The 72,089-nt window shown below is 46.5% G+C and overlaps 2 protein-coding genes, 1 long non-coding RNA gene and 1 other non-coding gene across 7 annotated transcripts; 2 read left to right on the top strand and 2 right to left on the bottom strand.

Annotated features, from left to right (window-relative positions):
- The first annotated feature begins 28,577 nt into the window (after positions 1-28,577).
- On the top strand, positions 28,578-46,469 carry LOC120099129 (uncharacterized). Of its 2 annotated transcripts, XR_015646781.1 has the most exons (4): positions 28,578-28,735; positions 28,999-29,167; positions 37,114-37,257; positions 45,327-46,469. It is a non-coding gene; the product is annotated as an uncharacterized LOC120099129 (long non-coding RNA). The 2 variants fall into 2 exon arrangements; XR_015646780.1 differs by lacking the exons at positions 28,578-28,735; positions 28,999-29,167 and adding an exon at positions 36,603-36,824.
- On the top strand, positions 29,845-29,950 carry LOC120099410 (U6 spliceosomal RNA). The gene has a single exon (XR_015647263.1). It is a non-coding gene; the product is annotated as a U6 spliceosomal RNA (small nuclear RNA).
- Positions 33,206-36,528, bottom strand: Smim10l2a (small integral membrane protein 10 like 2A). Its single transcript, NM_001419687.1, has 2 exons — positions 35,837-36,528; positions 33,206-34,954 (listed from the first exon to the last, which is right to left on the bottom strand). The coding sequence occupies exon 1, from the start codon at positions 36,404-36,406 to the stop codon at positions 36,170-36,172; it is 237 nt and encodes a 78-aa protein (NP_001406616.1). The 5' UTR covers positions 36,407-36,528; the 3' UTR covers positions 33,206-34,954; positions 35,837-36,169.
- A 450-nt stretch (positions 46,470-46,919) lies between the features above and the next one.
- Zfp449 (zinc finger protein 449) lies at positions 46,920-66,929 on the bottom strand. 3 transcript variants are annotated; one of them, NM_001433127.1, is made up of 5 exons: positions 66,890-66,929; positions 64,757-65,203; positions 60,185-60,389; positions 50,077-50,190; positions 46,920-49,920 (listed from the first exon to the last, which is right to left on the bottom strand). In NM_001433127.1, the coding sequence occupies exons 2-5, from the start codon at positions 65,108-65,110 to the stop codon at positions 49,037-49,039; spliced, it is 1,557 nt and encodes a 518-aa protein (NP_001420056.1). In that variant the 5' UTR covers positions 65,111-65,203; positions 66,890-66,929; the 3' UTR covers positions 46,920-49,036. The 3 variants fall into 3 exon arrangements, with proteins under 3 accessions (NP_001420056.1, NP_001420057.1, NP_001420058.1); NM_001433128.1 differs by lacking the exon at positions 66,890-66,929 and adding an exon at positions 66,555-66,887; NM_001433129.1 differs by lacking the exon at positions 64,757-65,203.
- Between the last annotated feature and the right edge of the window lie 5,160 nt (positions 66,930-72,089).

Below are 72,089 nucleotides of genomic sequence, written 5' to 3'. Positions count from 1 at the left end.
ACACACACACACACACACCCAAACACACACACCACACACACCACACACACACCACACACACACCACACAAACAAACATACCACCGATACGCACCACACACAGCACACACACAACAGACACAACACACCCCACACGAACCAACCACACACACACCCACCCACACACCGCAAACACACACACCACACACATAGAAACAAACACACACCACACACCACACACACATACCCCACACACACAACATACACAACACACACAACACACACCCACTACACACACACCACCCACTACACACACTCACCACACACACCACACACACACAAACAACACACACAGAACACACACACACCACACACACACCACACACACACACCATACACATACCACCCACACCCTCACCACACATACACACAACACACACCCCACACACACCCAACACACACACTCACCACACACACACCAAACACACACCACACACCCACCACACACACACTCTCACCACACACACAACACACACACACCACACACACACCACACACACACCACACACACCACACACACACTCACCACACGTACACACACCACACACACCCCACACACACTCTCACCACACACCAGACACACACAACACACACCCACCACACACACCACACACCACACACACCCCCCCACACACACCCCACAAACACACCCACCATACAAACCACACACCACACACACACCCCACACACACACAAACCACAAACACACACACCACACACAACACACACAACACACACAACACACACAACACACACTCACCACACATACACACACCACACACACAACACACACCCAGCAAACACACACACACTCACCACACAACCACCACACAGATACCACATACACCCACCAGGAACACACTCTCACCACACACACACGACACACACACAACACACACCTACCACACACACGCACCACACACCACACACACACCACACAAACAAACATACCACAGACACACACCACACACACCACACACACACCAACACACACACATACCCCACACACACCACAAACACACAAGACATACACAACACACACACAACACACACAACACATACACACCACACACACAAAACACACACAACACACACACACAACACACACACACCTCCCACACACCACACACACACACACCACACACCCCACACACGAAAACACACCCACCACAAACACACCACACACACACCACAAACACACACACCACACACATACACACAAACACACACCACACGCCACACACACACATACCACACACACAAAACACAAACGCACACACAACATACACAACACACACACAACACACACACCACACACACTCACCACACACACACCCCACACACAACACATACCCACCGCACACACACCACACACACACCACAAACACACACACACCACACACATACACACAAACACACACCACACGCCACACACACACATACCACACACACACTAAACACAAACGCACACACAACATACACAACACACACAACACACACACCACACACACTCACAACACACACACCCCACACACAACAAATACCCACCACACACACACACACCACACACACACCACAAATACACACACCACACACACACCACATACACACACACCACACAGAGACACCACACGCACACCAAACAAACATACCACAGACACACACCACACACACCACACACACACCACACACCTCCACCCACATACAAACATAACACACACAGACAACACACACCCCACACACACCCACAACACACACTCACCACACAGACACACCACACACACCACACACACACACCACACACACCCACCACACACACACTCACCACACAGACACCACACCCACACACACACCCCACACACACCCACACACACCCAACACACACCCACCAAACACACACCACACACACACCACACACACACACCACAAACACACCCCAACACAACACACACCCACCACACACACACAACACAGACACCAAACACATACACACACAAAACACACCCACACACACCACACACACACAACACAAACACCCACCACACACATGCACACAAACACACACCACACACCACACACACACCACACACAGAAACCACAAACACACACAACATACACAACACACACAACACACACACAACACACACCACACATAAACACCCCACACACACCACACACACCGCACTACAACCAGCACACACACACACACTCACCCCACAACCACCACACACCCACCATATACCCACCACACACACCCACCACACACACACCACACACCACACACACACCCCCCCACACACCCCACAAACAAACACACCACACACACTCACCACACACACACACTCACCACACACACACCACACCCACACAGACCACACTCAACACACACAAACACACAACACACACCCAAAACACACACAACACACACCACACACACACTCAACACACATACACACACCACACACACCCCACACACACCCAACACACACACTCACCACACACCCAAAACACACACACAACACCCACCACACATAAACAGCCCACACACACCACACACACCGCACTACAACCAGCACACACACACACACTCACCCCACAACCACCACACACCCACCATATACCCACCACACACACCCACCACACACACCCCACACACACCCAACACACACTCACCACACACCCAAAACACACCACACACCCACAAAGCACACATACTCTCATCACTCATACAGCACACACACAACACACACCCACCACACACACACACCACACACCACTCACACACACCCCACACACCCCACAAACACACACACCACACACACACTCACCGCACACACACACTCACCACACACACTACACCCACACAGACCACACTCAACACCCACAAACACACAACACACACCCACCACACACCCACCACACACACCACACACACTCTCAACACACATACACACACCACACACACACACACCACACACACACTCTCACCACACACACAAAACACACACCACACACACCCACCACACACACACTCTCACCACACACAACACACACACAACACACACACCCACCACACACACACACTCACCACACACACACACCCACAAAACACACACACCCCCCACACACACGTCACACACACACACTCACCACACACACACCAAACACACACCACACACCCACCACACACAAACACTCACCACACACGCACCACACACGCACCACACACTCCCACCGCACACACACCACACACACCACACAAACACTCACCACACATACACACAACACACACCACACACACACTCTCACCACACACACACCAGACACACACACCACACACCCACCACACACACCACACACCACACACCACACACACGCCACACAAACACACACACCACACACACCACACATACACACACTCACCACACACCCACCACACACACACCACACACACCCACCACACCCACATACTTTCAGCACACACACAACACACACCCACCACACACACACCACACACCACACACACACCCCACACACACACCCCACAAACACACACACCACACACACCGCACACACACCCCACAAACACACTCACCACACACACACACCACACACACACTCACCACAATTACACACAACACACACCACACACACACTCTCACCACACACACACCAGACACACACAACACACACCCACCACACACACCACACACCACACACCACACACACACACCACACACACACACCACACACACACACCCAACAAACACACACACCACACACACCACACATACACACACTCACCACATACCCACCAAACACACACCACACACACCCACCACACCCACATACTTTCAGCACACACACAACACACACACACAACACACACCAACCACACATACACCACACACCACACACACCCCCCCCACACACCCCGCAAACACACACACCACACACACCGCACACACACCCCACAAACACACTCACCACACACACACACCACAGACACACACTCTCCACACACACACACACACTCACCACACACACACCACACACACACAACACACAACACACACAACACACACACACCACACACACACACCACACACCGCACACACACCCCCCACACACCCCAAAAACAAACACACCACACACACTCACCACACACACACACTCACCACACACACCACACCCACACACACCACACTCAACACACACAAACACACAACACACACCCAACACACACACCACACACACCACACACATACTCAACACACATACACAAACCACACACACCCCACACACACCCAACACACACACTCACCACACACCCACAACACACACACAACACACACGGCACACACCCCCCACACACACCCCACAAACAAACACACCACACACACACTCACCACACACACACTCACCACACACACACCACACCCACACAAACCACACTCAACACACACAAACACACAACACACACCAAGCACACACACCACACACACCACACACACACTCAACACACATACACAAACCACACACACCCCACACACACCCAACACACACACTCACCACACACCCACAACACACCACACACCCACAACAGACACATACTCTCAGCACACATACAACACACAACACACACACAACACACACACCACACAACACACACACACACCCCACACACCCCACAAACACACACACCACACACACACTCACCACACACACACACTCACCACACAAATCACACCCATACAGACCACACTCAACACCCACAAACACACAACACACACACACCACACACACACCACACACACACTCAACACACATACACACACCACACACACACCCACCACACACACACTCTCACCACACACACCAAACACGCAACACACACACCCACCACACTCACACTCTCACCACACACAACACACACACAACACACACACACAACACACACACACATTCACCACACACACACACAACACACACACACCCCACACACACACATCACACACACTCACCACACACACACCAAACACACACCACACACACACCACACACACACACCCACCACACACACACCACACACACCACACACACACTCACCACACATACACACACCACACACACCCCACACACACCCAGCACATACACACAACACACACCACACACACACACTCTCACCACACACACACCAGACACACACAACACACACACACACCACACACACCACACACCACACACCACACACACACACCCCACACACACACCCCACAAAAACACACACCACACACACCACACACAACACACCCCACACACACCAACCACACACACACACCCACACACCGCAAACACACACCACACACATACACACAAACACACACCACACACCACACACACATACCACACACACAACATACACAGCACACACACTTTCAACATACCCACCACCTACACCACACACACTCTCACCACACACACCAAACACACACGACACACACCCACCACACACACTCTCACCACACCCAGCACACACACAACACACCCACCACACACACAACAGAAACCACACACACATAACCCACACACAACCCACAAACACACACACCACACACACACCACACACACACTCACCACACACACACCCACCACACACACACTCACCACACACACACCACACACCCACCACACACACACCCACCACACACACTCTCACCACACACACAACACACACACACAACACACACACCACACACACACCACACACCACACACCTACACACCGCACACACACCCCCCCAAACACACACACCACACACACCACACACACACCACACACACACACCACACACACCACACAAACAAATATACCACAGATACCCACCACACACAGCACACACACACCACACACAACACACCCCACACAAACCAACCACACCACACACATACAAACAAACACACACCACACACCACACACACATAACCCACACACAACATACACAACACACACACAACACACACCCACTACACACACACACACCACCCACCCCACACACAATCACCACACACACACCACACACACACAAACAACACACACACAACACACACACAACACACACAACACACAGACACAAAACACACCCACCACAAACACACACCACACACACAACACAAACACACACAACACACACCACACACACACACCACACATAAACCACACAGACACCACACATACACACCACACAAACACACCACACACAAAACACACCCACCACACACACCACACACACACACCACACACACACAAAACACACCCACCACACACACACACCACACACACACCACAAACACACACACCACACACATACACACAAACACACACCACACGCCACACACACATACCACACACACACAAACCACAAACACACACAACATACACAACACACAAAACACACACCCACCATACACACCATACACCACAAACACACACCCCACACACCACACAAAACACACACAACACACACAACACACACAACACACACTCACCACACATACACACACCACACACACAACACACACCCACCAAACACACACACACTCACCACACAACCACCACACAGACACCACATACACCCACCACGAACACACTCTCACCACACACACACGACACACACAACACACACCTACCACACACACACCACACACCACACACACACCACACAAACAAACATACCACAGACACACACCACAGACACCACACACACACCAACACACACACATACCCCACACACACCACAAACTCACAAGACATACACAACACACACAACACACACAACACATACCCACCACACACACAAAACACACACAACACACACACAACACACACCACACACACACCACACACACCACACACACACAAAACACCCACCAAAAACACAACACACACACAACACACACACACACCACACACATACACAGAAACACACACAACACGCCACACACACATACCACACACACTAAACACAAACACACACACCACACACACACCACACACACACCACACACACAACAAATACCCACGACACACACACACACCACACACACACCACAAATACACACACCACAAATACACACACCACACACACACACCACACAGAGACACCACACACACAACACACACCCACCACACACACACCACACACACACCCCACACACCCATCACACAACCAACACACACACACAACACACACAACACACACACCTAACACACACTCACCACACACACACCACACTCACACCCACACCCCAAACACACCCACACACACCCACCACACACACACAACACACACACTACACACACACCACACACACACACCACACACACACCACACACAACACACACCCACCACACACACACAACACATACAACACACACAACACACACAAAAAACACACACCACACAGACACAAAACACACCCACCACAAACACACACCACACACACACCACAAACACACACACCACACACACCACACACACACAACACACACACCACACACACCACACACACACCACACACACACCACACACACACCACACACACCACACACTCACAAAACACACCCACCACACACACACACCACACACACCCCACAAACACACACACCACACACATACACACAAACACACACCACACGCCACACACACATACCACACACACACAAACCACAAACACACACAACATACACAACACACACAACACACACCCACCATACACACCACACACCACAAACACACACCACACACAACACACACAACACACACAACACACACAACACACACTCACCACACATACACACACCACACACACAACACACACCCAGCAAACACACACACACTCACCACACAACCACCACACATACACCACATACACCCACCACGCACACTCTCACCACACACACACGACACACACACAACACACACCTACCACACACACACCACACACCACACACACACCACACAAACAAACATACCACAGACACACACCACACACACCACACACACACCAACACACACACATACCCCACACACACCACAAACACACAAGACATACACAACACACACACAACACACACAACACATACCCACCACACACACAAAACACACACAACACACACCACACACACACAAAACACACCACACACACACAAAGCACTCCCACCACAAACACACCACACACACACCACAAACACACACACCACACACATACACACAAACACACACAACACGCCACACACACATACCACACACACACTAAACACAAACACACACACAACATACACAACACACACACAACACACACAACACACACACTACACACACACCACACACACAACAAATACCCACGACACACACACACCACACACACACCACAAATACACACAGCACACACACACACACCACACACACACACACCACACAGAGACACCACACACACAACACACACCCACCACACACACACCACACACACCCACCACACACACACCCCACACACACCACACACACAAAAAACACACCCACCACACCCACACACACACCACAAACACACACCACTCACATACAAGCACACACCACACAGCACACAAACATACCACACACACACAAGCCACAAACACACACATAACATACACAACACACGCAACACACACCCCACACACACCACACACACAACACACACACAACACACACACAACACACACACAACACACACATCACACACACCACACACCTACCACACACACACCACACACACACAAAACACACCCACCACACACACCACACACATACCACACCCACACCCACACCACACACACACACCACACACACCCACCACACACACACCACACACATCCACTCACACACACACACCACACACACCCCACACACACCCACCACACACACAGTCAACACACACACCACACCCACCACACACACACTCACCACACACACACCACACACACACAACACACACCTACCACACACATACCACACACCACACACACATCCCACACACACACCCCACAAACACACCACAGACACACACCACACACACCACACACACACACCACACACACACCACACACACACCACAAACACACACGACATACACAACACACAGAGACAACACACACCCACCACAAACACACCACCCACCGCACACACACCCCACCCACACACCCCACAAACACACACACCACACACAAAGCACACACAGACCACACACACACCACTGACACCCCACAAACGCAGACACCTCACACACACACAACACACACACCACACACACACCACACACACACCACACCCACCACAACACACACACACACCACACACACACAAAACACACCCAGGACACCCAAACACACCACAAACACACACACAACATACACAACACATACACACACAACACACACCCACCACACACACACCACACATACACCCCACAAACACCACACACACAACACACACCCACCACACACACACACCACACACACCACACACACACTCACCACACATACACACACCACACATACCCCACACACACCCAGCACACACACACTCACCACACCATGACCACACACACACCACAGACACACCACACACACTCTCAACACACACACCACACACACACACCACACACATACACACAAACACACACCACATGCCACACACACATACCACACACACACAAACCACAAACACACACAACATACACAACACACACAACACACACCCACCATACACACCACACACCACAAACACTCACCCCACACACGACACACAACACACACACAACACACACAACACACACAACACACACTCACCACACATACACACACCACACACACAACACACACCCAGCAAACACACACACACTCACCACACAACCACCACACAGACACCACATACACCCACCACGAACACACACTCACCACACACACACGACACACACACAACACACACCTACCACACACACACCACACACCACACGCACACCACACAAACAAACATACCACAGACACACACCACACACACCACACACACACCAACACACACACATACCCCACACACACCACAAACACACAAGACATAAACAACACACACAACACACACAACACACACAACACATACCCACCACACACACAAAACACACACAACACACACCACACACACACCACACACACACAAAACACACCCACCACAAACACACCACACACACACCACAAACACACACCACACACATACACACAAACACACACCACACGCCACACACACACATACCACACACACACTAAACACAAACACACACAACATACACAACACACACACAACACACACAAAACACACACACACCACACACACACCACACACACAACAAATACCCACGACACACACACACCACACACACACCACACACACACACCACACAGAGACACCACACACACAACACACTCCCACCACACACACACCACACACACACCACACACACACCACACACACAACACACACAACACACACACCACACACACACCACACATACCACACACACACCACTCAACCACCCCACACACCCAACACACACCCAACACACACACAACACACACACAACACACACAACACACAACACACACAACACACACACACAACACACACCCACCACACACACACACCTCCCACACACCACACACACAAAACACACCCACCACACACACACACCAAACACACACCACAAACACACACACCACACACATACACACAAATACACACCTCACGCCACACACACATACCACACACACAAACCACAAACACACACAACATACACAACACACACACAACACACACCCACCACACACACACACCACACACAAACCCCACACACCACACACAACTCACACACAACACAAAAAACACACACTCACCACACATACACACACCACAAACACCACACACACACCCAGAACACACACACACACTCACCACACAACCACCACACACACACACCACACACACAACACACACCTACCACACACACACACCACACACCACACACACAGCACACAAACAAACCACAGACACACACCACACACACCACACACACACCAACACACACACATACCCCACACACACCACAAACACACAAGACATACACAACACACACACAACACACACACAACACACACAACACACCCCACACACACACACAACACACACACCACACACACACAAAACACACCCACCACAAACACACCACACACACACAACAAACACACACACCACACACATACACACAAACACACACCACACGCCACACACACACCACACACACACTAAACGCAAACACACACACAACATACAAAACACACACACACATCACACACACCACACACACACACCACACACACCCCACACACACCCACCACACACACACCACACACACACTACACACACAAAAAACACACCCACCGCACCCACACACACACCACAAACACACACCACACACATACAAGCACACACCACACACCACACAAACATACCACACACACACAAGCCACAAACACACACACAACATACACAACACACACACAACACACACCCCACACACACCACACACACAACACACACACAACACACACACAACACACACACACAACACACACATCACACACACCACACACCTACCACACACACACCACACACACACAAAACACACCCACCACACACACACCACACACATACCACACCCACACCCACACCACACACACACCACACACACCCACCACACACACACCACACACATCCACTCACACACACACCACACACATACCACACCCACACCCACCACACACACAGTCAACACACACACACCACACCCACAACACCCACCCACCACACACACACTCACCACACACACAACACACACACACAACACACACCTACCACACACATACCACACACCACACACACACATCCCACACACACACCCCACAAACACACCACAGACACACACCACACACACCACACACACACACCACACACACACCACAAACACACACGACATACACAACACACAGAGACAACACACACCCACCACAAACACACCACCCACCGCACACACACCCCACCCACACACCCCACAAACACACACACCACACACAAAGCACACACAGACCACACACACACCACTGACACCCCACAAACGCAGACACCTCACACACACACAACACACACACCACACACACACCACACACACACCACACCCACCACAACACACCACACACACCACACACACACAAAACACACCCAGGACACCCAAACACACCACAAACACACACACAACATACACAACACATACACACACAACACACACCCACCACACACACACCACACACACACCCCACAAACACCACACACACAACACACACCCACCACACACACACACCACACACACCACACACACACTCACCACACATACACACACCACACATACCCCACACACACCCAGCACACACACACTCACCACACCATGACCACACACACACCACAGACACACCACACACACTCTCAACACACACACAACACACACACAACACACACACAACACACACACACCACACACACCCACCACACACACATACTCTCATCACACACACAACACACACACAACACACACCCACCACACACACACCACACACCACACACACAACACACCTACACCCCACAAACTCACACACCACACCCACACCTCACAAAAACACTCACCACACACACACACCACACGCACACACTCACCACACACACACACTCACCACACACACACCACACAAAACACACACAAACACACCACACACACACCACACACACCACACACACACTCACCACACATACACACACCACACACACCAAACACAAACCCACCACACACACACTCACCACACAGACACCACACACACCCACCACACACACTCTCACCACACACACAACACACACCACACACACATCCCACAAACAAATATAACACAGACACACACCACACAACCACACACACCACACACACATACGCCACACACACCACAAACACACACGACATACACAACAGACAAACCACACACAACCACCACACACACACACTCACCACACACACACCACACCCACACACACACCCCACACACACCCACACACACCCACCACCCACACACCACACACACATACTACACACACCACACACAGAACCACACACACCCCACACACCCATCACACAACCACAACACACACACAACACACACCACACACACACCTCACACACACTCACCACACACACCACACACACACCCACACCACACACGCACCCACACACACCAAACACACACACACCACACACACACACTACATACACCACACACACCGTACACACACCACACACAACACACACCCACAACACACACACAACACAGACACCACACACACACAAAACACACCCACACACACCACACACACACAACACAAACACACATGACACACAGGCACACAAACACACACCACACACCACACACACACATACCACACACACAAACCACAAAAACACCCACAATATACACAACACACACACAACACACACACACCACACACACACCACACACCACACATAAACACCCCACACACACCACACATACCAGACACACCACACTACACCCAGCACACACACACCACACACACACACCACACACACCACACAAACAAATATACCACAGATACCCACCACACACAGCACACACACACCACACACAACACACCCCACACAAACCAACCACACACACACACACCCACACACCGCAAACACACACACCACACACATACAAACAAACACACACCACACACCATACACACATACCCCACACACAACATACAAAACACACACACAACACACACCCACTACACACACACACACCACCCACCCCACACACAATCACCACACACACCACACACACAAACAACACACACACAACACACACAACACACACACAACACACACACACAACACACATACCACCCACACCCTCACCACACATACACACAATACACACCCCACACACACCCAACACACACACACTCACCACACACACACCAAACACACACCACACACCCACCACACACACACTCTCACCACACACACACCACACACACACAACACACACCCACCACACACACACCACACACACCACACACACACTCACCACACATACACACACCACACACACCCCACACACACACTCTTACCACACACACACCAGACACACACAACACACACCCACCACACACACCACACACCACACACCACACACACCCACCACACACACACACTCACCACACACACACCACACCCACTCCCACACCCCACACACACCCACACACACCCACCACCCACACACCACACACACACCACACACACCACACACAGACCACACACACCCCACACACATACCCCACAAACACACACACCACACACACCACACAGACAGCACACACACACCATACACACACAAACCACACACCCAACAAATACACACACACATACCCCACAAACACACACACCACAATCACACCACACAGACAGCACACACACCACACACACACCACACACCCCACAAACACACACACCACACACACACCACACACACCCACCACACACACTCTCACCACACACACCACACACACCACACACCCACACCCACACCCCACACACACCCACACACACCTACCACACACACACCCACCACACACACCACACACACCACACACACACCACACACACACACCACACACACACCACACACCACACACACCCATCACACAACCATAACACACACAACATACAACACACACACCTCACACACACCACACACACGACACCCCCACCCACACCACACACACAGCCGCACACACTCACCACACACGCACCACACACACACACTACACACACACCACACACACACCACACACACACCACACACAACACACACCCACAACACACACACAACACACACAACACACACAACACACACAACACACAGAAACAAAACACACCCACCACAAACACACACCACACACACCACAAACACACACACCACACACCACACACCACACAGACACCACACACACACCACACACAACACACACCCAGAACACACACACAACACACACAACACACACACAACACACACACAACACACAGACACAAAACACACCCACCACAAACACACACCACATACACACCACAAACACACACAACACACACCACACACACACACCACACACACACCACACACACACCACACACACACTACACACGAACACCACACACACCACACACACACAAAACACACCCACCACACACACACCACACACCACACACACACCACACACACACCACACACATAACACACACATCCACCACACACACCACACACTCACCACACACACACAATACACGCACACACCACACACACCCACCACACACACACTCACTACACACACACCATGCCCACACGCACAACACACACCCACACACACCTCACACACACACCAAACACACACACCACACTCTGCACACACCCACCACACACCCACACTCACCACACACAGCACACCCACACACAACCACACACACCCCACACACACCCACAACACACACACCACACACACACCACACACACACCACACACACACCACACACACACCACACACACACACCACACACCCCACAAACACACACACTCACCACACACAGCACACCCACACACATACCCCACATACACCCACACACACCCCACACACAACTACCACACGCACACCACACACACACCACACACACACCACACACACACCACATACACCATACACACACACCACACACCCACCACACACACACACCACACACACCAAACACACAAAACACACACACCAAACCCACACACACACCACAAACACACACACCACACACATACACACAAACACACACCACACACCACACACACATACCACACACACAAACCACAAACACACACAACATACACAACACACACACCACACACAACACACACACCACACACCACACACACACCCCACACACACAGCACACACCCACTACACACACACCACACACACCACACACACTCACCACACATACACACACTACACAAACCCAACACACACCAACCACACACACACCACACACAACCACCACACACACACCACATACACCCACCACACACACACTCTCACCACACACACCCCACAAACACACACACCACACACAGCACACACACCAAACACACACACCACACACACACCACACAAACAAACATACCACAGATACCCACCACACACAGCACACACACACCACACACAACACACCCACCACACACACCCACCACACACATACTCTCATCACACACACAACACACACACAACACAGACCCACCCCACACACACCACACACCACACACAGAACCACACACACCAGACACACACACCACACACACACCACACACACCACACACATAACACACACATCCACCACACTCACCACACACACTCACCACACATACACACACCACACACACCACACACACACCCACCACACACACACTCACCACACAACCACCACACACACACCACAAACACACACCACACACACTCTCACCACACACACCACACACACACACCCACCACACAAACACCACACACACCCCCCACACACATACTCTCATCACACACACCACACACACACACTCACCACACATACACCACACCCACACCCACACCCCACACACACCCACACACACCCACCACCCACACACCACACACACACACCACACACACCACACACACACCACACACACACCACACACACCACACACCCATCACACAACCACAACACACACACAACACACAACACACACACCTCACACACACCACACACACCACACCCCCACACACACCACACACACACACCCACACACACCCACCACACACGCACCACACCAACACCACACACACACACTACACACACACCACACACACACCACACACACCACACACCCACAACACACCCACAACACACACAACACACACAACACACACAACACACACAACACACAGACACAAAACACACCCACCACAAACACACACCACACACACCACAAACACACACACACCACACACCACACACACACCACACAGACACCACACACACACCACACACAACACACACCCACAACACACACACAATACACACAACACACACACAACAACACACAACACAAGACACAAAACACACCCACCACAAACACACACCACACACACCACAAACACACACAACACACACACCACACACACACCACACACACACCACACACACACCACACACGCACACCACGCACACCACACACACAAAACACACCCACCACACACACACCACACACCACACATACACCACACACACACCACACACATAAAACACACATCCACCACACACACCACACTCTCACCACACACACACCATACACGCACACACCACACACACCCACCACACACACACTCACTACACACACACCACACACACAAACAACACACACACAACACACACACAACACACACAACACACACACACTACAAACATACCACCCACACCCTCACCACACATACACACAACACACACCCCACACTCACCCAACACACACACACTCATCACACACCCACCACACACACACCACACACACCCACCACACCCACATACTCTCATCACACACACAACACACACACACAACACACACCCACCACACACACACCACACACCACACACACCACACACACACACCCCACAAACACACACCCCACAAACACACACACCACACACACCACACACACACACCACACACACACACTCACCACACACACACCACACACACACATCACACACACACTCACCACACACACACCACACACACACATCACACACAACACACACAAACACACACACACCACACACACACACTCACCACACACACACCACACACACACATCACACACAACACACACAAACACACACCCACCACACACACACACCACACACCACACACACACACCCCACACACCCCACAAACACACACACCACACACACCACACACACACCCCACAAACACACTCACCACACACACACACCACACACACACACTCACCACACACACACTCACCACACACACACACCACACACCACACACACACCACACATACACACACCACACACACCATACACACACCCACCACACACACACTCATCACATACCCACCACACACAACACACACCCACCACACACACTCTCATCACACACACAACAAACACACAACACACACCCACCACACACACACAAAACACACACAACACACACACCTCACACACACCACACACCCACACACCACACACACACTAACCACACACACCACACCCACCCACCCCACACACACACTCACCACACAGCCACCACACTCAGAGACCACACACACCCACGACGTACACAAACTCACCACACACACCAGACACACACCACACACCCACACACCACACACACAAAAAACCCACACAAACACCACACACACACCCACACACCCAACACACAAATACCACACACAAAACACACACCCCACAAACACACACACCCCCAACACACACAAAACACACCACACACACAACCCACATACACACCCCATAGACACCCAACACACACACCTAACGCACACACACACCACACACCCCACACATAACCCCCACACACCACACACACGCATCCATCACACAGACCACACACACACCCATCACACACACACCACACACACACCACACACACACCCCACAAACAAACACACCCCCACACACACAACACAACACACACAACACACACACCCAACAGACACCCACCACACACACATACCACACACACACACCACACACACCACACACACACATACCCCACACACACACACCACACACACACCACACACATCCACCCCCACACACACAACACACACAACACACACAACACACACACCCACCACACACACTCACCAGACACATCACACACCCACCACACACACCCAAACAGACCCCACACACACCCACCACACACACACCACACACATCCACCCCCACACACACAACACACACAACACACACACACCACACACACCCACCACACACACGCACACCAAACACACACACCCAACACACACCCACACACACACCCACACACACCCCACACACACCTACCACACACACACCCACCACACACACCACACACACAACACACACAACACACACACAACACACACACACTCACCACACACACCACACACCCACCACACACACCCAAACAGACCCCACACACACCCACCACACACACACCACACACATCCACCCCCACACACACACAACACACACAGCACACACACCCCACACACACCCTCCACACACACGCACACCAAACACACACTCCCAACACACACACACACACCCACACACACCCTACACACACCTACCACACACACACCCACCACAAACACCACACACCACACACACACCACACACACACCACACACACACACCACACACACCACACACACAAAACACACCCACCACACACACACACCACAAACACACACCACAAACATACACACAAACACACACCACTCACCACACACACATACCACACACACAAACCACAAACACACACACAACATACACAACACACACAACACACCACCACCACACACCACACACACCCCACACACACCCCACACACACCCCACACACACACCACACACACTCACCACACATAAACACACCACACAAACCCCACAAACACCCAGCACATACACACAACACACAACCACCACACACACACCACACACACACACCACACACACACCACACACACACAACACACACACAACACACACACACCACACACCACACACCACACACACACACCGCACACACACACCCCACAAACACACACACCACACACACCACACACACCACACACACACCAAACACAAACACCGCACACACACCCCACAAACACACACACCACACACACCACACACACACCACACAGACACACCACACACACAACACACAAACAAACATACCACAGATACACAACACACACAGCACACACACCACACACCACCTACCCCACACACACCAACCACACACAAACCCACCCACACACCGCAAACACACACACCACACACATACACACAAACACACACCACACACCACACACACATACCCCCCACACACAACATACACAACACACACAAAACACACGCACAACACACACACACCACCCCCACACACACACCCCACACACACTCACCACAGACACACCACAAACACCACACACACACCACACACACACCACACACACACTCACCACACACACACCACACACACAACACACACACAACACACACACCACACACACCACACACATACCACCCACACCCTCACCACACATACACACAACACATACCCCACACACACCCAACACACACACTCACCACACACCCACCACACACACACCACACACACCCACCACACCCACATACTCTCATCACACACACAACACACACAACACACACACAACACACACAACACACACCCACCACACACACACCACACACCACACACACACCCCACACACACCCCTCAAACACACACACCACACACACCATACACACACCCCACAAACACACTCACCACACACACACACCACACACACACACTCACCACACACACACCACAATCACCACACATACCACACACACACTCACCACACACACACCACACACACACCACACACACAACACACACCCACCACACACACACCACACACACACCACACACACAACACACACCCACCACACACACACCACACACACACTCACCACACACACACACCACACACACTCACCACACACACCACACACACACAACACACACAAACACACAACACACACCCAGCACACACACCACACACACCACACACACACTCACCACACATACACACACCACCCACACCACACACACACCCACCACACACACACTCACCACACACCCACCACACACACACCACACACACACACCACACACACTCTCACCATACACACAACACACACCCACCACACACACAACACACACAACACACACACCACACACACCCCACAAAAACACACACCACACACACACCTCACACACACCACACACCCACACACCACACACACACCACACAAACAAACATACCACAGATACACAACACACACAACACACACACAACACACACAACACACACCACACACACCACTACACACACACCCACCCACACACCGCAAACACACACACCACACACATACACACAAACACACACCACACACCACACACACATACCACACACACAACATACACAACACACACCCACCACACACGCAACACACACACACCACCCACCACACACACACCCCACACACACTCACCACAGACACACCACAAACACCACACACACACCACACACACCCACCACACACACAACACACACACACCACACACACAACACACACACAACACACACCCACTACACACATACCACACACATACCACCCACACCCTCACCACACATACACACAACACACACCCCACACTCACCCAACATACACACACTCACCACACACCCACCACACACCCACCACACACACCCACCACACCCACATACTCTCATCACACACACAACACACACACAACACACACCCAACACACACACAACACACACCACACACACCACACACACACACCCCACAAACACACACACCACACACACCACACACACACCACAAACACACTCACCACACACACACACCACACACACACTCACCACACACACACCACACACACATCACACACAACACACACAAACACACACCCACCACACACACACACCACACACCACACTCACACCCCCCACACACCCTGCAAACACACACACCACACACACCACACACACCCCACAAACACACTCACCACACACACACACCACACACACACTCACCACACACACACACCCACCACACACACACCACACACACCACACACACACTAACCACACATACACACACCACACACACCGCACACACACCCACCACACACACACTCATCACATACCCCACAAACACACATACCACACACACCACACACACACACCACACACACACCACAAACATACCACAGATACACACCACACACCACACACACAACACACACAACACACCCCACACACACCAACCACACACACACCCACCCACACAACGCAAACACACACACCACACACATACACACAAACACACACATACCACACACACAACATACACAACACACACACAACACACACAACACCCACCACACACACACACCCCACACACACTCACCACAGACACACCACAAACACCACACACACACCACACACACACACTAAACACACACACCATACACACACACAACACACACAACGCACACAACACACACAACACACACACCACACACACACACCACACACACCACACACACACCACACATACACTCAGCACACACACCCCCACCCACACAACACACACAACACACACAACACACACACAACACACACACAACACACACACTCCACAAACACACACCACACACACCACACACACACTCACCACACACACACCACACACACCCCATACACACCCACCACACACACACACACTCACCACACACCCACCCCACATACAGACCACACACTCACCACATACACACACTCACCACACACACCACACACACACCACACACACCCACCACACACACACTCACCACACATGCACCACACACACCCCATACACACCCAACACACAATCACCCCCCACAAACACACCGCACACCACACACACACACCCACACACCCCACAAACACACACACCCTACACACACACCACACCACACACACAACCCACATACAAACCCCATACACACCCAACACACACCTAACGCACACACACACCACACACCCCACACACACCCACACACACACCCCACACACACCCATCACACACCACAAACACACACTCACCACACACACACCACACTCACACACCCCACACACACCCCACACACACACCCCACACACACCCACCACACACAAACACCACACACACCCACCAACACACACACGCAACACACACAACACACACAACACACACGCACCACACACTCACCCCCCACACACACACGCACACCACACACCCCCACACACACTCCATAAACATACAGACACCCACCACACACACACACTCACCACATGCACACACCACACACACCACACATACCACACACACCCATCACACCCACCACACACTCACCACACACACACTCACCACACACACACACCACACACACCACACACACCCACCACACACACACTCACCACACACACACTCACACCCCACACACACCCACCACACACACACACTCACCACACACCCACCAAACACACACCACACACCCACCACACACACACACTCTCACCACACACACACCACACACCACACACACACACACCCCACAAAAACACACACCACACACACACCACACACACACCACACACACACCACACACACCCCACAAATACACACACCATGCTCACACCACACACACACTCACCACACACACACCACACACACCACACACACATTCACCACACACACACCACACACACACCACACACACAAACACCACGTACACCCCACACACACCCAACACACAACCACCACACACACACCGCACACCACACATATAACACACACACCACATACACATACACACACCCAACACACACACAACACACCACACACACAACCCACATTCACACCCCATACACACCCAACAAACACACCTAACGCACACACACACCACACACCACACACACACCCACACACCCCACAAACACACACACCCTACACACACACCACACCACACACACAACCCACATACAAACCCCATACACACCCAACACACACCTAATACACACACACCACACACCCCACACATACCCCAACACACACCCCACTACACCCATCACACACCACAAACACACACTCACCACACACACACCACACCCACACACACCCCACACACACACCCCACAAACCACACACACAACACACCACACACACACCCCACACACACCCAACACACACCCAACACACACACATACCACACACACACCACACACACACCCACCACACACACACTCACCACACACACACACCACACTCACACACCCCCCAAACACCACACACACACCCCACACACACGCTCCACACACAAACACCACACACACACCAACACACACACGCAACCCACACAACACACACAACACACACGCACCACACACTCCCCCACACACACACACACACCACACACACCCACACACACTCCATACACATACAGATACCCACCACACACACACACTCACCACACGCACACACCACACACACACCACACATACCACACACACCCACCACACCCACCACACACTCACCACACACAGACATCACACACACACACCACACACACCACACACACCCACCACACACACACACTCACCACACACACACACTCACCACACACCCACCAAACACACACCACACACCCACCACACACACACACTCTCACCACACACATACCACACACACACCACACACACACACCACACACCACACACACACCCCACAAAAACACACCACACACACACCACACACACACCACAGACACCCCACAAACACACACACGCTCACCACACACACACCACACACACACCACACACACACCACACACACACCACACACACACTCACCACACACACACCACACACACAAACACCACACACACACCCCACACACCCAACACACAACCACCACACACACAACACACACCACACACACAACACACACACCACAAACACATACACACACCCAACACACACCCAACACACCACACACACAACCCACATACACACCCCATACACACCCAACACACACACCTAATGCACACACACACCCCACACACACCCCACACACACCCATCACACACCCCACACACACACACTCACCACACACACCACACACACACCCCACACACACACCCACCACACACACACTTGCCACACACTTGCCACACATATCCACATACACCCACCACACAGACACCCCACACACACCCACCACACACACACACCACATACACCCACCCCACACACACACCCCACACACACACACCACACACACATACACAACACACCACATACACCCACCACACACACACCACACACACACATCCCACACACACCCCCACACACACACCACACACCACACACCACACACACACCCGACACACACCCCACACACACCCACCACACACACACACACTCACCATAGACACCACACCCACACACATCCCACACACACCACACACACACCACACACACATCCCACACACACCCCCACACACACACCACACACCACACACACACCCGACACACACCCCACACACACCCACCACACACACACACACTCACCAGACATACACACCACACACACACACCACACAAACCCACCACCCACCCACACACACTCTCACCACACACACACACACACCACACACAGACCACACACCCACCACACACACTCACCACACACACCACACACACACACACACCTCACACACATACACCACACACACATACCACACACACACACCACACACCACACACACACACACCACACACACTCACCACACACACCACACACACACACACACCACACATTCAGCTTCTTGAGGTTTGCTTTGCTGGAAGTAATTTCAGTCACTCCTACTTGCTTCAAGAGTCCATTTGCTTGGAGTGTATCAGCTTCCATATTTTGACTTTGTATGACTTCTTACACTAATGTATGTCTGGAAGGAAGCAAATAGTTAAATATACTTCTTAATCTAGTAGGCCAGTTTTTGCTTTTTAATTAGAGAATTTGCTTTCAGGGGTATTCAATGTTCCAATTCCTTGTTTCGTATTGATTTTCATTCCCAGTTCTCACTTGCCAATTTCCTCTTTCTGTGAGGTTTATTACCCTGTTCTGCTTGTCTCCTTCCTTGTGCACAGAATGCCTTTAAGTGTCTTCTGCAGTGCAGACTGTGATCATGAGTTCCTTAAGTTGCAGTTTACCTTGGATAAAAAGCCCGAGTTTTTCTTGATTCTGAACACTAACTTTGCCTGATACAGTGAACTAATGAGTAGTTATTTTACGTGACAATTTGAACTATATTACACACACACCCTTGGCGTTTGGACTGCCTATTGAGACACATGTGGTTATTTTAATGGCTTTTCGTAGTAAGTTGGTACTTTTACTTCTGAGGTTTTACTATTCCCTTTATTCTTTTTTTTCTTTCTTTTTTTTTCGGAGCTGGGGACCGAAGCCAGGGCCTTGCACTTGCTAGGCAAGCGCTCTACCACTGAGCTAAATCCCCAACCCCTTATTCTCTTTATTCTTGTACTATGAACGTAGACATCACCTCACATCTATAACCCTTGCACTTGGGAAGCTGAGGCAGGAGGATATATATATGAGTCAGACCAGCCTTGGCAACAGAGTGCATTCTTGTTTGAGAAACACACAAAAATAAACTATAGACTGACACAGAGAAAGTCTTTCTCGTTTGTGGATTTTTAAAAGCAGCATTCTACACTCAGATATCTGTGTCCACGAGTTTCCCAATAGTTCTCTGTTCTTAACTATATAGGTTCTCTGGGACTTTAACCTATACTTCTAATATCTCCTACACATGAACACTTAATTTTGGTCTATTTTTCCCTAAGAATAACAACTAATATGTATTGATCGTTTAATATCAAACAGCATTCTTACAAGCACTTTCCATTAGTTTTAGTATAGTAATTTATTAATTCTTTGAGAATTTCATATAATGTATGGTAGTCACATTCATCTTTCATTCCTTCTTATAGTGTCTCTCACATCCACACCAATTTCCTTACCCACTCCCAAGTTTGCAGATGATGATGTTGATGATGGTGGTGGGGAGGGTGGTGGTGGTGGTGGTGGTGGTGGTGGTGGTGGTGGTGGTGGTGGTGGTTTTTCAAGGTGGGATTTCCTCTGTATAGTCCTGGCTGTCCTGGAACTCGCTCTGTAGACCAGGATGGCCTCAAACTCCTGTCTGCCTATGTCTACAAGTGCCTGGCTCAACTTTGCATCTTAGAAAAAACCCAGTGTGAGCAGTGCTTACTAGATACTCCCAGGCTTGAGACCCATCCACTAGAACACCGGTGACCTACCAGGGGCCATACCTTTAAACTCTCTCCTCGCCCTCTCCTAGAAGCCATCAATTGTATATTGCTTCTCCAGCCCCATAAGGTTGGTCTTTTTAAACATGGCCCAGAACTCTTGAACAGTTTGTTAGTGAGAAAGAAAATCCTAACAAAGAGAGAGCAGTTGCCAGGAGGAGTGTTGGGAGAAGAAAGCTCATTCAAATGGTTGCAGCTTTCTTGCTTGAGCACACAAAGCAGCTACCTGGAGGTCATTCCAACCAGATTAGCTAGAGGTCATCTGATAGCCTTGCTGCACAGAGGGATCTCAGGTATCCAGACCGAAGACCACAATGAGGGTGAGGCACGGAAATTAGGTATAGGCACAGGAGATCCTGCATTCCCACCACCTACCACTAGGACTTTGCACCGGGTCACTGTGCGGGGAGGGTGGGGATTGCACAGCTATTTATTACCAGAGGGGAGTGAATGCTGTTCCTGTTTGTGTTTCTGACTCAAATCTCACAGCACATAATTTTCAGTGAACTTGCTTCAGTGGAGTACTGTTAGGTCCATATTGAGCCACAAGCCAAGGCTGGAGATATGGTTCAGCAGTTAAGAGTACTGGTTGCTCTTCCAGAGGACTGAGTTCAATTCCCAGCAGCCACACATTTGTAATGGGATGTTGTTATTCCCCCTTCTGATGTGTATGAAGACAAAGAGCTCATACACATGAATAAATAAAAAATAGATCCACAAGCCAGATGCAGTACAGTGTGGTAAAGCTTATTATGAGTCCCACCAAGGAAAAGTGGAGGGAACTCATGCTTGCCAAAGCAGAGTTTGAGTGCAAACTTTTCAGGACGGCTCCCCTTATGGCTTCATGGATCTACGAACTTCTCAGGCACCCGGCTCCTCTGTAGGGCCTGTGCAGCTGAGCCCACTCTGCCTTTCTGTTCTGCATTCGTTTCTGTTTTAGTTTTGCCTACTACGTCACCCTCTCTTTCCTCTTTCTTAGCCCTCTCATTTGCCAGGCTTCTACAGCAAAGCAGGTTCCTTGCTGTTTCTGGATCTCTGGGTCCCTCCAAATCCATCCACCTAACACTGATGTTCAGCGCAGTCTCTCAGTCAACCTACCCCCATGGAGCTTTTCTTTGTTTTGATTCTGAACCAAGAAACTGGTAAGTTCTGCTTGCTTCTAAGCTGCTATTTTGGCTCCATCTAAAGCCATTTTGTGTGAGTATTTTTTAAAAATATTTGTTTATTTTATGTATTCGAGTACACTGTCACTGTCTTCAGACATACCAGAAGAGGGCATCAGATCTCATTGCAGATGGTTGTGAGCCACCATGTGGTTGCTGGGAATTGAACTTGGGACCTCAGGAAGAGCAGTCGGTGCTCAATTTGATTTTGTTTTTGTTTTTGTTTTTGGTTTGTTTTTTAGATTTATTTATTATATATAAGCACACTGCCGCTGTCCTCAGACACACCAGAAGAGGGCATCAGATCTTATTACAGACAGTTGTGAAGCCACCATGGGATTTGAACTCAGGACCTCTGGAAGAGCAGTCAATGCTCTTAACCACTGAGCCATCTCTCCAGCCCTTGTGTGAGTGAGTATTTACTTGCTATTTTTGTAACTCTTCTTTGTCTTCCTCTTGGGTTTCTTGTTCTTACTGCTCAAGTGCTTGAGAAAGACTTGAGTAAGACTTTCATTAAGATGTAATGAATAGTAAATGCCTAAGCCTTTGTGTTTGTCAGGTGTCCATCTCAAAGCCAAGCATAAAGCCTAGGTTAACAGAAGTTTCTCTTTGGGACTGAGTCTGGATGGTGAGTCCATTTCGAACCGTGGTTTGGACATGAGAATTAACTTTTGTGAGTCACAGGAAGGCAAGTCAAGATATCCTGGTTCTCATTCCTGGCAGACAATAGATTGGTGCATCAGAAGTCCATATAAACGACAGCTCTAGACCCCCCAGCCAATACCCTCCACAGGCTGTCCCTTCATTTCTGGTTGGCTTTCCTGGCCTCCCAGGCCTGCTTTGACTCGTAACTGCCGAAGGCTGGGAAGCCTTCAGTTTCATTTATCATCCTCCTTGTCTGCTGTTTCTGGTCCCAAAGTGTTATTTTGTTTCTCTTGTGGGATCAGCTAGTGTTCCTAAGTGATGATATGCATTCTCACCATGGGTCAGACAGGGTGAAGGATGGGATAAGCTTGACTTGTCTATGGAGCAAGTTCAAGCTGACACCCTGGCCTGATATTAGTTCCCATTGATTAATGATGGAAAAGGTGCTCACTTAGGCAGCACATATACTAAAAAAAATGGAACAATACAGAGAAGATTAGGCCCCTGTGCAAGGATGACACGCAAATTCGTGAAGTGTTCCTTCTAAAAAAATTAATGATGGAAAAGAAGAAAAGAACACCTGATTTTCCTCTTTTTAAAAACATGCTGCTTAAAAATATTAAAAAACAAATTAGTGCTTGTGCTGGGCTGTAGTGGCACAGGCCTTCAATCCCAGCATTGGGAGGCAGGTGGACCTCTGAGTTCGAAGCCTGCCTGGGGAGTGGGGGAGAGAGAGAAAAAGAGAGAGAGAGGGAGTTCCAGGATAGCCAGGGCTACACACAGAAACTCTGGCTCGATAACCACCCACCCCCCCCAAAAAAAAACCCCAAGCAACCAACCAACCAACCAATCCAAAACAAAATTACTGCTTGCATTTGAAAAGAGAATTATAAGTGCCAATACAAATATGAAAACATATTGCCTTTATGTGCATTCAAAGAATCCAAAGTAAATGCCAAAAAGAAGCCATTTTAATGTATCAAATGGAAAGATTTAGAAACCTTACGTAAATCTTACAGACAACGGGAAGAGGTAAAGGCTCGGGCTCTCTGCCCACAGAGACTGGGAAACCAGATTTAACTTTGGTCATGAATAGAGCAGAGAAAAGAGTTAGGAAATTTATGGTTTAGTTCACTATTCTATTGATCGTGGAAAGAGAGATCTGCACCGAGCCTGAGGGAATAAAGGCTGTAGCATTCTTTTCTTGTTTTGGGTTTTCCAGACAGGGTTTCTCTGTGTAGCCCTGACTGTCCTGGAACTCACTCCGTGGACCAAGATGGCTTCGAACTCCCCTGCCTCTGCCTCCCCAGTGATGGGAATACAGGTGTGTGTTACCACCACTCGCCTGGCGGCAGCATTCTTTAAAAGGTATTGTGACCCAGAATTGTCACCCTTTTCTCATAAATGACTCTCATCCCTAGCTCAGACAAGGAAAGAAAGTTATCCCAACGTTGGGAGGAAACGAACGCTCCAGGCATATTCTTCCTGATTGTCCATCCTGTCCTCTCAGCCACAACTAAAAGCATAGATTTAGAAACTGGCCATGAAAATGCCACATATTTATCCTTGATGACAGCTGTCGTTTTATCATCCATAAAACTGTATAACAACAAAGAATTTTACCCCCTCAAAAAAAAAAAACAAAAAACAAAAACAAAACCCAAAACCTAAAATCTGTGAACAGCAACAGAGGGAAATGACAAAACACCAAGAAACACCTAATTAATGTCTTCATACAAGGGGCCGGAGCAGCTCTGAATGCAGACACTAACTCAATAGTACGGAATGACAAGTGGGAGGGATGAGGTGCAGGATTAAGCACGACTCAGTTTCACATTCTGTCCCCACCCCACCTCATTCATCCAAGCCTCAGTGTCTTGGACGATACACTCTGGTGGGTGCACAGTAGAGTAAGATAGAACTTTGCTTGCTTTTCCTCCTCCTCCTCACACTCGATCTGTTTACCCCAGCACTGCCTGATTGCTGCCAACTCATTCTCCCCCTGACTCAGTCACTTAGATTAGAAGTTTCTGGAGGTGGCATGGAGAGATGATGTCCCATCTCTACATGGCCCCAGCTGCTCCCCATAGGGAGCTCCACTTAGAGCAGGCCTGTTCCCCAAGGCTCAGGCTTTCTTCTGAGTCCTGGATGCCCGACAGAGCACAGGGAGGTCCTTTCAGCCTTGCTATTCCAGCATTTTGGAACCCACCTTTCTATTCTTACATGGGAAAAAGGGGTCAGGAAATGGGCTTCTGCTTCATGATCGATTTTAGTCCCCTACCCCACTTTTGAACACAGAACAACAGTTGGGTGTGTGGGGAACTGTGCTGAGATTTAAAATGCTAAGCATGTGGCACAGTGCCATCCTCCAGCAAGATCCCCCTGGGTGTCAGCTCCCATCATGTGGTTCCTTTTCCTCCTAGTAACAAGGCTGCCCCATGACCTGATGGCAAATGTCAAAGCACATAAAGGTCACTTAAGAGATTAATGCGAGTTGTGTGTGGTATGCACTGCTGTACCAGGGTTCACATACAACTAAGGAGGAGAGCTTGGCTCAGGCTTTCATGGGAAACCCCTATGAACATTGCAGCCTCAGCCTGCCTGCCTCCTCTGCTGTCCTAGGTGGCCTTCTCTCATTATCACGCCTGTGATCCTGGCTCTGGCTTGGGTATTCCGCTTCCTGGTTTACTAGGTCATGTGATCTGAGAGTGCTAGAACCATCAGCACCCTAAGGAGGTGAGTGGAATGAAGAGAGCAGAGTCCAGGGACTTGGGTCTGTGCATCTGGCGGATGCTGCATGGACTCACATGCAGTGGTGTTAGGAGTCCTCTCTGCCCTTATTATGGTTCCTTAGAGGCATGCAGTGAGCGTAACCAGAGCCCCTCAACTCAGGTTGTCCTCAGCCAAAGCATGATTTATGCTGTATAGCATAGTGTATGGTGGACTGTCCTCCCAAATGTTCAAATGTCTTCTTCCCCAGGCTTCTGTCCTCTTCCAGACACGGGAGCCTTGACTTCCTCCTTCCAGTCTGTAACTTCCTTCCTTCTCTGCCTTCCCCTTGAACCCTGCTCCCTCTCTCTATCCTACTCCACCTTCTTTTTATTTGGGGGTGGTGTTTTGAGACAGGGTTTCTCTGTGTTGCTCCAGCTTTCCTGGAACTCACTCTGTAGTCTAGGTTGGCCTTGAACTCAGAGATCCACCTGCCTCTGCCTCTCGAGTACTGGGACTAAAAGCATGAACCACCACCTCCTGGCTTCCCCAACTTAATCTCATCTAGTTTTTTCCTTGCTGGTCAACCACCCTCTCACCTGAACTCTAGCAGTTCCAGATTTCTCTGGGGCAGCCCAAGGCAGGGTTACTCTGAGTTGGATCCTAAGGCTAAGAGAAAATAGGCATAGAGCACCAATGCTGTATACATGGCTTATCTTTTCAGAAGTCTCCGACTTGCAAAGTGACCTCCGCAGAAGACCAGTTACACTTCCTTTTACCCTTGAAGTTCAACTTCAGGAAATTATTTTTTTCCATCAGTCTCCAGAAGCAAAGAGAAGATCTATGCTCCTTGACCAACTAGAACATTCTGGGTCTGGCTCCAATGTCATTCCCATTTGGTCCATGGGGGTGGGGGAAGCAGAGGGTGGTCGTCCTGTCAAGGGTGATCTGGAAGGAGGTTCTGAAGGAGAGGAGGTTCTCTGCTCATCTCTGGATTGCCCTCTTGGCTTGGAGCTTGCTGTCCCATGTCCCACCCACTTCCCCACCCAGGATAAGATATGGCACCCACCAGAAACAGGAGGCAGACAGGCAGTGTTTGGTGTACAGATGTTCTTTTACCTTTGGGAGATAACGTGACAATTTCTAAAACCCTATCTCTGACCGGACGGCGCTGGCCATGCAGAGTCCAACACACATGGAAATGTAAGGTCATCCAGGCTAAGTCTCTGAATTTGAAGCTCCATTGCCTGCCATACAGCCTGCAAATACAGTGCACCATGACATCATACAGCCTGCAAATACAGGGCACCATGACATCATACAGCGAGGGCACCATGACATCATACAGCGAGGGCACCATGACATCATACAGCAAGGGCACCATGACATCATACAGCGAGGGCACCACGGAAGAACAAAAGTAGCCAAGGGGACGCCAAAGCAGAAGCTCACAGACTAATCAGGGCCAGAACGGGACATGAGCTCAAAGCTGAGTCCTAACTCTGCCTCTCTCCAGGATGACATCACTGGGCCCAAAGTCTAGCCTAATACCAGTGCTCTGATCTCACACCATAGCCGATGTCTGAGCATGGGCAGGGACGAGCTTCCCTGTAGTAGTGTGAGGTCTAAGAGGAAGGGGCCTCAGGCTTCACACTCATTTCTCCCAGTAGTCCATGATCCTTCCTGTAACTTGGAAAACAGGGGATTTCCAGGAGCTCCTTTCCCTACCCAATGACTCCACCCCATCACACACATTTACATACAGGCGCACACACATGCATTCAAACATACGTACATGGACTACTAGTGAAACTTGGGAGAAGGAAGCCATTAGTCCTGCCCTATGGTGAGCAGCAGAGGCCATGTGGCAGCCACCATTCAGTTTGTGCCCTTTGGGTGAGACAAACTGAGATCTTTATCTGACTCTGAGTGGGCAGTTGGGCCCCTCTGTCCCTGGGGCTGGCCGGCTGGCATGCTGGAAAGGAATGAATAGACCTTGAGATACTAGTGCCAGAGAAGTTGGAGGAGTATGGGTTAAGGAGCAAAAGTATCCCTTGGGCCATTCTTGGGCATTGAGAGATCACAACTTCTACCCTAGATAGGGCCTCCTGGACAGGCTGTCCTCTGCCTCTCTGGATGAGATTTCCCATGTGATGCCAGGGATGGGCCTGCGAGCTGGGAACAGAGAAACAGGGCCATACCATGGCTCTCAGCCACATCTCCTCAACCTTCCAGTGACATCATGACCCTATAAACCACAATGCCATCCTCACGGCTGTCCATACCACACAATAGCCCAGGAGCTCTTAGTCAAGCACCAGAGAAGTGGGGGGCTTGGTTCTGGAGGGGGGCTGGACATTTTAGGAAATCCTTGAACCTTACCCTCTATTTATGAAATCAACTGTTCACCTGTCTTTCAGACCACTCCAAGGGAATGCAGACGTCCAGCTCCCCTATCTCATGGCCTCTCTTTCTCCCTAGGCCCCTTGGTAGCTCTCCACTCCCTCCCAACCCCAATGTCCTGCCAGGTTGTGGAGAAACTGTAGCAGGGATGGAGGAATGCCGGTCCAAGACAGGCTGGGCTCTCTCCTCTTCTCGTGTAACAGGTGGGAGAGCACATCTCCCTCACACTTACTGGGAGATATCAGTGTCCAAGGCTTTTCTGTGGAGGGACCAGGAGACCTGAGCCACCTCACCCCTCTGGGCTCACCAGAAAGGCCCCTCTCCTTCTAGGCAGGCTCTTCACTCAGCTGCTACCTGGGCTACTACAGCAACAGTGGCACCTCTAGGATCCGATTTGAAATGTTCAGAGACGGGGTGAGCCATCACCCAGAAGACCAATGTCTGAAAAAGAAAGAGAGACTTCAGAGTTGGCCTCCTGTGTGCTCCCCTTCTCTGTCCTATTCTGAGAGCAGCTGCCTGCTTCTGGGGTCCTTCACGTCTCCAGATCCTGTGGCACACAGTAGCCATGCAGGTCATGGTTGGTAGATGGGCTTGTGGGTCTCTCGGGTGTCCCTGCAGTACTTCAGGGAGCCTGGGTAGACAGGGAAGATGGGAGAAGCAGCTTGTGGGGGAAGAGATGGCTAGAACCAACTATTTCCTGTTCTTCCCTGTCTGCAGATGCAGAGTCTCAGAAATGCCCTCAGACGGGGTTAGGAATAAGTGGCTGAGTCCAGTCCCCTGCACCATCCCCAACGGTGCTGGAGGCAATTTGGGAAGAACTGTGCACAGCTGCAGAGTATCCTTGGGCGTCCCCGCCAAGAAGGGGACAGGCCTGCGGATTGGTTCAAAAAGAACTGTTTATTTTAACTGCTCACCTGACTTAGATGGATGGATAAATCTTTGCTGTCTAGGGCATTCCTGGGAGCTCACTGGCCCAACCCTGTCCCTGTCAGGTTCAGGTGACATCTCATGAGTCCTCTGCACAAAAAGGGATTGGATGCCTGGAAGGTGGGTGGGAGGGGCTCCCTGTCTGTGTGCTGGTGACGCCCCTCAGCCCCTCAAGGAATCACACTACCTACCTTTTTAGCTGACCCTCCGAGATACCATGCCCTCTCTCACCCTATCAAGGAACCACACTACCAGGAATTGTGAAGAGCCTCGCCTACCTTTTTATTTTCCCAGCTTGGCTAGGTGGCAGATGTGCCGGCTCTATTCTTTATTCCCACAGACCAGATGCCATGACCTCATACCCATCTGCCCCCATCCCAACCTGTGGTCGCCTACCTTCAGGCACAGGGCCTGGTAAATAAAGTCCTGTGGTAGCATCCCTTCTTTGGGCCTCTCCCGCTTTCGGCCAATGGGGAGGCAACAGGTTTGCCAGACTCTGGCGATTCTCTGGATGCAGAGGAAAAGGACTGGGCTGTGAAGGTTTTTGCGGTGTGGGATGCGGTTCCTTAGGCCCTCAGCAGAGACCTAAAATGGAGGGGCCCCGGCCGTGCCGCCTGCGCCCCCCGCCGCAGTCTCGAGGCACCGTGTGGCCCCGCTGTCCTTACTGTGGCGGCCAGGACGGCGCGGAAGGCACGGGTGACCCTCTCCGCTGCGGCGGGGAGCGTTTGCTCACTCGATCCGCACCTGCAGGCGGACGTTGAGCATCACGGAGGCCACCATGTAGAAGTAGGGGAAGTTCACGCGCAGGCGCCAGGCCAGGTCGAAGAAGGTGAGCAGCGTGCGTGTGAGCCCCTTGCAGAAGGCACCGTAGGAGCTGCGCGTCGCAGCCCAACGCGACAGTCGCAGTGCCAGGCCAGACAGGGCCGCCGCCGCAGCAGCAGCAGAGAGGGCCGCAGTCACCGCCATTGGCCTGGCTCAGCTGCTCACCTGCTGCAGAGCCAGCTCACTGTGCCGAGCCACGCCACCCCACGCTGTCCGCAGCCCCGCCCTAGGGCTCCCAGGTCCTTGCAGCCTCCAGTGCTCCACCCCCAGCACCGCTGCCTTTGTAGCTCTCCGCCCTCCCTCCAGACCTGCGACTGCTCAGCGCCGCCCCCTCTCTGCCGGCTTGAGGCTGAAGCCCTCCACTGGTTCGGCAGGTATCATTAACTCATCCCGGGTCCAGCTGCTGCAGAATGGCTGTAGTGGGAGGGCCAGACTTGCTTCACCCCACTGATGCAGTCCCACGGATAGGAACCCTCTCTCCACGAAGTTCCACACCTTCCAAGTGCCTGTCCCACCTGTTCAGCTTGTTCCTAGTGTGTACAAAGACGGAGTGGCCTGGAAGGTATGCTGCTAGGATTCGCTGGGGAAATCAAGGAATGGGGGGGGGGTTCAGGGCTAGCTCTTAGGGACTATTGTTATTTCAATAGGAAATTCTCTCCTATGCGCGATAACACCCTTCACTGTCTCCAGGAAGCCAGGCCAAAGGGCGCATTGAACCTTTCTTCATTCTCATAGTATACTTAACTGTCCCACACAGTGCCATCAGATTAATGGTGCATGCATTTTGTTCCCTTTTCTGTTGTATTTGCTGGTCCCTCTTTCATGTTAACATCTAATCTTTATATCAACAGGTTCAACCAAATCCAGCCCAAAGCCAGATCGGCTCTGGAGATGCAGGGCGGTGTTTAGTCACCTATGCAAAGGCGAGGGCAAAAGAGCCAAAATCCCACATTGCAGTGTGAAGCTCAACCACGGTGTTGAGTAGGTTAAGCACAGTAAGTGCATTTTTGTCTTAGGATGTATTCGACTTACAATTGGTTTGTCTAGATGTAAGGGGTGTAAATCAAAGATCATCTGCATACACTGACACGGAGTAGAGCGATCCGTCTACTCCAAGGGGTAGAGTTACTCTCTAGTTACTCTCGAGGCTCTGTGTATCCATATAATTTTAGAATCAACATGTCTGTGAGAGCAAAAAGGTATTGCTAGAAATTGTGTCAAATAAATAGACCAATTTCAGGGAGAAACTGACACCATTTCTATGCCGATTGTACTGTCATGAACAGAATCTCTGTTCATCAAGCTGGGTTTTGTTTGTTTGTTTGTTTGTTTGTTTCTTTTATTGACATTGAGATCTTTATATATTTGTTAAAAGTACTCTAAACTAATATTTTCTTTGAAAGCATTATAAATGTTTTTGAACTTTTGATCTCAATTTCCACATGTTTGTTCATTATTAGTATATAGAAAAAATATATATTGTATGTATATGTATGTATGTATATATATGTGTATATGTGTATGTATGTGTATATGTGTATGTATATATATTCCTGTGTGGATACATAGGCATGTGAAGGTGTTCGTGCATGCCTGTGTGCAGAGGCAAAAGGACAAACCAAGGAAGACGACCCCCTTTGTTTTTTGGATAGTCATTTAATGGCCAGGAACCCGCCAAGTCGACCTGAAGGCCAGCGAGCCTCGGGATCTGCATGTCTTTGACTTCCCAAGGCCTGGGATTAAAAACATATGCCACTGCCCAGCGTAATGACACAAGCCTTTGATCCTAAGGACTCAGGAGGCATGGGCCAAGCAAACCTCTGCAAGTTTCCAGACAGCCTAGTCTACATAACAAGTCCCAGGCTGCTTCCAACAAAACCTCCAACCATCCACAAACAAGCAAGCAAGCAGTACACACACACACACACACACACACACACACACACACACACACACACACACGTCCTTACATGCCTCACTTTTTACATGTGTTCTGGGGGTGCAAATCAGGTCCTCTCCCTTTGTGCTTTACTTTCTGAACCATCCTCCTACCCTTGAAATATAAATGTCTGTGTGTTCATCCTGTGTCCCATTAAGGAGTTCAACTCTTTCTTGGTTTCTTTTTTCTCAGCACAGGGAAACTTTGTAACTAGAATATCACATCTTGTACAAGTTAGGGCAGTTCCTTTGGTCCTTTCTAATCGTTATATCCATTCCTTGTCTCATTGCAGTGGCTAGAATTCACAGTGCAAGGCAGAATGATGAGAGTTTGCTGCCATAATGGATGTGTAGCAGTAAATGCATTTCCTACCTCACTGATACTGAATATTTTTAAAATTACTATTATCATAAACTTTCATGCATCTAACTCTGATTCACAGTCTCAATCTTGCCTGGAACTCATTATATAGCCTAGTCTAGCCTTACTTTTGTGTTACTATTTTAAATGAACAGTGTCTTATGCCAGACACACACAAAATATTTGAATGTACGTATGTGCATCCTTGCAGGGGCACATATCTGCTCTCCCTGTCTGTCCCCATCCGTCTCTGTCTCTCTGTCTCTCTGTCTCTCTGTCTCTGTCTCTCTCTGTCTCTCTCTCTCTCAGTCTTTCTCGGTGTGTGTGTGTGTGTGTGTGTGTGTGTGTCTGTGCTTGTACTTGCAGAGGCTGGAAGAACTTGTCAAGATCTCATCACTAGAACTACTTTACAGGTATTGGCTAGACACTTGGATAGCTGTTATGTGGTCTTGGGATTTGAACTCCATTTTTCATTATTGACATTTTCATAAGTGCACATCAAGTACATTTAACTGCTAAGCCAGCTAGCTCTCCAGTCCCTAGTGAAAGACTTCTTTTCTTTCAAGTAGTGTTTGCACGTGAACTACAACCTAACCTCAACTGTTTCTACTCACTATAATTCCAGACTTTTCCATCTACAACACTAGATTGGGATATTATTACCTAGGCACGGAAATATAAAACACCCAAAGATACATTAATTAGTGTCATGGTTGTAGTTAAAAAAAAAAAAACCGGGATTGGGGATTTAGCTCAGTGGTAGAGCGCTTGCCTAGGAAGCACAAGGCCCTGGGTTCGGTCCCCAGCTCCGAAAAAAAAAAAAGAACCAAAAAAAAAAAAAAAAACCTTCAGCTGGGCTTGTTGCCGCATGCCTTTAGTCCCAGCACTTGGGAGGCAGAGACAGGCAGATCTACCTGAGTTGTGAATTCAAGGCCAGTCTGATATCTACAGAGCAAGTTCCAGGACAGCCAAGGCTACACAGAAAAACCCTGTCTCAAACACCTCTCCCCAGAAAAAATTCAAACAAGCCGTGTATTTAAAGGAAGTAGGCAGCAAAAGTAGGTAGATACGGTAGTGCATGCTTACAATCCCAGAACTTAGGAGGCTGAGTCAGAACCAAGTCCAGCCCTGCCTACATACTGAGTTCAAGAACAGCCTGGACTACATAGCAACACCTGAGGTTTGGACTGCTAATGAAGACAGTTGCTAAGGTCTTCAAGGTTAGCTTCTTTTGCATATTAGAAAATCAACCCTTGGGGTACATTCAAGGGAAATATAAATGTTTTGGGTGTATTGCTCTTCCTGTTAGATTGGCACCTTTATTTTAAAACTTCCTTCAAATAACTCTATTGAGATAAAGTTTTCTACTGGGTGACCTCAAAATTTGGTCCAACATAACCCAACCTATGAGTAGGGTCTTCCAAGAAGCTACTGAACAGATCAAATAATAATTGTCTGTGAGACTTAAGCTTTCTATAAGTTCCTCCTCTGGAGGAGGCAACTCTGGAGATTGCTGGGCTAATGTTTATACCCTGAGTGTGGGCTGTTACTTCCTCAGACTATGCCAGAAGTAGAGAGTGGGAGACAGAATGAAGACAATATAAACGCTATAACAATTGCCTGTTTTCTGAGATTCTCCCATTCATTTCCTGAGAAATGTAATGTAAGCCTTTGAGTTATTTTTATGGTTCTAAAAATGTTGATTTCAATGATTAGCTCATAATCTGACTGATATTTTGGAGAACAGAAATATTTGTGCTTTTACTTTGCCATTTTTATCTTGTCATGTTTTGATGAAAAATGGACAATTTAAATAATACTGTAACAACTTTAGACATCAATCCCTCTTGGGCATACTGTTCTTGTTTAATTTTTTGTTGAATTAATTGGCTACACTATTTTATCAACATTGATTTCCTTGAAACTCAAAGAGCAACAATGAGTAAATACTTTATATAATATTAGAACAATTTAGTGATTATATAACAATGGAAAAATAACGTGGTTACTAGGACATATAAGTAATATTATATAGACGAAGATTATATTTAGGAATATATGTATATATATATATATACACAAATAAGCATTGTAACAACAATTAAAAAAACAGGTCATGACTTTGAAAGAGAGAAAGGAGGGGTTAAGAGGGGAAGAAAGGGAAGAAATATGTAATTATATTATCTCAAAAATAAATAAAAGAAAAACAAAGCGAACATATATTGTTCCTGACATTAATACAGCAGCAGTTCCAGCTTTCTTTTGGGTACTTTTTGCATGTCTTTATGAAATGTATTTTTGAATGGTACATAGCAATTATTATTTGAAGGGATATATGTGATAGTTCAATATATTTCCTCACACTTTTTTTTTTTTGGTTCTTTTTTTTTCGGAGCTGGGGACCGAACCCAGGGCCTTGCGCTTCCTAGGTAAGCGCTCTACCACTGAGCTAAATCCCCAGCCCCTCCTCACACTTTTTTAGTTTACTTTTTTGAGCATTGTGAACATGACTACTCAATTCACATTGTTTTCATTCCTTTCCCTTTCACGTTCCTCTCTTAAGTTCCCAGCCACTTCTGTAATTAACATTGTCACATGCATGCACACAGACACACATGTGCGCATATTTAAAACCTATTGCTTTCTACACTTCTACTTTCTGAGTTATTTTGTATTTAAATTTCAGGTGTGGCTCTTGTTGACATTATTCCGTTGGATTATACTTTTAAAAAAATCTACTAAGGGGAGCTAGAGATAAGGTTAAGAGCACTGGCTACTCTTCCAGAGGACACAGGTTCAACTCCCAATACATGAAAGCTCACAACTCTCTGTAACTCCAGTCCTAAGAGATCAACGCTCTTTACTGGCCTCTGTGGGCACTGCACACATGTGGTGTACTAACATATATGCAGGCAAAAAAAAATGTACTTGGAACATTTTAAAAGAATGATTTTATCATTTTATGATAAATGATTACATTTTATTTTATTTTATTTTTCCAGGACAGGGTTTCTCTATGTAACCCCTGGCTGTCATGGAACTTCATAGAATAGGCTGGCCTCAGACTCAGGGATTCCCCTGCCTCTGTCCTGAGTGCATCACCACCTGGCTACATTCTTACTAACTATTTAGTCCATTCAAATAGAATGTTATTGCGACCTGGGAAAAGGCTCAGTGGTTTAAAGCTCTTCAAGAGGACCCAGGTTTGATTCCCACTATGCACATGGTGACTCACAAGTGATCTTGAGCCTTCTTCTGACCTCCTCAGGCAACAGACATGCACTTAATACTCAGAATCAATACACTCAGGCAAAAGCCATTCCCATAATTTTTTTAAAAACTTAAATTAATGTGATTACTAATAAGATAGGATTGTACAGTGGCCATTTTGTTATTTCTGTATTTTATATTGTGTCCTATATCCTTAATATTTGTTTTGTTTTTTTTATTTTATTGCATTTCATTTGAAGTAGATGCTTTTCTGGCACATAATTTCACTTTGAGTGTGTGTGTGTGTGTGTGTGTGTGTGTTGTATACAAAGGTATATGGGTAAGTGTACTTGCCTGCACGAGATATCTTCCTCACGTGCCTTCCCTCTAATTTTTGAGAAAAGGTCTCATAGTGAACCTAGAGCTCACTGTTTCTTGGCTAGATTGGCTGCTGGCTAATGGCCCTTCAGTGACCTATGTGTCTCCAATCATGCTACCTGATCTCCTGGTGCCTGGGTTACAGGTATGCCACCACGTCCAGACTTTTACACAGGGACTGGGGGTCTGAACACAGGTCTTTATGCTTGTACATCAAACACTTTACACACTCAGCCATCTTCCTAGTCTGTACCTTATGCTTTGGAAACTGGGTCAGTCCTGGAGATGGCCCTGTCTTTGCCTTCCTAGTGCTGATGTCATCAGCACGCACATGAGTCAGGCTTTTAACTCTGGGTTCTAGGGATTCAATTCATGTCTGTTCCCTTGCTATTTTCTTTTGTTTTATTACATTAATTGTTTTTAGATGGGGCCTCACTACGTAGCATGAGTGCATGCATGTGCGTCCCCCTCACAACCTATTGAGTCCATTTGGTGTTGCTTGTTATATTCATGTTTGGGGCTAACTACTTGGGATTGGATCACCTTTAAGAGCTTATTCCTGAAGAAAAGTGATTGCTTCTCTCTGGCAGCAGTTGACTGACTGCCTGTAGCTCTTTATCTAGGAGTGAGACCTCGTGAAATTCCTGCCATCTATGCTAAATTGGTATTGTTGGTCTTTGTTTAGGCAACCATACTGTTGAGATTTCATTGGTTCACCTTCACTGTTATATCTGGAAGACACTAACAACAGATGCCTAGTCTTCTGGATCTTAAAATAGTCCCTCCCTCTCTTCGGAGATGTTCCTCGAGCCTTAGTGGTTGCATTGGAGATTTAATAACTGAGCTTCGTATCCCCATGATTGGCACTTGTTCTCTGCATTTTGATCAGACATAGATTTAAAAAAAACCCTGTAGTTTTAGTCTGGTTTCTCAGTGCTTATCCTGGTGAGTATAATTAATGTCTTAATCTAGAACAATTGAGTTTAATTTATATCCTAATTTCAGCAGTATAATAAAACTTTTATTACTTTATGGCTACCAGAGAGCCTCTAGTGGCCTTCTTCATAATGCTGGTATTACAAAGACTTGTAACTTGGGATCCAAGAGTGTTTCTATAAGCTAATGTGTAAAGGTATAGTGTCTCTTATGACCTCCTCTCAGAGTACAACATTCTATCACATGCTTTCCTTTTGTAGCCATCTCAAACACGCCCACATTCAAAGACAAGGGATAGACACCTTTTATGTTGATGGAAACATAGCAAATACTTTGCAGAAATACATTATAACTGTTACAACAGGTTAAAAACTCAGGCAGTTGGGTGGTGGTGATGCATACCTTTTATCCCAGCACTTGGGAGGCAGTGGCAGGCGGCAACTCTGTGAGTTGGAAGCCAGCCTTGTCTACACAGTGAGTTCCAGGACAGCCAGAGCTACACAGAGAAACTGTCTAAAAAATACTCCAATGAACCAACAAACAGAAATCCAAAAGAGAGATCAAGACTTGGAGCCTTCGTCAAGGCCATCTGTTTGATAAACAGAGACTTTCTTTTTTTTTTAAGTCATGACATCATTTAATCCTTTGCCCCGCCTGATAATTCTTTTTTTTTATTAACTTGAGTATTTCTTATATACATTTCAAGTGTTATTCCCTTTCCCGGTATCCGGGCAAACATCCCCCTCCCCCTCCCCTTCCTTATGGGTGTTCCCCTCCCAACCCTCCCCCCATTGCCGCCCTCCCCCACCAGTCTAGTTCACTGGGGGTTCAGTCTTTCTTAATACTAATCCCAACATTTGTTTGTTTGATGTGCTGGGGTAGGGTATCCCCGGGGAGGGGGGCTCCTCTCTTACACAGGACAAGGGACTGTGTGAGGGAACCAGAAGAGGGGGGTCAGTAATTGGGATGTAAAATGGATAAATAAATTAATGGAAAAATCCAAAAAAAAAAGAAGAGAAAAAAGTGAGGAAATTGGGATAAGGAGTACAGACATCCTTTTCTTTCCCCGGTGTGTGTGTGTATGTTCCTTTTCTTCCCCTGGTATGTGTGTATGTGTGTGTTTGGGTACATGTATGTGTCTCCCTTTGTGTGTGCCTATGTATGTTTATGTCTGCATATGTGTGTCACTGTGTGTCTGTCTCTTTGTATGTGTTTGAGTGCATATCTGTGTATTTGTCTGTGTGTATGTCTTTGTATGTGTCTCTCTGTATGTGTGCATGTACATCTGTGTGTGTCTCTGTGTATGTGTGTGTCTATGTGCACGTCTGAGTGTGTATGTGTGTGTGCATGTATGCATGTGTCTGTGTGAGACTGTGTATATGTGTCCATCTGCATGTGTACCTGTGTGTGTCTGTGTGTGTATGCCTGTATGCATGTGTCTGTGTCTATGTATGTGTGCCTGAGTGTCTGTGTGTCTATAAATGTGCCTGCGTGCATGTGTGTCTGTGTGTGTCTTATGTGTGTGTCTGTGTGTCTAGGTATGTGTGTCTATATGTCTGTGTGTGTCTCTGTGTCAGTGTGTCTATGTGTCTGTCTGTGTGCCTGTGTACATGTGCGTCTCTGTGTGTGTTTGTGTGTCTGTGTGTGTCTACGTCTGTATCTGTGACTATGTGTGTCTATGTGTGTATGCCTCTGTGTGTGTCTGTGTGTGTATGTCTGTATGTTTCTGTGGGGGGGGGCTGTGTGTGCCTCTGTGTGTGTGTGTGTGTGTGTGTGTGTGTGTGTGTGTGTGTGTGTGTGTGTGTGTGTGATCATGTAAATAGCATTTTAGGATGAGAGACTCCAACTTTTCCAGGATGAGTTGTCTGGAGGGAATGAAAATGTTTCCTTTCACTCCAGATCAAGATGAAGGGCCTTGATTGCTTCTCCTTTTACAATCACATAAGAAGGGAATCTAAGGGTGACTATATATCTGAAAACATGTAGAATATGAATTTTAAAATATGAATACTCATATTTTAAAATATGAGTAAATAGGTTTCTCTTAGGGCCAAGGTATGTTGTGATTGTCAGAAAGAGCTTCAAAAGAGCTGGAAGAGGTAACCTATACTATATCGCTGAGTGGAGAAGAGAATCTACCCCCTCACAGATTCTGTAGTGTTAAGTACCTCAACTGTGGACTGAGAAAACAGATTATCATGACTGAAAGACTCAGAGTTGAATTCCCTTCCCATTACACAGACACTACAAATGACTACAGATGACGATGTGCAGACCGAATGCAGGCACTGACAGAGGGAAAAGAAGGCAGCCTGTGCAGTTGCCTGGAAGAGCCCAACACTGGCACCCTTCAAGCCATGGGGACTGCGGTGCAAAGGGGAAGAAGTGGCACTTCTTCTGCCACCTTCAGTGAGCCGCCAGGGGACTGACTTCCCTATTTGTCAGCCTTAGATGAACAAACTTGGCATGCAAGGAAGCAAGCCCCGCTGATTCAGGAAGAAAGCACTGTGGGAAACCTTAAAGGGACTCCTGTGGCTTCTGTCTGCTCTCAGGAGAGGCAAGGATCAGATCTTGGGGGTAAATATTCTGAGCCTGCCTTGAGGAAGCAATACTACATGTAGTTGGTTTGACCTTCTCTGTTTACTCAGACAGTATTCAAATTGTAATATATAATTTCATAGGACATTTTTTTTCTTAACCGAGGGAAGGTGACATTCATGGAGATGGAATTGGGAGGAACCCAATCTCTGTTCCTGTTCCTTCACAAGAAAGATGGTAAAGACGGCAAGCCAGTGGAAGGAGAGGCCAGGACTCTAACTAGAATGGCCATAAATGAAATCCCTATGTTCTATAGCTTTTAGGATGCTTACCAGATTTTATAAACACAAGTGTTTGAAAAATGATGTTTAAGCTGGGCATAGTGGCACACACCTTTACTCCCAGCTTTTGGGAGGCAGAGGCAGGTATTCAAGGCATTCAAGGCCAGCCTGGTCTACAGAGCAAGTTCTAGGACAGCCAGGGCTACACAGAGAAACCCTGTCTTGAAAAAAAAAAACAAAGAGGTTTTAAAGTAGCAATAGAATGAAACCTATTTTTCAATTACAGTATAGCAAAACCAAAAATTAAAAATGACAATGGCAAAAATAAAACTGAAAATGGCTAAGAAGGGGAAACCTAATGCAAACTACCATAACAATTTCATAATCAAGAAAATTATGTATAAAAATTATAGACTTTGATCAAAGCTATGTTTAAGAGAAAACCCATAAACTCAAGTGTTCTTATTATTACATTAAAAATAAATAAAGTACAACATGTCAGATATGTATTAATGCTGACACTGTGTAGGACATGCACACAATATATCTCATTTAATATTTCTAATAGTTATGAGGTGAGTCCTGCTTATTACCCTTTATGATAGGAGTTAAGTCCTCTATATGTCCCAATTAAGCATATGTATGCAACATACTAATAATGTAACTTGAATCCAAGAGTTATTTCACATGCGTCTTCATTTAATGCCATGAGTGGTCATTAATGGTCATTCTATACAGGGCACATTAAGTAACAAAGGAGTGAATATAAGATGTTTTCTACCCTGTATAAATGTACTCATGATATAGATGAGGGGAAGGATGCAGTCCATATTATGATTGCCACTAAAGCTGTCTGTACGAAATGCCTTACCACAGCATTAGGGTTGCAGTCTCAAAAGTGATTCCAACCTGGGGTGGCCATGTAGATGTCTATTGGGATGCTCGTTGCTATGCTTAGGGAAGGATCTCTAAGTTGTTCAAATAATCATTTAAAGGAAGAGAATCAGAAAGAGTATATATATACACATTTCCACTTTATTAAAATCATGTATAAATACAGAGCAGTTGGGCACATCCATTCTAAGGCACTGTTCTGGTTTGAATGCAATTCCACAAGAGAGAAAGAGAAGCCATTACATTCTGTATTTTTAATCTCTACATTCAGACTCCTCCCATGTTACTGGGGTCTAATTTTAATCCCAGAATTATTAGCAGCATCATACAGGGACCTGGATGCCAAGAAAAAAGACACATCCTGGCTCTGGCACTTCATATGATTTGGCACTTAATCACAAGCTCTCTCTTGTACTGTTTTCCATTTGTTTCCCAACTCTTGTTTAACTAGAGATATTATAAACGCTTTATGAGCCTCAACATATGAATTATGTTTTGTTACTAGCTTCCATTAAGACTAGAACAAGACAAATTAGGCACATAATACATACCCGCCAAATACTTTATCACTTCCAAGAACTTCAATGCAATGAAAAGATATATTTTCCTTAGTTCTACTTTAAAGATGACTGTGTATCTCCATAAAGGGAATGTATTTGAATGTCCCATTTCTTGTATCTAATAACAAGGACTAAGCTCAATGAGTATTTTCACATATCAACAGCTTTAATTGATGAGATTTTTTCTTACTATGAGATTTGAGTTGTTACTATGATTACATGAGAACACTTATATAAGTACCAACTCGTGTGTGTGTGTGTGTGTGTATGTGTGTGTGTGTGTGTGAGAGAGATTATAAGTAAAATTCAAAGAGATTAAGAATCACTACATAATTCACAAATTATGTGAATTAGTGATCTTCACCTCCTTAAAATGTGTGTGTGTCTAAGTGTAATTAAAACTCAGAGGCTGCAAATCACCAAGTAACCCACAAATTGTGTGAATTAGTGATTTTAACGTCCTTGAAATGATGTGTGTATAATACAAAATATGTATATCTTCAAATATTTTTTCATAAAATCATTGCAACTAGAAATAACTAGGTTTAGAGCGACAGGACTGCACTGACAGCTACAGGCATACTGGTTTAAGGCAGTATGTCCCAAGGGATACTCGCAGAATCCTACTGCAAGGTATCACTATGTGTACAGGAAAAATGTTCTAGGCTCAAATAAGTTTGGAAAGCATTGAGCTACAAGAGGCGCCTCCTTTCTAAATTAGGGCCTTTCCAGGAGCCTCGTATGCTGATGAGCTTTCGTGATTCTAGGAAGGACAAACAGCTAGAAGCAATTCCCAAAGTTATTTGTAGAACAACTTGCGGAACTAAGTATTCTATGACACATACTTAGAAAAACACTGACTTAAGAATGGACAAAGTTTCAAAAGCACTGAAATAAACAGGAGCAAATCCTGAAGCAGAGTGGACATCCATGCAGACTTGTTCTTCCGTCCTCTAAATACAGTTAAGCTTCTACTCGCACATCATCAACTGCAAGTTACTTCTGCTACACCAAGCACAGTTAAAAGGAAAGCACTCCACGCTAATCACCACACGCTAACCACCATCACCACAGACAGCCATCTAAGCAGACCAGCAAACTTCACAAAATTCAAACTTAACACCACAACTTCTCTAAGCACAAAACTGTAAGTGGAAACAAGCCTGTTCCTTAGGCCAATAACACCCTCTTTACCCTAATCCCCCTGAAACAATATTTTAATGTGTTGAAAAAGTTCACTGCCTCATTTCTGGCCACTTGGGGCACATCTACCTACCGGCTGCTTCCATATACCACCTTTAATAATTACACAGGAGCCAAGCGTGGTAGCAATGTAACCCTCACCGTACTCATCCATCAATTGGTCCTACCCGTAAACGACGGCCGCCGTTTACACGCTTTGTGCTTATGCTTATCATAAGGTTGCCTTGGAACCATACATTTCTACTGCAATTAAACACAGAAAAGACAGAAGATAATCAATTCAGAGAAACTGCAAGAATACGTGGACACTCTAGTACTCATCATATACCTTGAAAGATGGTTTTAAAGAAATAGCACCCCTCAAAGCCACACTTACAAGTTCAGACAAAAGGCTTCTAAGATAAACATCTACTGTAGCCTACACTGTCTCTGAGCTAGTGTTAACTTTGATAGAACCTGTTTCCCTTAACAGTTCTTAAAGAAGTCCTCGAAAGTGTGTGACCTGGTGCATAATAAGGCCTGCTCTCTGCCTGAAGCTTTTAGAACAATGAGTACACTTGTATGGCTTTTCCCCGGTATGGATTCTTAAATGAATTACAAGGCTTGGTCTCTGTCTAAAGCTTTTCCCACAATAACTACATTTAAAAGGTCTCTCTTCTGTGTGTGTTCTCTGGTGCAAAGTAAGTGCCGTCAGGCGACTAAAACTTTTCCCACAATTATGACATCTATGAGGCTTTTCACCTGTATGAGTTTTCAGATGTCTTTTAAGACTTGATCCATGACAAAAGCTTTTTCCACACTCAAGACATTTATATGTTTCTTCTTCAGAATGGGTTCTCTGGTGCCCAAGAAGGTGTGAGCGCCGGGTGAATCGCTTTTTGCATACAGTGCATTCATAGGGTCTTTCTCCTGTGTGAAGTCGTTGGTGTCTGTAAAGGTCAGAGCTACGCAGGAACCTTTTTCCACATTCAGGGCATTTGTGAGGCTCCTCTCCTGAATGAATTCGCTGGTGCCCAGTAAGCTGTGACTTCCGAGCAAAACATTTGCCACATTGGGGACATCGGTGAGGTTTGTCTCCAGGACTCTTTTTCTTTGGAGGCTTTGGGTTGAGAGGTTCTTCCAAGTCAGGGTTCTCAGGTGTCTCTCCTAGAGTCGGGTTCTGCGGGTCTACGAGTTTTGTTAAATCTGTCTGCAAATCCTCGGGGGATGTTTCCCATTCATTTTCTAACTGCACATAGTCTTTCTGCAAAATGGGACCATGGAGAGCATTCCCCTCTAAAGTTACAACAAATGGGTACAGATTTTCCAGTTTTTTCTGTTTTGAAGCATCTTCTTCATTTTCTATTCCCATCTCAAAACCTGAGAAGAAATGGAGACTGAAGATGTCATTGTGTGGGGGGTCGGAAGGAGATCAGTAGGGAGTGTAGAAACTCCTCAACATGCTTCCTAGCTCTGCTCTTGGTTACTGTTGATTCTTCCCCACCTTCCCAAGAATATACATGAATCATTACTCACCAATCTTGGAATCAAGTAACTGTTTCATTTCTTTGGGATCCTCTAAGTCTTTTACCCATGGTTCTTCTCTATGATCCAATGGGAAATTCATGTCAAGCTTTGGTAACTGATAACCTGGTCAAGAAGCAAAAGGGAAGAAGCATGACAATGTGGTTCACTGAGCAGTTTTCTAGAATAGAGGCTAATTGCATGGACGCATGCCTCCTTCCTCCTCGTTACTGTTCCTTCACCCAGAGTCACTTATAAGAGTCGTTTCTCAATAACAGGAACAAAAGAGCACTGGAGGAGGCCATCCTGCACTCTCAGGTGAGTGAATCCATGTGTGCCAGAGCAATGCACTAAGTTAGTTCTGAATTCATTGGGACGAAACATTTATTTATGCTACAGCTAAAACAGTGAGCAAAGCTTTATAAAATGTTGGTGGGAAATACTGCTATTGATTGCTTTAAAAAGATCAGTCTAAACATATGGATCAAAGACCAGTCGTGTAAACATATGTCAATAAAAGTGGTGTAAACATACATATCATAGAAGACTGGTATAAACATACGTGTCAAAGAAGAGTGGTGTAAACATAGGTGTTAGAAAATTGTTTACTGGAATAAGTTCACTTGAACCTTCTTAGAAACATTTCCATTTTATTGAACTTAATTGGCAGCAGCAAAACATAGTCTTTATGTGTCAGCAGATCCAGATAGGGCATTTAAAAAATAACCCAAATTAACTGCCAGGTGTGTTTGTCTCACAGCCTAAGTAGAACCAAGTACTTGCTTTCCCCCATATTCAGCCTTCTTATTTTTTTCTGCCTCTTCCTCTCAATCCTCATTGTTGGTTACATATACTACCCTATAGTAAGATATGGTTTGGAAATGGTCAACCTGAGATAACAAATGGGCTGACGGTTAGATATTAGAATTATTAAAATGGCACATACAAGCAAATACTAATTCAAAGAAAAACTTGTACTTCGGATTAAGACACGAGAAATAGAAATTCCTTGTTTAACAAAAGGTCTTATATTTCAATTTTCAGACTAAGAAACGAAGGCTAGAACTCATATGGATTTCTGTGCTGGGTGTGATGGTGCATGCTGTAATTCTACACTGAGATAAGACAGCTGAAAATTCCACCCCAATCTTGGTTACAGAGTGAGACTCTGCCTCAAAAGGAAAATTCACTTCACAATTCACTATTTGATCTTTATTTGGATTTCAAAAATTAAGATGAGATGAGGGGTAGTATGGAATAGATCAAATAAGACTGAGGGTCACAGGGGGGTTGGGGATTTAGCTCAGTGGTAGAGCACTTGCCTAGCAAGCACATGCCCAGGGTTCAGTCCCCAGCTCCGGAAAAAAAGAAAAAAAAAAAAAGACTGAGGGTCACAGCTCAAAAGAAAGCTGCTGGGAGGAAACATGAGTTAAAAGTTGGAAGATTAATAGCCTGAGCTATTAACAGTCTGAGACTTATTCAGATTATAGGCACCCAATAATTGCCAAGTTTTCCTGGGGATAGGATTGACACAGCTAGAGAGGAACTAACTACCCTTAGACATAGCCGGTGGCAGGAAGGCACTGTAGTTGTAAAAAGACAGAGATGTGAGAAAATGTTGATACTTCTGGAGAGTAGATCCGGAAAGAACACCCTTGTATATGGTAATGGCACAGCAGAGAGTGGGGACTGAAGCAAAGAAAAGGAGAAACTCAGAAAACACTCTTCAGCTGTATGCAAAAGCACAGCTCAAAGTATAGCTGCTGGGCTGGGGAATGCGGAAAATCTCTCTCTAGGGAATGAATGCGGAAAATCTCTCTCTAGGGAATGAATGCGGAAAATCTCTCTCTAGGGAATGCGGAAAATCTCTCTCTAGGAAGTGCCAGAGACCTGGGAGGCACTCCTTGGAGTCTACAGGGTGACCTTAGCTGAGAAGCATAGCAGTGGAACCTGAAGAGGCTACCTTTCGTGACCAGGAGAGACCACCAGTGGAGGGATGAGGACACTAACCCACCCACAAAACCTTAGACCCAAAATTTGTCCTGTCTACAAGAAACGCAGGGACAAAGATGGAGTAGAGACTGAGGGAACGGCCAACCAATCATCATCTCCCAACTTGAGACTGGGCAAGCACCAATCCCTGACAATATTAATGATATTCTGTTATGCTAGCAGATAGGACTCTGAGACACTCTACCTAGCAGCCGACTGAAATATACACAGATACCCAGAGCCAAACACTGGACGGAGCTCGGAGAGTAATATAGAAGAGTTGGAGAAAGGACTGAGGGCCCTGAAGAGGATGGGAACTCCACAAGAAGGCCAACAGAGTCAATTAACCTGGACACTTAGGAGTTCTCAGAGACTGAACCACCAACCAAAGAGCATACAAGGGCTTGACCGAGGCCCCTGCACCTATGCAGCAGATGTGCAGCTAAGTCTCCATGTGGCTCCCCCAACAACTACAGCAGAGGCTGTCCCTAAAGCTCTTGTCTGTCCGTGGTATCTGTTCCTCAGCAGGGCTGCCCTCTCTGGCCTCAGTGGGAGAGGATATGTCTAATCCTGAAGACACAAGATGTGTGAGGGAGAGTTACCAAAGGGGCCCCACCCTCTAAGACAAGAAGGGGAGGGGGACAGGAGAAGGGACTCTGTGAAGAGGGACTGGAAGGGAGGGGCAGCAATTGGGATGTAAAAAAAATTTTAAAGTAATTCATTTAAGAAGAAAGCACAGCCTAAATGTGGAATATGGCATCTGCATAGCACACTGGCACTGGGGAAAGTTCTATTTCCCACTGTTTGATTATTGTGTATTATTGAAAAGACATCTTAAGGTCTTTTCTGAGCTGCTTTAGGATTCAAAGGTATCTACATTATTATCTTTTTTTTTAATCTCCAGAAACCCACAGTAAAACTCACAAAGCAATGTAGAAAGTGTTGGACTAAACACCAATTGTCTGGCTACTGGAAAAGATTTACCCCAAACCACTGAAAGTTCTATGTTCTGTCCTTTCCTATTACTCTTAAAATACAGCACTTGAAATCTTAGCAAGAGCAACAAGGCAAGAGAAAGAAATAAAAGTGAAACAAATGGAAAAGGATGAAGCCAAAGTACCCTATTTGTAGATATGTTCTTATATTTAAAACCCAAAGATAGAAGAATCTAAGATCTGATATGATTTCAGCAAAGCGGCCAGATACAAAATCAACAAACAAGACAAACAAGAGCGAGTGGCTTAAAAAAAAAAAGGGACTGAACTTGAAAAAGAAACCAGAAAACCAATGCCATCTACTATACCATCAAAAAATAGTAGGAATAGGGGCTGGAGAAATGGCAGTGACATCTGGCAGCATACAGATGCTTGTGACTCTAGGTCTGGGGACTATGATGCCTTCTGGCCTCTGAGGGCACTGGATTCATGTATTCCACTGTACACATAATTAAAAATAAAGACTAAAATATTTTAAGCACCTAGGAATAAACTTAACCAAGAAAGTAAAATGTCTCTATGATGAAAACTATAAAACATGTATGAAGGAAATTGAGAGATATACTATAAAGTTAAGGGACCTCCTGCATTCACAAATTGGCAGAATTAAAATTGTAAAAATGTCAGTTACCCAAAGTGGCCTTCTGATTAAATGTAATTTTCAAAATTCAAATGACATTCTTCATAGAACTAGAAAAGTTCATATAGAAGCACCAAAAAATACAGAGAGTCAAAGCAGTCCTGAATAAAGAGAACACTAGAGCTCACAGGAAAATTGTCCCAAAAAAATGGGGGTGGAGAGATGGCTCAGTGGTTAAGTACATTGACTGCTCTTCCCGAGGTCCTGAGTTCAAATCCCAGTAACCACTGGTGGCTCACAACCATCGGTAATGAGATCTGATGCCTTTTTCTGATGTATCTAAAGAGACAGCTACAGTGTACTTATATATCCATAAATAAATAAATCTTAAAAAGAAAAGAAAAAATGTTTAAAAATATTAAAGACCTTAATAATAAATCTAACTCCTTTAAATTACTAAAAGTATGGTAAATATTTTCTGATATAGGTGTCGGTAAAATATTTCTGAAGAGGACTCTAGTATCTTGGGAAAGAATAGACTTGGCCAATGGCATCTTATCATGTTAACAAAAACCTTGTGAACAGTAATGGAAACAACAGAATAATGAAATAGCTTAGAGAACAGGTAAAAAAAAGTTCCTGCTTTTACTCTCCAGGTATATAAAGAACTAAGAAAAAAGAAACAATAAAAGAATAAGTAATACAATGGTCAATAAATTAACAGATACATTTAAAAGTATGAAGTAAACATAGCCATTGGGGTGTGGTAACTCATGCTGTAATTGGGAATCTGAGGAAGGAAGGTTCTCATCTGCTAGAAGCTAACCTAGGCTACATAGTGAGTTCCAGGTCAGCCTGGGCTACAGTCCACATTCCAATATGGCCATATGCTTCTGTTCACATATATATTATTCATATATATTGATTTTTTGAGAAAGGATTTCTCTGTGTAGCCCTGGCCATCCTGGAATTCCCTCTGTAGACCAGGCTTCCCTTGAATTAGAGATCCATTTGCCTCTGCCTTCTGAATGCTGAGATTAAAGGCATGTGCCACCACCACTTGAGTACACGCGTGCGCGCGCACACACACACACACACACACACACACACACACACACACACACACACACACACATACACCAACTAGATAATATATGGTAACAACTGTAATTCTGATGTGTAGCTGTTGTATAGCATTTCCTCCAAAACTGAACATCTACTCTGCAGTAAAGTCTTTAAGACAAAAGGTAAACAACTCAGTATAGCTCTTCTAAGAAGATTCTAAAACAGGCCAAGCTGAGCAGAAGACTCAAGAGACCAGACCAGGTACCTTCTTTTGTAAGAAGCAAAAACCAGTTGAGTACTGGAAGAGATTTAGACTGAGTCACTTTTAAAGGACACTCTCTGGCCTGTTGAGCTGCCTGCAGGCTGTGCAGTGTGTGCCAGGTTCCTGTCACCATGCTGCGGTGGCCTTCGGTGATGCAGCTCTTTGAGCCATTTCTATCCCTGTAAGTAACACCCATATTCCTGAAAACAACACTAATAAAATCAATGGTTCTCCAAGTTGGACTTTGGTGGTACCCAAACTTGGGTTATCATAGGTTCCTATCTGGGGCAAGTTCTTGTGTGGTAGCATCTCCCCAGGAAAAGCATACAACAAAGTCATTCTCCTGAACTTGTTATTGTTATTTGATTTTCTGTTAAATGAATGAATAGCTGGGTGATTTTAGCCATATCTCTCCCCCATTATAAAAAAGTGAACGTATGGCAGGGATTGGTACATGGCAGCAGAGAGAACTCTTCAAGTGCACTGCAAGTGACTCATCTACGTAAGGGAAGCCCAGCGAATTCCAAGAAGGACAAATACAGAAGATCCACAGCCACATCACAGCAAAGGCAGAGAGGTGGGGGGAGGGAGAGGGAGGGAGAGAGGGAGGGAGGGAGGGAGAAAGAGAGAGAGAGAGAGAGAGAGAGAGAGAGAGAGAGAGAGAGAGAGAGAGAGATGTAAAATGTTGAAAAACAGAAAAAATGACCCACAAATTTAGGTAAATATTAAATTGGATTCAATTAAAGTTAACAGAGGGGCTGGTATAAGGGCTCAGTAAAAGCCCCTACTGCCAGGCCTGGTGACTCAGATTTAATTTCTGGGAAACATGTGATAGGTCCAGGGATATTTATACACATACATATATATAAATGAATGTAATATAATTTTTAAAGTGAGTAGAGAGTAAATTTAGTAAAACATTAAACTCCAAAATAGTTAGAGATTTAATTATACCAATTTAGTTTAAGATGAAAATTTCAGTTCTCATTAGAAGCAAGGGAGGCTAAAATGCAGTGGGGTGGGTGACACAGTCAAAGTGCATGAAGAGAAATGAAAACTGTCAACTAAGAGCTCTCCATTCAACCATCTGTCTTGTAATCAGAAATGGAGATATTGGGGGCTGGAGAGATGGCTCAGTGGTTAAGAGCACTGACTGCTATTCCAGAGGTTCTGAGTTCAATTCCCAGCAACCGCATGGTGGCTCACAACCATCTGTAATGAGATCTTGTGCCCTCTTCTGGTGTGTCTGAAGAGGGCTAAATAAATCTTTAAAAAAAAAAGAAAAAAAGAAATGGAGATATCCCTGAGGAACAAAACAGAATTCAGTGCTAGCCAACTTGTCTGAACACAGTAATATAATGTTAAAGATAGCAAGGCTGTTCTTCAGTGTGCAAGGGAGAAGCTCCAAGATCATAAGTTAAAGCCACATGAAAAAACAGCACAAATCAAAGTAGCTCTATAATTAGGAGACATTATAAATCAAAGGCTCTGCTTCTTTCCTCTCAAAAGATTTAAGAGAACAGCCTGGTGCCATGGAGAAAGGCAATCGATCTGTCAATAACAGCATGTGTGAGGAGGGTGAGAAAAAACCCTACACAAGCCTAAGAAATGACTAGGGTGGCCTGCTCAAACCATCTAAAGAAATGAAAAAAAAACCAGAAATGACAAATGATGTTAAAAAGCAAAAGCTCTAATGTGTTTGTTTTCCTTTTAGTTTCTATAAAATTCTTAAAACTATGTATAGTAATAATTATAGCAATATATTGTGGGGCATATAATGTGCTTGATATAACAATCTGATTATAGTACCAGAAGTAAAGAATATAGTCCTATATAGGTCTAATGCTTCTGTATTTCAATTACATTATCAGTATAACTCAGAACTGATGATGAGCTAAAACAGAATAGTAAACTGTAATCACCTACTGGGGAATTAACTTAGACATAGTGAGTGTTCATTAAAGCAAGTAGAATGCTACACTACAAATAATCACCTAACACAAAAGAAAGCAGTAAGAGAGAGGACAGAAAGAATCACGAGACACTGAAGACTAAAACGGCGTATGTCATTCCAACCATATACTCCTAAGAAACTAAGTAAGAGTGGACCAAACAATTCAATGCAAAAGTGCAAAGGCAAAGGTATGCCTAGAGGTTTGTATTCCTATTTGTATGGTTTTCCTCCCTCCCTCCCTCCTTCCCTCCCTCCCTCCCTCCCTCCCTCCCTTCCTTCCTAAGACTTTTATGTAGTCCAGACTGACCCAAAACTTAAGTGTATAACCAAGCATCCTTGACCTCAACCTTCTGATCTCCCTGTCAAGAGGACACGCATATGGGGAGGTTCCATTAGCAAGGAAGTGAGGGTTCAGACACTGAGTCAGAAGCATGGTAAACCTTCTGAATTTCAAACTCTTAGAAACTGTATTCTTTTTAAAAAAGCACACCCTTCATTTTCTTCCTTAATCTTTAAACTTTAGAGGTGATTTATAACTGTGGGATGTGATGCGCAAGAAATCATATAGTGGAATGGAATATGAAGGATAAAAACCAGAGGTTAAGAAAGAAGGTACTTTGGGGATGCGGTTAGCATCCTATGTTCAGGGAATCAGTTTACTAAGCTCCACTTGGCATAGATCATGTCACAAAGTCTCTACTTCGTGACTGAGGTGTTGTTACTACAGCTGGGTGGGCGTGTGTGTGTGTGTGTGTGTGTGTGTGTATCCCCAAAGTTCATTTTTTACTGACGGGATATGTTCCACATTTTAAGGTAGACTTAACTGAGTTTATGTATGAGTTTTACATTTATTTTCTCATTAGTCATTGTCTTATGCTTTTTCACTCACTTTCCAATATAAAATACTGAGATACTTTCATTTTTTTAAAAAAAGCAAATTTTTAAGTAACTTTTAAAGAAATAAGGGGGGTTGGGGATTTAGCTCAGTGGTAGCAAGCACAAGGCCCTAGGTTCGGACCTCAGCTCCAGAGGAAAAAAAAAAGTCAAAAGTGTTATTAAATAAATAATGGGATAATATAAAGCATTTTACATTATTTTTAACAGGATAATTTCTTTTGATTTTTATTTTTACTTGATTCATTAATGTATTATATCTGCTTTTCAAAATGCCCTGAATGGCAATATGCTTTAGAAAGTAAAGTATGAAAATGAATATGAATAGTTGACAATACCACTGTTCTGTGCTTATTTTCCTGCAAAATTAAGACAAGATTAAGATCACATGCGAATCAGAATGAGCAATGTGGGTTTATAATTGAGTAGGATGGCTACGATCTAAAATTAAGTGCAAATATACATGCACAAGGATTTAGATTTCTAAAAAGAATATAAAACAAAGATAATACAAAGACTAGAAAATACATGGTAATATTATATAGCATTGCTTCAACCAATATGTAAAAGTATGGACTTTAGGGTGTTTTTCTTTCTTGCCATCATTTGAATATTCCAGCTTGCTATAGTGCTACATAACTGTGATCCCAGCACTCAGGAATCAGAGGCAAGCAGATCTCTGTGAGTTTGAGGCCACCCTGGTCTACAATGCAAGTTCTAGACCACACAGAGCTGAATAGTGAGACTGTGTCTCAAATAAGTAATAAAATAAATTCTGAAAATACACAGCTCTACAAATTCATGTGGTCAAATCTCAGCTTACTTTGACCATGAGCCAGTCTTCGGTTGGGTTCTGTATGCCAGAGACCTAGGTGGTATCCTTCACCTTTCTTGTTCATTACACAATAACCACTCAGTCAGCAAGTCCTATTTTTTACACATGCTAAATAGCTTTTTGGAATTGCTTCTTCCTCTCAGTGATCACCACCTTGGCTCCTGGCTCCTGTTGGCCCTCCACAGTGCAAATACAGGTATTCTTTTTGCCCCTGGAGCTTCGGGAGACAGTGTTTCTGGTCTCTTTTATGGTATAAAAAAGCCCCATGCAAGTAGAATACTTTGGAACATGCTCTCCTCTGAGTCTCAAAAAGAATCCGGTCACTTATGGGTGGTGAACCAATGTCAATGTAATGTAGAGTCAAACTGAAGTAATGTTTTTAGAATGTGGTAACCTCCTGCATCACCCTAACACAGTAAGTGCTACACACAGTAATGTCTGGTCGCCTCGTAGCTGGGGGAAGGTGACTCTCCTCCATGTGCCATTATTGTCACATATGGAATTTGTCAACTGCCTACCAGACTGAGTTCCAGGGTGGCCAAAGCTACTTTTCTACTTTGTGTAACAACCAATCCCCAGTGTCTGTCCTGGCCCTTCACAGATTCTCCTAATGTCGGCCGAATTCATAAATCTAACGTTGTAAAAAGGACTTTTAGGCCTCAGCCCCATGCTACTTGTTCAAGCACCAAGCGTTTCCGTTTTGTAACTCTGGTTGGTTACACTGATTTCCATCTTCTGGTTCTCTTTTGTGTCTCAGGACCCTACAGTTTAGTCCAAGTGCTAACATGTTGAACCTGTGCCCACGAGATAACAGTTCCAGCCACACTTGAGCCAAATCTTTCATGAGGGACAAGGGGACAGAGAGGGTGGAGAACATGGCTAATGATGTCACGGAACCCCAAAAGGAAGGGAAGCACCAAGGCATGCGGGCTGCATGGTCCAGCTGCCTTTCTCTAAGGGACATAGCTCCTTGCTATGTCAGAGCCAGCTGGCTTCAAATATCAGTGTGTGCAGCACTTATCTGGATTAAGTTGTTGCAGTGGCTCTCAACACATTCTACAAACACTCTTTGGGATTTCATTACATTAACTATTTTTCACACCCTATTAATGACCGCATCATTTTTAAGGATTGGAGAAGGGTATGTTGCAAAGTATTCTACTTGAATGGGGCTTTTTATACTAGAAAAGCAAATGTTCCTTTGGGTCTCATATCTTAGGCTTAAAAAGTGATGGACAATTGTGTCCACACTGGAGGATCTGAACTCCCATGAGAGGCTTTCCCAAGTCATCCTTGGTGAAAATCCCCTTGGGCAAGGCCATCATTGTAACCAGCTCCCAAGGATATTCTAGTCAAAATCCTTCACTCCCCGGTGTTCCTGAAAAAGAGGATTCCTCCTCATGTTCTCAGCCTCTTTATGACCTCTTTATGTCAGTGGTCCAGTGTCATTGGGAGATTCATATTTATAACCCAAACTGAAAGCCCCTGAGCTCTTTGGTTCCCAAAAAGAAACACCTAACTAAAAGGAAAGTCCTTGTCTTACCAGGATCCAGAAAGGACTGACATTCACCATCAGTGCTGTAGTTCAGATCCTGTGGCCCAGCTTGTGGAATCCAGGCATCTGGCACTGGGGGCTCCTGAACAGGCGCCATCACCTGGAGTGAAGGTTCCTCCAGATGCAAGTTGGGTGGCATGGGTACTGTTCCAACTGGTGCCAGTTCTTCCAAGAGCATGTCATCCATGTCAATCTGAGAGAGAAGCCAAAACACATCACTCCAAAGTCAAGACTTCACTGGAAGTAAGGCTAGTTTTACCACTTTCTAAGTCAGATATTCCTTACCAACTAGTATCGTGAGACACACATGTAGCTTTAAAGACCTCAGGGATTCCAGTAGGCAATGCATTAAAAAACAAACAAATAAAAACCACCACCACCAACTAACCAACCAAAACAGGAGTGTTGACTGTACTAGGATGTGCTTATTACAGAATATACCAAGTACCAGACTTTCAATAGTAACCAACACAAATAATTACTAGCGAGTTATTCCACCTGCTCCATCCTCCCTACAGCTGCATGAGATTGTATAGAAACAGACAGGTGGATCAATGGAATTGAATTGAAGACCCAGAAGTAAATCCATACACCTATGGACACTTGATTTTTTACAAAGAAGCCAAAACCATACAATGGAAAAGGGAGAGAGCATTTTCAACAAAGGATGCTGGTCTAACTTGGATGTCTGTGTATAGAAGAATGCAAATTGGTCCATACTTATCACCCTGCACAAAACTCAAGTCCAAGTGGGTCAAAGACCTCAACATAAAACCACACACATTTAATCTAATAGAACAGAAAGTAGTGTTAGCCTTGAACTCATCGGTATACAGGAGATAACTTCCTGAACAGAACACCAGTAGCCCAGGCTCTAAGATCAACAATTGATAAATGGGACCTCATGAAACTGAAAAGCTTCTGTAAGTCAAAGGACACTGTCTTTAGGACAAAACGACAGCCTACAGATTGGGAAACATCTTCATTAACCTTACATCTGACAAAGGGCTAAAATTCAAAATATATAAAGAACTCAAGAGGATGCAGACAATCCAAAAAACCCAATTAAAATGGAGTACAGAGCTAAACAGAGAATTCTCAACAGAGGAATCTCAAATGGCCTAGAAGCACTTAAAGACATGGCTGTCTTCTGAAAGGCCCAACAAGCAGCTAACTGAGACAGACACAGATACTGAGACTCAACCAATGGACTGAAGTCAGGAACCCCTGTGGCTGAATTAGGGAAAGGTTGGAAGAAGCTGAGGAGGAGGGTGACCCCACAGCAAGACCAGCAGACTCAACTAACCTGGATCCCCTGAGATCTCTCAGACACTGAGCCACCAACCAGACAGCATACACTAGCTGGTCCAAGGCCTCTGACACACATACAACAGAGGACTGTCTGGTCTGGTCTCAGTGGGAGATTTGCCTAAACCTTAAGAGACTTGAAGCCCCAGGGAGTGGGAGATCTGGTTGTGTGGAGACATCCTCTTGGAGACAGAGGGGAGGAAGAATGGGATGAGGAACTGTGGAAGGGCAACCAGAGGGGGAGGGGATAGCGATTAAAACTCAAAGGACAGCAGATGCTGGAAAGGTTGTGGAACAAAGGGAGCACTCCTCCACTGCTGGTGGGAATGCTGACTTGTACAACCATTCTGGAAATCAGTCTGGAGGTTCCTCAGAAAATTGGACATTGAACTGCCTGAGGATCCAGCTATACCTCTCTTGGGCATATACCCAAAAGATGCCCCAACATATAAAAAAGACACATGCTCCACTATGTTCATCGCAGCCTTATTTATAATAGCCAGAAGCTGGAAAGAACCCAGATGCCCTTCAACAGAGGAATGAATACAGAAAATGTGGTACATCTACACAATGGAGTACTACTCAGCTATCAAAAACAATGACTTCATGAATTTCACAGGCAAATGGATGGAACTAGAACATATCATCCTGAGTGAGGTAACCCAGTCACAAAAGAACACACATGGTATGCACTCATTGATAAGTGGCTATTAGCCATAAGTACAGGATAATCCACAGACCCAAAGAAGTCAAATAACAAGAACACCAGAGAGGATGGGTGAATCTCACTCAGAAGGGGAAACAGAATAGATAAGGGAGGTCAATGGGAGGAGGGAACTGGGTAGAAGAGGAGATGGGGGTGGGGAACGGGGCAGGGGGAGGTCATACATAGGGAGAGCAGGGGAGAGAGAAGGGAGATTAGCTGGGGGATGGGGAGAGGCCCCAGAGGGTCTAAGCGGAAGATTCTAGCTGAGATTCCTAGCAGTGGGGAGTACAGATCCTGAAGTGGTCACTTCCGGTTGCCAGGCAGGACTCCCTGTGGAGAGATAAGGACAGCAACCTGCCCACCAAACCTTTGACCCAAACTCTTCTGCCTATGAGAGATATGCAAAGACAAAGATAGAGTCTAAGGGAATAGGTAACTAATGACTGCCCCATATTGAGACCCATCCTATGGGCAAGCACCCTGACACTATTAATGATATTCTGTTATACATGTAGACAGGATTAATTATACTCTGTTAGACTTATAGACAGGAACCCAGCATAACTGTCTCCTAAGAGGCTCCACTTAGTACTCAATGGAAAGAGATGCAGAGACCCATAGCCAAACAATAGATGAACCTCAGAGAGTCTAATGAAAGAGTTGAAAGAAAGACTGAGGAACTGGAAGATAACAAGGACTCAACAGAGAGACCAACAGAGCCAACTAATATGAACCCTTGGGGGCTCCAAGAGACTGAATCACCAACTTAAGAGCGAGCACTGACTGTACCTAGGCCCCTGCACATATGTAACAGATGAACAGCGTGATCTTCATACGGGTCCCCCATCAACTGGAGCAGGGGCTGCCTCTGACCCTGTTGCCGACCTTCTTGCCGGTGTGAATCCTGCACCCCTAAATGGACTGCCTTATCTGGCCTCGGTGGGAATGGATGCACCTAGTCCTGCATAACCTGATGAACAGGGTTCGGAAGTGGGAGGTGTAGCAGGATGGGAGTGGGAGGTTGACACCCAGAGGGAAGCTTCTTCTAAGGAGAATTGGGAAGACTTACTAAGGGGTTACAGCAAGGAGAGGAAGTGCTGATATGGAATTGGAAAATGAATAAATAAATTTAATGAAAAAAAAAACAGCGAACAACTAACCAACCAACCAATAACAGGACAGGAGTGCTGACTGTCCTGGACTGTACTTATTACAGAATATACAATGTACCAGGCTTTCAATAGTAACCAACACAAATAATTACTAGGGAGCTATTCCACCTGCTCCTTCCTCTGTACAAGTCTCTGTGAGGAGTACCATTTCACATTCACAGCTAATTCTAGCAGCACTGGCTACATTGTAAGTATCAAGTGCCTGAGATAATCAGGAATGCCTAGATCTCCCAAAGACAAAAAATGGAATATTTTCACCCAAATAAGGAAGATAAAGGAAACTACCCATAACCCAGCCCTAGAGAGGCAAAGAGTTTTGGTGACTTCCTAGGCAAACCACTTGTTGTGCAGAAGCCAAGGGCTCTAGCAAACCCCATCCCAAGTCCAAGGACTTTGAATGTCAGGTAGAAGCTCTTGCTACTTCCTGATGGGAAGACTCCTCTGTGTTCAACTTGCCCTGAGCTCATCTATGCCCTACCTGAACAGAAGCTTCCAAAAGGTAGTTCTGAACAGAAAGCAATATGCTGGCAGGCAGTGCTTCTGGAATTTAATGGGTCAGATGGGCACATCACTTATAATAAAGAGCTCTTGCTACACTCTCTGAAACATGGAACTCCTTCAAACCTTCATGTACGTGAAAGGAATCCCGCAAGAATCACACCCTGTTTATCAGGTATAAATGGAATAACTTTTGCATATTTTTAGTTCTTTTGCACAAATCAGAGAAAACAGCAGAATTTATTCCCCTTTACTAAGACTTTTTTTTGGCCACTTTGTAAAATCACATCATCGGGGACAACACTGCTCAAAGCCCTGGAACTTTGGTCAGAATTCCTGCCTCTCCCATCACAGTAATTGAAAGCAGAGGGATTGGCCTGTGACCACTTCATGATGTCTTCCCCTGAAGTGAAGAACAGACATACTGTAGAAAATATGTATCAGTTGACATATTTTCTTTGCCTTCCTTTGCATTCTTTCTAGACTCTACTTGACTCAATGCCAGCCATATCATTCTGGAAAGAACCGAATAATAAATAGTTTAGAATTTATGGGACACACTCTTCCTCTCCTCCCCCTTCTGTTTTGAAAAGCAATTTATCAACAAAGTAGACAACTCAGAGGTCACTGTCAATCATACTGTACAGGAACTGGTTAGCAAGCCATAGAGCCAAGCATTGCTAACTGTGATAGAATTTTCTAGATACAGATACACTGGAGAACCTCAGACCCATATGCTGATTCCAGCAAAAGAAAACATTGGCAAAGTCTCTGGAGAAGTCTTGGGGCTGTGGAATCAGAATCCAAATGTTGGACACAGACCCAGCAGCCTACCTCTTTTTGCTCCCCTAAGGAGACCCCCACATTTTTTCTCACCTGTGGTTCTGGTATCTCAAGCTCTCTTTGTAAGTCTTCAATGAGTGACACAACTCTTTCTCTATTGTCTGGGCAGTGTTCCCTCACCCAGGTCTCTATTTCTGTGGGCAGAATAGTTAGGAATTGCTCTAGCACAAGCAGTTCCAGGATTTGTTCCTTAGAACGCATCTTTGGCTTCAGCCACTGACAGCAAAGCTCCCAGAGTTTGTTGAAGGCTTCATGAGGCCCAGCGGCTTCTGTGTACTGGAACTGCCTGAAACGCTGTCGGAAAACTTCACAGTCTGTGTCATACTCTTGCAGCACAGAGCCCTGATTCAAGGAGGCCTGGATTGCACGGCCCAGGGCCACAGCCATCACCTCTTCTAGAAGCTTACAGTTTATCTGGGGTCTATGGTTCAGATTCCAGCTCTTTCCTCTCTGTAAGAATCTGGGGGGGGCCACTTACAGCTGAAGACAGGAAAACATGAAAAGGAGAGAGAGCAATGGTTACAACATAGCATACTCACCGCCCTTCACTCAACAGTGCTCAGCTTTCTCCCACAGGAACTTAAAGGGGCACCTCACAGTCTTTCTGGTGGTTTCGAGAATCAGATCAAAGCTGGGGACTTACTTCCCAGAAGAGCATTTATAGGCACAATCAATTGTATTGTACATACATTTCAAATATTTACAAAATCTCAATGAAACCCCCATAGCCTCTTAATTCTAGAGTCTAGAAAGCGCTATTCTATATGCCAATGACACCATATAGTATTGTAAGTTTAACTGAGAATTCAGTTTGCTTCCTCAGAAATGCCAGATAGATGTAAGGTGCTCAGTGAATAGCATCATGCAAAGCATGTCTCTACTACCTCACAGTGACAGGTAAGAACTCTGCCTTTTCATAAGGCCCCCCCGATCTGCTGGCATTTAATTCCATCCCTACTCTAATTCCAAGTAGTTTTCTTTTTCTATATGGAAATTTCAAAAGAAATGTAGGAGGGGTAACATGATACTTCCGAAATAACTAAAAGTATCAAGATAATTTTAGTGCAATCTCTGAGGTCTCAGGGTTGGTAGATACCTGTTTATACAGGGCTCAGGACCTGACCATGCACAGATACTACGGACCCACCCCATTTGCAGAGGCAACTCTCGTACCTGTCCTCTTTAAGGTTTTTTGAAGAGGATTCAAGAAAAGGAGTCCTGAACCTCTTCCCCCTCTGTCAGCTGAACTGAACCTGACTTAATAACGCACGTTACTGTAATAGTAACCTGTCCTCCTGTGCCAGATGTGTTTTGGAATAATTTGCTGTGTAATCCTCACACCCAAATGCCCCTGTCTGCAACAAGCACATAATGATAGCATCAGCTTCATAAAAAAATATCCTTCGAGGATCAAATGGCACAGAAAGTGAATAGCAGCCTGCCTGGCACAAGGCAAGATCTCAAGTGAAGTTTATTGCTGGTCAAGACTCCTTCCTAGGAAGCTTCTAGTTTCCTGAGCCCAAGCATGTAACCGTTGCTGGAGGATATCCAAGGATCTGCAGTCTTTTGGCTGTGGACCCACTAGTTAATCTTCTCCAGTCTCACAGCTGGTTAGAGAAGCTTCTCCTGGCTGACCCAAAACCTTCCACCACATCTACCAGGGAAGTGATCCCCTAGGTTCTTTCCTGGGCCCTACATAGTAAAAAAAAAAAACCTCACTTCATTAAGGAACAGTGTTTCCCCCACTCAAAGCTTGCCTCCGAATCCACCCTCATAGGGCCTACCCGTAAGGCACCATTAAGAAAAGAGGGCACTAGGGGAAACGACAGACCTGACATGTCCCTGAAAAGCATAAAAGCTGATTTAAAACCCCATGCCAGTATTAGAGATGTGGTGCCCGAGAGCTCTTGGATGACAATGTCCGACCACCCAGATAGGCACTCCCAGTCATCGTGGACTCCCAGCAAGGCCTGGCCAGGTCGCAGGGAGCGGCGGCGGGGTCCCTGAACGAATAGGGGCCCGCTGCTCCTCGTTGCTCCTGGGGCCTGGCGCCCACGGCACATACGAAATTAGCCACTTTGCGTGGCCCCAGCCAGCAAAAAGAGCCCCGCTACCCGCGCCCGCGCCCCAGGGACAGCCACGCCCTCTGTCCGCTCCGGGACTCACCGCCTCTGCGCCCACGGCTCGCCCGAGCTCACCGGCAACTGCCCAGGGCGCAGGCGCACAGCCGCTTTGAGTACTACAGCTCCCGGCAGGCTCCACGCCTCCCGCCGCTCTTATAGCCCACAAGGATGCTGACGTGGGAATGGCTGGGACTCTCCTAGCCTTCCACCTAGCTTCAAGCTGTTTTGGAAGAGCTCCTATTTCCGGTCTTATAGCTTCTTGGTCCTAGGGGATTGGGTGGGACGAGCCCTGAGTAGTGAGTCAAGTAAGGGCTACTTCCCATCAGCTTTAGATTAATTGATGCAGGTGGGGGAACAACTTTGTTTAAAACAGTCCCTATCCACTCAGTGATTCTCAAGCCCGGGGGGGAGGGGGTTCTTGGGAAAGCATTTTTTAAAACTCAGATTTCTGGATCCCTAACGACACCCTGGAGAGCAAAAGAGCTTAGAGCCATTTTAATAAGTTTTTTTTAAAGGGGGGGGGGGTGCGGACTCTCATCTGTCTTGTCTGTGTGCCACAGTGACCTTGAATATACTTCTTAGTTTTTTTTTCTCTTGAAAGCTTGGAGCTTCTTCTATCTAGAGAACCCCTCCTAGTCTTCTCCACCTTCAACAGCCCCCAGTGATCTCTGGAGTTTTAGGATTAGCCTTCTGGCACTATTTCAAGTCTTCCAAATGGTTCCCTGCTTTTCCTGCCCTTGGAAGCAAAGTTTTCCTTCTCCTTTGTCAGTGAGTTGTAGGGAGACTTGGTCCAAGGGCCACTAAATACAATAGTGCTGATTGGGAAAACATGCTCATGTTGGTCCAGGGCTGGGGCTATTGGTCTGTGTGGGCCAGCTTTTTAGCACTAGGACTTTATTTCTGCCCGAGAATCTGTATCTAGACCTGAGTGTGTCCAAGATAGCAAGGAAAAAGCTTCCTGTCCTTGTGCCTCCTTGAGGATCGGGTGGAAGCAAGACAGACATGGGAGGAGCGGGGCTATTGGCAGGCACTGAAGACAGCTCCATCCAAGCCAAAGTTGTTCTCATTAGCTGAGGCCTGGAGTCCCTGACTCTCAAGTCCTGCAAAGCCACCGTTACTCTCATCTGGGCCCCCCGTCATCTTTGACAGCAAGAGAGGCTGATCTCAACCAAGATATTATGGGAGCCTGGTGATTCTTTTGGATTTGAGAGCCAAATTGAAAGAAAGGGTAATGGTAAAACTGCACACAGAGAGGCAGGACCGGTCCCCCTGGACCGATCTCCATCCTAAAGGCTGCCCACCTATGCTTTTAAGAATTCGAAGGAGCTCCAACTTTTTTTAAATGTGTGATTTGATTAGAGAGAGAGCTTGGAAACCTTGGAGAATATGTTAAGAGGGAAGATTTCTCTGCTTCAAAGTTGGCCCCAAGGTCGGAGGCAGTTGTTTGTTTTCTGGGTTCTGTGTTCATGTTGTTGTCGTTTTCCCCTTTTCTGGGAATTGGACCTAGTACCTCACACATGCCGTTTTCTTTCTTTCTTTTTTTAAAAAATTATTCTTTGAAAATTTCATACCTTCATACAATATATTTATATAATACTATCCATCCATCATTTTAAATTAACACATACTAATTGTACAAGTATAGATTCTCTTATGACATTTTCATGTCTGCGTGCCATTGTTCCTGAGTTCAGCCATCTCTGGAACAAGTTCCACCTTGCTGACAGGGTCAAAACTGAGTTTAGGTTTCCGGGCCCCAGAACCCAACTCCTATCCTGCTTCTTCAGATGTCTCATGACCAGAAAGGGATGTAAAGAGGGACGATGCTGCTATCCTCTTATCTAAACTAAGGCACAGAAGCCACGGATGTGCTGCCTGTCTTGACTTAATTGACTATGTGCTGTTTATCTACTCCTTCGCTCCTCTATCCTGCTTTTCAGATGTCTCATTTTTGTCTGTTAACCAATCAAGGATGTAAAGAGGGACGATGCTACTATCCTCTTAGCTAGACTAAGGCACAGAAGCCATGAATGTGCAGACTTTCTTGACTTAATTGACTACGTGCTGTTTATCCACTCCTTTGTGCCTTTATCTTCCTAGATTTCAGGTCAGAGTCCAGGAGGGGGCCTGACTACAAAAGCTGACTCAAGGACCCTGAAACCAGGTGACCCAGATAAGGCCTAGTCATTAACAGTAACTTCCTTGCTTAACCCCTTGTGTCAAAGTGTGATTGATCAATGCAACAACCCACTCACATCCCCCTTACTTTGTGTCCCCATCCTATAATAGTGTTGTACAATCTCCCTTTGGAGACTGTTCAGGCCGCCTCCCTGGATGTGTGGAAAATAAAGCTTTCGTTTTTATGCTTCTGTCTCTGAAGTGAGCTTTCTCAGCTTCTACCCCAAACTTCTTTACCCACTCACTCATCCATTGTCCATTCAGACTTTCTGGGTTACTCTAAAATGAGCTATCTCTAGCTGTGATGCTTTAATGTCTTAGTTGGGAAGATTCCTCCCCCAGATTCTTCCCCAAATCCCAAGTATAGTACATAGTATGGTATTGTTTCTGGCTTCTGTAGAAAGGTAGGGTTACTTCAATAAAGATATCAGCTGTGCCCTTAGATCAAAAGGTGCTTTCAGATCTGCGTGGTGCGGAGGTTGTGAAGTACTGAGGCACAGCAGGCTCTGCACATTGGCAGACCTGCTGCACTCATGAATCACAGCAGCTGTGGGTCCCTACACAGTACCTGTGCGAGATCAAGCCAGTCATCATTCCAGCATGGAGGAGGAGCATTCTCCTCCCTGAAGAGCGATGGACAGTTGATGGCTCCTGGGGGAGGAAGAGTCAGTTTTCTTTAAGCATGTGGTCCCTGGTAGGTCAAAGGAGCTCTAGTGGATGTCCCTTCAACCCTGAGTCTATGGACAGCACAATTTGGATCTGTGTGGGTTATTAAGTAAGAAGAGGACACAAAGTTATGGGAGTAGAAGTGGCTCTTGGAGAGGAATTGGGAGTGAATATGATCAAAATATATTGTATGCATGTATGAAGACATCAAAGAATTAATAAAATATTTTATTAAAAATGAATGTTGTGAAGTAATTATGACATAGGACCAGAAAGTTAGAAAAACCCTCTGTAATAGGGTAGTGGTTATGAATTGTTAGTCTTGCCACCTGGAAGCAAACTGCTCCTTGTAGTCTTTAGTCATTACTAACAATTATGGAGAGGGTATTTACTAGATCCGTAGCTGCACACCACGTTCTGGGGGATCTCAACTTGTTAAAATCAGCAAAACCACTTCCAGACCACTTCTGAAACAGCAGCCACTCTTGAGATCACCACCTTATTAAATTTACAGTGATCTACTGTTATCTTCCAAAATCTGCCTGGCTTCCACAGAGGCCAAATAGGCAAGTCGAATGGAAAGATGGTGGGGGTCACTGTCTCTGTAGGCTTCAAACCCTTAGCGCGGGGCCAATCTCTGTAATTCTTTCAGGAATGGAACCCTGGTGTTGCTTCAGTGTTTACAACAAAAAGTCAGTTCTAATGGTTTGCACATGGGTTAATCCATTGCAATAGAGCTCATTGTACAGGTGAAGGTAAGGGTGTGGAAATTCTGAGGAGTGTATCTATTCCACCTAAACATTTGGGAAGTGGGGAATACCTGTAGGGTGGATTCAGAGACCTATTGGACCCACTGGGAGAATGGAGCTAAAACTCCATTATCACCTGACCTCTATAACCCTCCACTCTTATTGGTAGATCACAGTGATGCTTTAGATCTTCTGTAAGCACTGTCATTTCATATTCAAGAACGACTAGTGCCCCAAATGCCCATACATTTTCTGCATTGCCCATTCATCTAGTAAAAGATCATGCTTCCCTTTCGGGAAATCTGGTAACATGGTTGGTAGAACTATGTTCTTGAGACTGCAGCAGGAAATGAAGCCTATCCTTTCTCAAGGGAGTATGGCCTTCCCTTTCATCCAAGAGGTCGTAAGTTTGAAACTGGCTCAGATCTCAAAAGTGGTTGAGATTTTCATGATTACTATTAGTCTATGAATTCTATCTAAAACTTGTTTGCTTACATACACCCAGTAAGAATTTAGTCACCATGTAGTGGTGGTGAACACTTTTAATCCTAGCATGTAAGAGGCAGAGGCAGTCTCTGAGTTCGAGGACAGTGTGGTCTACAGAGTGAGTTCCAGGACAGTGAGGGATGTTACATATGGAAACCCTGTTTCAAAAAACCAGAGGGGGGGGAGAAGAAGAAGAAGAAGAAGAAGAAGAAGAAGAAGAAGAAGAAGAAGAAGAAGAAGAAGAAGAAGAAGAAGAAGAAGAGGAGGAGGAGGAGGAGGAGGAGGAGGAGGAGGAGGAGGAGGAGGAGGAGGAGGAAGAGGAAGAGGAAGAGGAAGAGGAAGAGGAAGAGGAAGAGGAAGAGGAAGAGGAAGAAATAGAAGAAAAGGAGGAGGAAGAAGAAAAGGAGGAGGAGGGGGAGGAGGAGAATTTATTTTATTTTATTTCTCTTTAAGGGACATTATGAAAAACTAAGTCAATGTCATAAAATGTCTTCATTTGGTTCATGCCACCCTGATAGTTTCCCCAATTCCTCCATTGCTTCATGTACACAGGCTCACAGACAGCAGTTCCCAGCGAACTTTTTGATCTGCAGAGAAACAACCACAGAATTAAAAGGCTTAGCAAGAGGGGAAGAGGGGGCGGGCTGGGTGGATGTATTTAAAAATCCTGCCTCGGGGCTGGGGATTTAGCTCAGTGGTAGAGCACTTACCTAGGAAGCGCAAGGCCCTGGGTTCGGTCCCCAGCTCCGAAAAAAAGAACCAAAAAAAAAAAAATAAAAATCCTGCCTCGTGGGTATGTAGATCTTTACCATTCTCCTCTCCCTAAGCCTTAATATACAGTATACCAAGGCCATTTAACCATTTCTACTCTATTTAACACAAGCTTCTCTTTGGTTCACATTTCCGTGACCTGCTAGAACTCTTTCTACCCCCCACCCCATCTACTTTTTACAGTATTTTTTGGCAGTAATCCTCTCTCCGCAAATGAATGAGATGGTGTCCTGGCCATTGGACCCAGTTTTGCACATGCTAAGCAACAGCTTCACTGAGTTAGGATCTCTAGCTCTTTCTAATTCCTTGAGTTTTACCATTACATTTAGAATTACGATGTCCTGGCCCAATCTCAGTACATTCAACTTGACCCAACTTTATGTGCCTCCATGT

Source organism: Rattus norvegicus, chromosome X, assembly GCF_021556685.1.
Source record: "Rattus norvegicus strain SHRSP/BbbUtx chromosome X, alternate assembly SHRSP_T2T, whole genome shotgun sequence".
Lineage (NCBI taxonomy): Eukaryota > Metazoa > Chordata > Mammalia > Rodentia > Muridae > Rattus > Rattus norvegicus.
The sequence above is the reverse complement of the archived record's forward strand: the minus strand, read 5'-3'. Positions and strand labels throughout refer to the sequence as shown.

What these genes read in the sequence shown, in the direction of transcription:
- Smim10l2a (NM_001419687.1), bottom strand. Translation starts at nt 36,406, where the DNA reads ATGGCGGTGACTGCGGCCCTCTCTGCTGCTGCTGCGGCGGCGGCCCTG.
- Zfp449 (NM_001433127.1), bottom strand. Translation starts at nt 65,110, where the DNA reads ATGGCTGTGGCCCTGGGCCGTGCAATCCAGGCCTCCTTGAATCAGGGC. An exon ending in TTGAGATACCAGAACCACAG is followed by an intron (nt 60,390 to 64,756) that starts GTGAGAAAAAAT and finishes CTTCTCTCTCAG; the next exon opens with ATTGACATGGATGACATGCT. An exon ending in TCAGTCCTTTCTGGATCCTG is followed by an intron (nt 50,191 to 60,184) that starts GTAAGACAAGGA and finishes CTTCTTGACCAG; the next exon opens with GTTATCAGTTACCAAAGCTT.